The 72,089-nt window shown below is 32.6% G+C and overlaps 3 protein-coding genes across 3 annotated transcripts in view; 2 read left to right on the top strand and 1 right to left on the bottom strand.

Annotated features, from left to right (window-relative positions):
- Positions 1-14,072, bottom strand: part of LOC142354058 (uncharacterized) — a 469,891-nt gene extending 455,819 nt beyond the window's left edge. Inside the window, exon 1 of the mRNA XM_075406329.1 lies at positions 13,996-14,072. The gene's annotated coding sequence lies outside the window, so the exon portion shown is untranslated. The remainder of the gene's footprint in view (positions 1-13,995) is intronic.
- On the top strand, positions 1,894-6,666 carry LOC142354180 (meso-2,3-butanediol dehydrogenase-like). The gene is made up of 2 exons (XM_075406439.1): positions 1,894-2,089; positions 6,215-6,666. The coding sequence occupies exons 1-2, from the start codon at positions 1,894-1,896 to the stop codon at positions 6,664-6,666; spliced, it is 648 nt and encodes a 215-aa protein (XP_075262554.1).
- A 25,444-nt stretch (positions 14,073-39,516) lies between the features above and the next one.
- Positions 39,517-68,731, top strand: LOC142354741 (uncharacterized). The gene is made up of 3 exons (XM_075407123.1): positions 39,517-39,758; positions 41,421-41,736; positions 67,950-68,731. Exons 1-3 carry the CDS (start codon positions 39,720-39,722, stop codon positions 68,342-68,344), a joined length of 750 nt encoding a protein of 249 aa, XP_075263238.1. The 5' UTR covers positions 39,517-39,719; the 3' UTR covers positions 68,345-68,731.
- The last annotated feature ends 3,358 nt before the right edge of the window (positions 68,732-72,089 follow it).

Here is a 72,089-nt window from a genome sequence, read left to right as displayed (position 1 = left end):
ATCCTTATTTATCTTCTGTGTTTCTATTTTTTGCACTTTTTTGACTCTCAAACGCACAGATCATTATTGATGTCATAAAGACAAGCTTATACTGAAGAGAAACGTTTTTTGTTTACAAAACAATTGAGCAAGAACGGTTTCTGCCAAAATTGTCGAAAATTTGCACATGTAGCCCAGTTTTACAGCCAACTCTCTACAAATGCAGCTAATGAGCCTTGCTTTTCTGTTCCGAAAACCTAAAAAATGGTTTTCACACACAGCAAGTAGTGATGAACAAAAAATAAACAAACTGCAGAGAGCTACCCTAATTGACAAAAAGTTTATCTTGCAAGATCCTAGAAGAGAAACAACTTTTTACAAGATCTTGCAAGAATATATTTCCCTGTATCGATGCATCTGAAAGTTCTAACTTGAGTAAGATTTGTTTGGTCACCATAGGATATGTTTTTTCAATTTTTGCATGAAACAGATATTTAAATAAGTAGCAACAGAGAAAATTTTTGATTGAAACCAAATTATTTGTGAAGACAGACTCCTTAATTTTGTTCAATTTCTCGCTTCCTTTAGAGCAATGGATTTCAGCTACGAAAACTTGAGCTCCGCTGACACTAATTTCCGATTGTTGTCCACAAAAGGCTCTTAGGGTCCATTCGAGGACAATACTGAAATTTGCCAGTTGATTTTACAAAGCCTGAAGAAGCAATTTTATTTTCTTGAATTCCAATTTTTCTGATTCACTTAAATCTATAATCAATGATTAGTTGCCCAAATATCCCCTCTATTATTCTATTATTATTGAGATTCATTTATATAATCACGGGTAAATAGTTCTGATTTAGGCCAATCACGAAATATTATTACTCAAATCGTAAGATATAATTACACTGGCCTTTGAAAAACACTGAGACTAATCCTTCGATGAATTAACCAAACGCGTTTGTGGACAAGACTGAATTATTTCCTGAAAAAAATCAGTCCGAGCCAATTTAGTGAAAGTAAGAGTTTTCCACAGATTTAAAGTTTTCAGTGTTGCGTGTGAAATCCACTTATGTCACATTGTATGTCACATACAATTATGCCCCATTTGAGGGTTTGTACTGACCACTAATGCATAAAAGAAAAAAATGAGGTATAAGATGAATGATGTGTAGTTTAATTACTGTGAGCATAATGCTGATATCTACAGAAGACCCTTAAAAGATATAGTAAAAAGGTAAAGGAGATCCTAAAAGTTAAAGGAGATGTAAATCTTTAAGACAATTCATTATTGAGAGGCCGAAATTGGTCTCCATTAATTTGCATTACGGCTGAATTTAAGCCCTGACACGTAGATAGATAGTTCTAAGCCCTGAGGGCAGTTAATTGCAGCTTTTACTAACCCAAGTGCAATGATCTCTTGGGTTGATATATATTTTAAAAAATAGTTTTGGAAAATTAGGTCACCTTACTTTATGTGAAAAAGTAATTGATCAACTAATTCCCGCCTGCTTTTTACCTTAATTTTTTAAATTTTAGGTTGAATTGCACAATTATTACATTTGAGTTCAATCTGAACAAACTTGCAAGAAGCTCGAAAACCATTGCCTTGATACATGGCGTTATTCGTTCAATGTTTGTTGATCTTATACAATATATTTGTTTCTGAAACATAAAGCTTTCTTTGAAGTAAATTTCAAGGTGAATCTATATTTGAAATTCAGTAACAGTCCCACCATTCATTACAGCGGCGTTACTATTGATGGAGGTAATTTGAGTTTACTTTAAACGGTACTGCTCCTTTCTAACTTGCGATTTGTTCAATTAGACCTTTGAAACGCATTTTGAAGTTAAATAATTTCGAAGTTAAGTTTAAGTTATAAATTGAATATTTTCCTTTAAACGACCCTTATCGTCATGAAACTGTTCTCTGATGAGAAAGTGGTGATTATAACTGGAGCCAGTTCTGGGATAGGACAAGACACGGCTGTGAAATTTGTGGAAAAGGGAATCACAAAACTATGTCTCAATGGTCGCAATACAGACGGATTGGAAAAGACAAAACAAGATTGTCTAGCAGTGAACAAAGATGCTGAAGTTTTATTAGTGAAAGGCTTGCAAAGTTTTAGGGTTCCAAAAAACTGTTTTAATGGCTGGCGTTGTTATAAATCATTTCAATGTTTGAGTTGTCTATTCTAGCAAAAGCATTTAGAATTACCATTTAAGAAGGGACTTGTCTTAAAAACTGAATTTACTATACTCGACTTCTAGGTAAAGAAAAAATATCTCGCAAGATCCTGACTGAATTTTTCAAAATTGCAACATTGTCTTGCATTGTCCTGTAAAATTTTCTTCAAAAATCTTGCAACCACTCAAAAATAACGTTTTATTGAGAAAATACAAATCATAGTTGGTTTTAATTTGAATCAGGTTTGCAAGCAATCACTACACGGTCTCCTTAATGCATTCTATAGATCTTTTGAAAAAAACATAAAACTACTTGATTCCATTCTTCAAAAAAGAACAGTTGGTTAGCAGCACATAATAGCACAAAAAAAAATAAAATATGAATTACTTTTCACTTAGAGCTGATAAATGGGGCTGATAAAAAAATAATTTTGCTCTCGGCTCAGAGAAAACAAAAGTCTTGAAATTTTGCATTTTGGGTGTAACTTCTAGTCATGAAATGAACAAAAATGATCCTCATCAGTTCTAGTATTTACTAACTGAATCGTAGAATGCCCTTGAGAGAATATAATTTCTGCAAAACAAAGGTGGTCTAGGTTAAGTTGGTTTCCGGAGCTAAGCGTCACTGAAAATCAGAAAAGAAACATTAATGCTCAATACTGGCTTTTTTAAATGATCATAATTTTTTTTGATGTCAATATATTGAATGTACAGCATGGTTTTACCGTAGCGAATCTCAACCAATGTTTGTATAACGAGCGAACGGACCTCTTACACGGAACTCTATAGATAGACCTTTCAATTCTCACCTTTTTAAAAATTTGTCCTAATAATGAAAGCTTTTACTATAACAAAAACCGTTTATAAAAACAGTTTTTTTTTATCTTTTTGTACACAAAGTCAGCTAAAAAAATTTTGAGTTCTTTATTGAATTTTCAGTCAGTAATTATCAACGATTTTAAGTTTAATTATACTTGTTATAGAAAAAATCTATCACACATATTTCAATTTTGGTTACCGTCAATAACAAAAACGGATGAAATTTTCCGAGTTCTCTCTTTTTTTTCATGAAGCAAAAAATAATTACGCTTAAAAAGAATCTCTTCTAAATTGCTTATGAATTTTCCAAGATAACGTAAATTTTATAGAGCCGAGATTTTGTGAATCTATCTACGATAGCTGTTTGCTTAATATAAACAAAAGAAAGTCAACCATATTTCCTAATTTTTTTGTTGCTAAAGATAAAAGCTCTGTCAAAGGATCATTTGATTTTGCCGATTTTTTATATTCTTATCTTTTGCGTGGTTAAATATTAACTATCAAAATTAACTGAAAAAGATATCGAATGCTAATGATGAAGTTGAATGCCAACGAATTGGTAGTTTGTGTCAACCTTTGTGCTAAATCAAAATGCAAAAACAGAGGCCAGAGGTCAATCAAAGTAAACCATATGAGAAAAAAAAACATTTATTTTTCAAGTTTATCTTTTACCCAGATCTGGAGATCAAATCTTTAATTAATGTATTGGTGGAAAAGTGGTTAAAAACAAGCAAAAGAACAGTCAACGTTAAAACTGAGAGAAGAAAAATCATATATATCATTGAAGCGCTTTTAATCTTGTCTCATGATACCAAACGTTTCTCGGATTCACGATTTATTTCCATAAAAAATTCTGCAGTTATATCTGAAACTTTTGGGAACGAAGATAAGGGTTCAACAAGATGTTGAATTCACGTGATTGTTCAACAGCGTTTGCACGATGGAGTCAAAGAAAAGTGAGGGACAAATTAATTCAAATAGTAAGATTATATATCAAACTTTTGATAATATTATGCGGATTCATGTTGTTTTGACACTATTTTGATCCACCGCAATTTGAAAAAGCTGAACAAAATTTATGATCGAAATCTGCTCTTACCCGTTAAAAAGTTTACCAAACGCGATCATAAAATCATCAGCTCTCGTGTAGCAGGAAATGTTTGGCCGGTTCATAATGATGAAATTCACTCTAATCGAGAGAAGATGCTTATTTAGTAGGAATCTGGCAAATTCTCGCAGATTCTCACAAGACGATGCCTATTCTGGCACAATTTTCCGCAAGATTCATGCATAATAGTCAGTTTTCTATTGGATTATTAAAAAATTGCCAATTTTTTGCCAGATTCCTACCAGATAACCAACCAGATTATGGAATCCGATTATCTGATTTAATATAGTACTGTATCATAACGCTTTTACTTCACCCTCGCAATATTCGAATAAACCTTGTGTTCAAATTTAATAAAGACGATGCAATGAGTTAAATAGCTTGAATATTTGGTGTTTGAGAGCCAAAAAAAATTCGCCTGTGATCCGTTTTAAAAAACAAATAGCAATTTTTAAAATGAAAAAGCGTACAGTGTACACTATGCGCAAATTACCCACATGAACAATTTTTAAAAAATTTCTGCGTAAATCATCATATCGAGCAACTTTTTATCGAGCATTGGTAAGCATTTTGTGCTCTTTTATTCAATAAAAAAGCAACTTTACTGCATATAATTTCATCAAAACACAAAAGGAGCAGCTTAGATATTAACAGCTAATTATAATGAAGCTCAATTCTAATTTTTTTTAAAAAAAATTCTATGAGACTCATCCAAGATAACCACTTTTCCGCCTTCTAACCAAATTCGCACGATAGCCATTGTTCTGGCAGATTGAGCCAGATAACCATTTTTTGGCAGATGCAGGAACTTTTCTCCCATGTTTTGAAAGCTAATAATTTATCTGCCAAAATCTGACAGATTCCTGCAAGATAATGATCCGGTCTCGACTAAGGTGAAGGATACAATGACCTCTAAAATTTTGTATCCTACAAAAGATAAGTAGGGTACAGTAGTTCAGAGGTCATTGTATCAAGTATAATCACCTAAGAAAAGTCAAATTGCTCAAAAAGAAATCGGAAATATAGAAGACATGATTTATTTGTAAAATCAGCCAAAACTACCCCTTCATTTTTCATAAAGCATTAAATTTTCAACCGCGGCAGATCTGCCTCATAAATCGGCCGCTTGAAGAGCTTAATCAGTAAAAGTTTCCGCAGAACTTAGGGTTTGCATTATAGTAATTTGAACAATCTTTTCTAATCAAAACACCCAAAATATTGTCCTAGGAGTTACTGGTGAGATCCTAAAAGATATAACTTCTGATGTCATTTATAACCTAACTGATTTTCTTTGTTCTCAATCAAGTATGAGGTATCAATCGAAAAGACTTAAAGATGATTTAAACCTGATTATTTTAGTGAAAAAATGATCATTCTCAAAAATGTTCGCATTTTGTTTAGCGTTTTTTCAATCTTCATTTCTAACCAGTTTAAGATATTTTTGCTTTGCAGTAGTTACATTTCAATTTTTCATAATTATTACAATCTGTTGGAATAGAAATAGTGCTCTTGATTTAGAGAAATTAAAAAAATATAAAATAATAATTTTAAAAAATTTGATTGTAACCGAAGAAACTTTTGACGAATGTCTAGTTGAATTCGCATTCTGAATAGTGCTAGCTGCAACTGAAGCATTTCAATCTGTTTATAGTGTCAATGAAAAAAAAACCGTTTAACACTTACTTTTTTAATAGCTATTTAAAATGCAGGTACAATAAAGTACTGAAACGCTTGGAATTTTAAGTACTTTTAATCTATTTCACATTTAGATGCTTGAAAGATTCTATTCTGCCAATCCTCTTTATGAGAAATTATAATCCAGCAGTGAAAACAAACCAATGAAAAGCTCTCTAACTAACATTTCTGATAACAATATCAAGAAAACTCAAAAACTGCGAATCACGATGATTCTAAATAATAACCTTCTTTACCCTATTTATTTAACCCCCTATCGCTTTACCCCTGTTTTTTCAATGATAGAGGTGTGATATGATAGAGGGGTTAAATGATAGATGGGTTAAATGGATGATAGAGGGGGCTAGACGATGTGGGGTTAAGCTATGCGGGATTAAATGATTCGGGATGAAAATAAGGGGATTCATTTCTACAGCATAAATTTTTCAGGTGATCTTCGAAAAGAAGGATTATGTGAAAAAATAGTTAGTGACGTCATTGAGAAGTTTGGTCGAATTGACGTTTTGTTCAACAATGCAGGAATGACCATATTTGGTTTCATAGCCGACCAATCAATCGAAACTTATGAAACTGTTTTTGATGTCAACCTGAAATCGGCTATTCGGTTGACTAAACTTTGCATACCCCATCTTCGGGAAACGAAGGGTAACATCATTAATAACTCATCTATTTTGGGTCAGACGCCGATAGAAAATATGGCCTATTATTGCATGAGCAAAGCGGCCCTAGATATGTTCACGAAATGCATCGCGCTTGAAGAAGGAAAAAATGGGATTCGCGCCAATAATATTAATCCAGGAAAAACTAACAAGCAATCACTGACCAGTTTTGAAGAGTTAGCGGATAAGAAAAATTACGAGCCACCGCACGTGCCAAATTGATTATAATAACCATTGCACTAAATTTGGGAATTAATTTGGGAAAATTAAAATACGTTTTTTGGGTTTAAAAAGATAAAATGTATATAACCAAATGGTAAATTGGAACAAATGGGACCCTAATTTGGTACCGGGCGCTGAAACGTTACAACAATTAAAATGACCCGGTTTAAAACTATACTTAAAAAAGAATGTTCGAGATGCAATTGGCATGAAAAGAGCTTGCTCGAGTTAAGTTCTTTATGAAGAAACGTTTGAGAAAACATTAAAGTGTCTTAAATGTTTGGCCGGCTGACCAAAATAAAGCTAAGTTTGATTGTAGCCTTTTCGATGTCAACTGTTCGGTTGAGCTATGCTATTTGTCCGCCCACGCAGCTGACCGATTTGTGGCTGACCAATTATTGAATCTTAGCTCAATTTTCAACTCAATTTTCAAGAAAATAGAGATTGATAGTGTGAAAATTCTTGCTTTCTTAAATGTTGGAATTTTTTTGAAATGAAGGGAAAAGGAAAACAAATTTGAGCTATTCCTTTTCCGGATTTTGCTAGGATTAACAATGACTTTTGCCAGATTTCACTTTTCCTTTGTAATGCATCGTGCGCGTGAAACATACTTTCAATTGTTCCTTATAGAAAAATTCTTGTCGGTAATCTCTATTTTTAAACTGGAAATGAAAAGTGAAAACTTACTTGCAACATATTCCCTGATTTATGAAATCTCAAAACATCAAATCGATAAAATCGTAAAATGGATGACAAAAGGATTAAGAGGTGTAAATTTTTGTGAAATGCCTTTATAGCTGAACGTAGTAAGTACTTTTCAAATTTACTTCAACCTATTTTTCCTTTTGGGGTGCTTAATTGCTTTGTGGAAACCACTTTCACAAAATTCAAGCTCTTTCCACATTTAACGGAAGTCGGTTCCAGTCACATTCTTTGGAGGTAGCTTTAGTTCTCCGGTAGATGCTCGTAATGTGACAAAAAATCAAATTGAAAACTAACTTGTAAAGAAAAACGTGGATTTATCAAAAAGCCTCAAGCACATTTGTTTATTTTCAAGTTGTTTACACAGAGCAAAAAATAATTCATGTTTAAGTACTTAAAATCTATTGTCCGTTATATTCAGAATGAAGCAAGCAATTAATTTTTATATCAAAGATCAGTCAACAAGCTAAAAATATTATTCTCAGATTTTGTTTCAAAGTATAAACTGACATGAAGCAAGCAGCACAACTAAACAACATAAGGATCTACACAACTGGTCTTTGACTAAATGTTCACTTAATTTAAAAATTTTTTAGTTTTGAAATTTTTGTGGTTTCCATTTTCATTTGAAAAATGAGTTTGCGGCTATCATCGATTAGTCAGACAGGCAACATAAAAATTAAAACCTACAACTCCACACCAATTATTAAAAAAAGTCAAGATACTTTGCAATAAAAACGATATTTGATCAATCACATTTAAGAGTTTGCTAAAGTTTTAGCCTTCTCAAAAATTTCTCAATAAAAGATTATACAAAAATATCAGATGAAGATATTTTGACACATTCTTCAAATATTATTTTCTGAAGTTGTTTTCATTCTTCTATTTTTTGTGTTGCTTATTGTATTTTAGAAGGTTTTTCCGACAAAAATTTCTGCAAGGATGAAAAAAATTTTTGACGAAAAACACTTTTTAGAAACCCATTTAAGCATTTATCTCTGTGATTTCCGCTTCAGAAAAAAGAAAATTAAGTATAAAAAACGTTGACTTTAATCACTGTTGACTATTTAACAATAAATTGCTACTTAATTTTCTTGATTCTTCCAGCTAGCACACTTCTGCAAAGTAAAACAAATAATTGCTTACTCTTAAAAAATGGAGGACAAAAAACCGATACAGTGATTGCTTAATATCAACCACTCAGGAGTTGTTGTGACGTCATTTGGTACCAACGCTGGCCTTCCCAAAGACTTTGCGGACGAATTTTATGAAAAAATAAGGAAAGTTCATCCTATGGAAAAAATAGGCAGAGGAGAAGAGATCGCTAATTTGGTCACCTTTATGGCATCGAGTGAGGCTGAATTTATGAGCGGAAGTTCGGTTGTTATGGACGGAGCTATTTCATGCAAAAGTTACCTTCAATAAAAATTTATTTGAAAAATTCGAACTTCTAGAAAAAAAGTTTGTTTCTATATACATGAGTGAACAAGCTGACGTACATGTTACATGGGTGAAAGTTTTTGTAGCCCTATAAGAGATAACTTATACTAATCTTTATAAATTAAATATTGTCTAATAATGTTTCAAGTCCATCGATTACAGGTGGCCATTTTGTAACGTTGAATGAAGTCGTTAACATTTCCCAGGCAGCACATAAGAAACAAATTCCATATTAAGTTCCGTAATAAATTCCAAAAAATAATATCCCCATTTATATAGATAGCAGCTATTCGATTGTCAAACTTGTTACGTAATAACTACATTACACCGTCTGCAATATTAGGTAATAAATTTGGGCTGAAATAAGTTTTCAGTTATGCAGCCCCTCCCTCTTCGAGAGAACGTGACATTAAATAGTAAATCATTATGCAATAATATTGCACGTGCTGTTGGGGGTGCAGATAAAATGCACTCACTAAACTGAGGGTGAAAAAGATCACAAAAGGTAAAGATCCTAAAATTGCTATGGCTTGCAAACATCACGTTCAATATTTAAGAAAGGGAAAACGTTTGACACAACGGTTGAACAGAATAATATGAAAATTGTTGAAAAAACTTTACAACAAAGTTTGTTAAATAAATGAATGAAAAATGGGTAAACATCCCGGGTTGACCACCATAAAAGAAACTTACTAATCATAAAACGCCTTATATGGATTTTATGGAAACTTACTAAACATACAACGACCATAAAAATTTTTGAGTTTGGCTGAGAAAAAGTCCAAAGGTCCACATGCTGTTCCAAAACAACGTTTCTGTGCTTAATATTTCAAAATTCTGTACTTTAATTTTATGGTACCGTACTTATCATAAAACGCCATAAAAATATTTCAAGGACCGTTTTATGGTTACAAATTGTCCATAAAAAAATCTTAATTAATAAAAGGCCGATTTTGTAAGGGTTGTTTTTCGAAGGAATTCGAAAGCCCAGTTTTAGATTCATTAAACGTCAAAAAAGAAAAAATCCTTTTTTTTGGTACCGTACTAACTTGACTTTGAGATTTTTCCGAAAAAAGTTAGCTACATTTAATTTTTGTCTCTTCAACAAACTTTTCAACCATTAAACAGACCATGTATGGAAACTTATTAACCATAAAACGGACCATATATGTAAACTTACTGACCATAAAACGACCCATATATGGAAACATATTAACCATAAAACGGACCATATATGGAAACTTACTAAACATAAAACCAACATATATGGAAACTTACAAACCATAAAACGAGTCATATATGGCAGCATGCACTGTTTCATTCTTTTACTGCCATGGGAGCCAAAAAGAATGCTCTCCTCGGAAAAATTATTTTCCATAAAACGGACCATATATGGAAACTTAGTTACCATAGCAAGATCATAAAACGGAAATTTGTATGGAATTTTATAGACCATATATGGTCTGTTTTATGGTAAGTAAGTTTGGTCAACCCGGGATGGCAATGGAAAGAAAGATTTTAAATGAAATCGCCATCTGGAATGATGTCAGATTTAAGGAGTTCAGGAGAAAAACAATTTGAAGCATTTCCTTTTGTGCCCACTCCCCTTTATTGGGCGCATATTATTTGCACCCCCCAGATCCACGTGCCATAGTATTACATGATGATTTTGGAGAGCATATCGTACTGCGGGGCGAGGGCTGCAAACGTAAAAGATCCCAAAATTTGCATCAACACTTTTTCTTCCATCAACCAATGAGAGGAGGGTTAGAAAAATTTAAAGCCAGGTATACATTTTTTCAGCCAATTTTGGCTGGAAATTGAAAGCTGTTGAAATCTGATTCGTTTTTCCAAAATTGCTCTTGTTTCTTTAAAAAAAATGAGGCTCTAAATTTTCACAAGTTTTCTCTTTTGCTACCCTTCAACCCACTCAGCTCTTGGAGAATCGTAATCAATCTCACTTACATGAGCTTCTCATACGTTGTATGTCCAATGTAAAATTAAATTTTTATTTGTTTTTTAAAGTCGTTGTCATCATCTTGACCACGTGCTCATTTCGCTGAGGAGGCCTAAACCAAAAGTGAAAAGCCACTACTCGATTTTTTTGAGATAAAAATTAACGTTGTCCGATTTTTGATGCGATTTTTATTGTAGTTTTTTATTTTTTTCTCTTAAATATGCCCACGGATTTTTTCCGTTTGAGCCCCCCCCCCCCTCCACACTCATAGCTTAGTGGGTGTACATTATTTGTATCCGCCGGGAGCACGTGCCATATTTTTTCATAATGATTTACTATGTAATGACACGTGCTCTGTAACTAGGGAGAGCATAACGTACTGGGAGGGCACAAACGGAAAAGATCCAAACGCTCGTTGCAGTTCATACACATCTTGTTTGTATGTCCGTTTTTTGGGCGTATTTGTGATGCCAATATAAGAGACAAAAAAAGTATTGAAGTTTTAATTTTGATTTAAACCTTCTTTTTATAGGGCTGGTAGACTTCAGCAGCATACATTGCATTTGAAACCTTTTATCTTAAAAATTTTAGCATTATTAATTTTTAGGTAGTTAATTTTTGGAAAACTTGTTTTTTAATACAATTGAGAGCTCACCTATGCGTTCTTGATTAAATATCGGCAACATAATATTGGTTCCGAAGACATGAAAGCTGAACAACCCTGCAATTTGTTTGTATTCATCAAAAAAAATTCGGACATCTGTTGATTCGCCTGCTTTTATTTTGTTCTCCTTATTTAAAAAATATTTTCCTACCTCTTTGTTCCGTCACGTTCAAAAAATCAATAGATACGCTAGTAAGGCCAGACTTCTGATTCAATTTTTTGGATCGTTTATTAGAACGAGTCTTGCTACGTTGTTGTACTTAATGAGACATCAATTTGGATTGCTTAACCGCTTCTGCAGCTTTTCTACTTTTTGACCACAATTTATTGACTTCCCTGTACTGTTTTTGTTCTTCCGTAATTCTGAATTTTGATTCCACTTTTACCTTAAATTGATGGAAAATAGTTTCAATCAGAATACGTTTATGTTAATAAGGACAAATTAAATTCAAATTTTTTAAACTGAATTTGATTTTCTTGCTTTTTTGAAGCCTTTTTGGTTAAAAAATTTTTTGATTAAACAATTGACACAACTATATTTTTCAGCTGTATTTTTTTTCTGCGTTTACTTAGAGAAAACGTCATATGATGAAATAATCGGCAACGAAAAGTTCACGATTGATTTTAATTTATTTGAAAATAAAAGTTATCGACATTTTTCATTAATAGGAGATTACAATCACTTCTTAAAACAGTCTACCTGTAAGTTAGTATACAGTTACAAATAAAAAAAACCCAGGACGTAGGATTTGATATTTTAAATATAACTGAAATTAACAAGGTGGGCGAAGCCAAATTTTAAAGACAATATCATATATAATGTTTATCACTGAAGGATTGGAAAATCAAGTGGCAACGCAGTTTACCGTTTATCCTTGTCTTTAGTATATGATAATAGTTCACTGATACAGAGGCATGCAAATAATAATCACACAGTCAGACGCCTTGCAAATCAGAATTCGTCAATCTTAAACTCAGGATAAAAAATTATAGGTCAGAATTGCACTAAAATGTGTCTCACTTGTTTCACGAAAACAATGCAAAAACTTTGCATACCTTGATAGTCGGATCTGTCTTCCAGTTCACTTTTAGAACTTTGAATGTTTTAAAATTCACCGTGACTGAACGCCAAACTTTATTCAGCACTGTTTTATTGAAACTGAAAATTATGGATCAGTACAGTATCAGTAAAATGATCATGTCGCTTTTCAGTTTTTGCAAGTCTTGAACCAAGTCTTGGCTGAGTCTTGACGAGTTTTGAGTCAGGTATTTAACACAGCGTTTAATGTTGGTTTTCGTTCATTTCGCATCCAACAAAGAAGCTGCCAATGACAATGGCGTACCTCCAAAAGCATCCAAAGTGAAAACAGAGTCGCAACAAAAAGCGAATTGCACTTCTAGAATGTTCACGTGGTAGAGAAGGAAAAAAGTTCTGATATCGCCCAAATATACCAGTCATGGCCACTCTTTTCTGCAATTGTATTTCCTCAACAAATTTATGGGAATTTTTTCAGATAGATGCTCAATTCACAAAAATTTTGGTTCAATTAGCAAATTTTTCCCAAGGAAACTGAACGAATTTTAGCTAATTTTGAAATAAGTTAAATGAAAATATTGACTTTTCAAAATCTACTTTTGCCTTTCAACTGCGCACTGATGACGACTTGTCAAGTCCTTGTCAAATATTGACATAAAACTGTCCAAATCTTGTTGAATAAATGACTCAGGACTTTTCATGTCTTCACCAGGACTTGAGTTAGATTTCACAATTATTGAGTCGAGTCCCCGACAACTTTTCACAAGTAGTAATACTTAAAACTAAACGTGATCAGTACTGGTTTGTCAATTTAAGACGTGTATTTCACTGGAGAATTACTGATCAGGACTTGAAATTTGTTGCAGGCAGTAATTGATGTCCAGTATTTGATTGAATAAAAGTTTTTTTTGTTCGTTTGTATAAAAACGTTTGGTAAAAATTGTGTCAAATGTTCGCCAAAGTAGTATATATGCTATGTTATTCAATTGTGCTTAAGAGAAGATTAGTTAAAATCTTCACTCCTGACAAGTTCGTTCCCGAATAGAAATAATTTTGAAGTGGAGGAAAAGAACTAAAACAATTTTAAGCAAGTAAACACTAAAAAGTTAGTTTTATACAAGAAACAGGTTCAATAAATTTTGTGAAAAGAAACGAAAAACTCACGTCTTTATTCTAGTTCTAACACGCCCAATATTACTGTCAACGAACCATTTTAACAGTTTACTCAATAAGGGTACCAAGGTTATGCAAATTTCATGGAAGATGTGAGCAAGATGCTTACTGCTTTTTGCCAGAGATTAATGACTCATACTAGATCCACAAATTTGCTGATTGAAAAACCGACTTCATAGGTTGATTTTTTATTATTTGTATCAACAATTTCATCATTTGCTGATACAGTAAATCAAACCTCAACGCTGGGAAAAATTAGCCGTTCAAATTAAATACTCGATTAACCAAAATTACCAAAATATTTGATTTGGGCGCATTTTTGGAATTTGAATAGGTTAAAGACGGTTTCTGGCTAACCTGATTTGTAGCAAGAATCCGGTTGGAATATCAGCTAGAAAATAATAGTCCAAGTAAGAACAAATTTTCGATCAAGATAATTAATAAACTGAAAACTGAAAGGTAGGCTCCAACTAAACTTTGATGCAATTTTAATATCTGTTATTCGTAAAATAGAAGGGTAACAATAACAACTTTTTTACTATATGTTGCAATTTTTATCTATCTATTGTTTTATGCTATTCATAATAGCTATAATAATAAGTGACAATTCATTCTGCGTTTATGGTTCTTTGCATATTCTTTTTGGAATTCATATTAATTTTTCTAAAAATTGCAAATTTTCAGCAGTTCGTTTTTAAATTTAGTAGTTTCTGCCTGCATAACAACTGTTTCGTACCCTGATAACATCAAAAAAACTGATGATAAATAATAAAACATTCAGGCTTCCAATAAAATGCCTTGTTATTGCGATAACAGTTTAATAGTTTTATTTGAACGAGCATTTGTTTGCTGGACTGAACAATGTGTTTACTTCTGCTTAAAAAGAATAAACAAAACAATCTTTTGTAAACATGTGGTAATCGACATTTAGGCTTTTGAAGAACAAATTGACCAAAAGCGTAAAATTTGTTATTTAGTCAGTCATGAAATGTTAAGATAAATTTATTTACTTTCCGTTGTTTTCAACCGTTACGTAATATATCATTTTTTGTTTATTCTGTTTTTAGTTTGAAGTGAGCTGTATTGACATGCAAATTTCAATTGCGGATGTGAAAATATTTAAAGGCTTCAAGATCAAAATAAAATAAAGAGAATAATTAATCAAATAACTTCTGCTTAACAAATCAAAGATATCACCCACGAACCAAAATTTCACCTATATACAAAATGTGTTTGTATCGTGTTTGTTATATTTCATATTTGGACAACGAAATATAAAGAAATAAAGATATTATTTGTAATACTTAAGACTCGCTTGAAATGAATGTTAAAATCTTCAAAAGATGCTAATCAAACCTCAGATTTCTTATGCGCTGATAAACAGCATAAAAGTCGATCAAAGCCCCCCTTATTTTAAGTTTCTATGCTCAATTCACAAAGGTCACTTAGAATATGATATCTAAGCCAGCGTTGTCTGAAAGCTTTGCTATTTTTAACGGTAGCCGCCTGTACTGGTGAATGACTGACTAGTTTAGTTAAATCACATTTACAGTCATATCCTTCATGAATAAAAAAATTACCAATGTATGAATAATACTTTAAAGACTGATTTTTATTTTATAGTGACATATTGTAATAAGTCCGGTTGTAATAAACGTTAATTTTTTACAGCGACAATTAAATCTGTTCAGTTTTTAGTGTTAGTGAGATATAAAAAAAATGTAAAATGAGCAATTAAATCAATTATAAAGCGCGGATTAATCATCAACGTCTCACATAGCCACCAATCTGACACTTTAACTTCGCTGATTTTGTGCTTAATCAGTAATTATAAATTTATTAATTATGTTATCCATTAGTATTTATATTTGAAAAGATTATTAATATTTGCACACTGTGGAGTGAGGGGAAAATTTCTACAAATTTATGCAGAAAAAAAAATATTTTTCTGTAGTCAAACGTCCAATTGCTTAAACAAAATAGAACCGTTTAACTTTAAGCAGCACTTAAAAAGCAGTTAAAAATGAACAAAAACGTATTTGGATTTATTTTGTCTGGCCTTGTTGTGTTTCTGGCTCTGGAGGGTTGAAAATGTTGATAATTACAGAAATCTCGAAGATTAAAAAGTAAGCCTCGATAGATAATGGAAACGTTGTGGTGAACGGGCTGAAAATCAAGTTTCAATTGATATGTACAAGGTAGCTTGAGTGTTCAACAAAGACCCTAGGGCACTTATGAAAAAAAACATTCTGCCGGATAATTTTTTGTCTCTCCCGTCAAAAAATATTAATCCAAATTCCAGGAATGAATGAGTTTCAAGTCTTGATCAGAACTTTTCTCTTGGAAACAACGACATTGGGATAATAAATCAGTGCTGATGAGTTTACAAGTCTCAAGACCTGTATAGAGATATTCAAATCTCTAGGCGAAGACTTTTCAAGCCTCAAAAAATTCTCTGTTAAAACTTTGAGTAGATCAGAAAAAAAACGTGCCTTCATCTTTCAGATTTTCACTACCTGTTCCAAAAGTTTCATGAGAACTTTGGCGACATTAGAGCTGGTTTAGATCGCTTTTTGAAATTGCTGATTTTGTACTTAATTAATTATTATCATTTTATTATTAATGTTATCCATGGGAACGTATATTTGAGTGTGGGGGAAATTTCTACAAATTTTTTCAGAAAAAATTTTTGGCAGTAGACCATACAATTTTTGAAAGAAAAGTTAACATTTGTGTAGTCAAACTCCCAATTGCTCAAAAAATAATAAAACCTTTTAAGTTTAAGCAGCATTTAGAAAGCAGTGAAAAATGAACAAAAACCTATTTGGATTTATTTTACGCCTTGAGGTGTTTCTGGCTCTGAAGGGTTAAAACTGTTGATAACTCCTAAAATAACGAAGATGAAAATCTCGAAGAGTAGACTGATTAGTTTGCAAATCTCAAGACCTGTATAGAGATTTTCAAATCTCTGGGTAAAGACTTTTCAAGACTTAAAAATTCTGAAAAAAAATTTTGAGTAGACCAGAAAAAAATCACAACGCGCCTTCATGTTTCAGAATTTCACTACCTTTCTCCTGAGGTTTTATGAGAACTTTGGCAACCAATAGAGCTGATTTGGACCGCATTTTTGCATTTTTGAACAAAAATGGGTCAATGGCTGTTTTCTCTGGATATATTGACTGGGAAAGCGTTCTCTGCTTTTTTAAAATTATGGGTTTTCTTTTGATTTCTTTTTTGCGTTTTAAGCTAAAAACTTTATCCATACCTTAGCCTTTTATTTAAAATGCTCGATTGTCTCAATCTTTCTTTGTATTCTTTGTGAGTGATTTGATCTTTTAAATTTTAGCCAAAAATGGGACAAAAACATTTTAAAAAAATTTGAGAAAAATTGTTTTGGTCAAAAACGATAAAAAAAAATAATCCTGATGCGTTTATAATCTAAATACCATGCCTATAAATTTTGTTGTTTTATTGCTTCGTTTAGTTTTTTAAACACAAAAACTGTTCTTACATACTCTACTGGCCCTAAAAAACTCAATTCTTCTTTCTTCAGGCTGAGACTAAAAAAAATAATTTTGTTGCTATCAATTTTTGATTAGAATGCATCTAATTGTATTGGTTCTCACTTTGGTTTTTCGATTATTAGTGGTTTGTTCTAGAAAAATGTCATGCCAATTTTACATGCCTTAAACAGCTCACTATGTCGTCCTTGCTTCAAAAACAAAAACAGCAAAATACGTCGCCTCTGTTTTTCTATGCTTTTCTCGTGTTTCTTGTGTTTCATTTGACTTTTTGTGAAAAAAATTTCGCGTCCTCAAAGCTGACTGTAAGAAACGCAATTTTGATGTTTTTTATTTTGAAAACGATTACTCTGTTTTTTGTTGCTGTCTTGTTTTTCAAGTTTGCTTCTTGTTGTTGTTTTTATCCAAAAATTAATCAGTCGTACTTTTGTGGCCTTGGAAAATACAATCTGTATTGTTTTTGTCAAGAACACAATTAAATTGACCTTGATGCCTTTCTAATTTGAATACAATGCCTCAATTTTTTTTGCATTCTTTATGGTTCTCTTATTTTTTTCACTTTTTTCAAACGCAAAAGATGATCTTGAGTACTTTTTTGGCGTAAAAAGATTAGCTTTTTTGCTGTTATGTCAAAAAAGGAAACAAAATAATTTTGATGCTTTTTTATTTTTAATAAGATGACGCAAATTTTCCTTACATTACTTGTGGTGTTCGCTTTCACTTCGGTCTTTTGTCTTGCTTTGGCCCAAAAAACAATTAAGTCTACTTTAGAGTCCTTCAATAAAGATATGGTTTTTTTATTAACACAAAAATAGAAATTTGTCCGAATGAGTTTCCATTTTGAATACGATGCCTGGAAATTTCGCTATTTAGTTTGTAGTTTTCGTCTTTGTGCTTTTCGAAACAAAAAATAACTGATCATGAACACTTTGCCAGCCTTCAGAGGGTAAGTTTAATCTTTTGCTTTAGAAAAAAATGATGCTGATGTCTTTATGTTATGAATACGATGCCTCTATTTGTGTTTGCACTCCTAGATTTTATTGTGTGTCCCTTGAATGTTTTTTGACCCAGAAATTAACCATGCATTGCATAGTTGTCTTAGGAAGCACAATATGTCTTCTTTGGGTCAAAAACAAAAACCAAAATTAATCCTAATGCCTGTCGATGCCATTTATTTTTGGATGTTTCGATTCTTCTTTGCTTTACTTGTGGTTTTGATGTCTTTTTTAAATACTCTCAACTCAGTATCAATTGTGCACACTATAAGGGACTTCGAAATATTAATTGGACTTCGTTTGAGTAAAAAGTGAAAAAAAAATCAATTCTCATGCGTTTATTTTTTGATTACGATGATTACACACGTCCAAAATTTGAAGAAGGACGTTCACCAGTATTTTTTTGCAGTTTTTGATCTCTTGCGGCCGATTCAGGGGTATAAAAATGTTCTTAATGTCAGTTGAAGAAAACAGATGGTGGACAAAGTTACTTTTGACCATTTTTCTCAACGTTTTCTCGAACTGTTTTGTCAAATTTTTCCGATCTAATTTCCGCAATTAGCTTGCATTTTAAGCGTTATCTGGACGGTTTCAGAGTCTTTGAAGTCCTGGCTAGGAATTAATACAATATTTGCCAAGTCTCGGACAAAACTTGCCTCACGAATTTTTACAATTCAGGGCTTCAATCGAGACGTATCACGTTCGAAAGTGATATTTATCAGAGTTCTGATATAGTGATGGTTGAAAACTTTCAGTTTGACTGACTCAGTGGTGATTAAGACTTGAAGTTCAGTCCGGGCTGGTACTTTTGTGGGAGAAGTTGAGCAGACATTGTATTGAAACTGACGGAATTCTTCTAAAAAAACTGCACTGCAATAGTGCAAACGATATAAACGTTTTTTTTTTTGTTTAAGACTGGTAGTTCAGCTTCAGTTTTGAGGCGTAGTTTTAAAAAAATTCGATTTCACAATGAGGGTATTTTAAATAAAATCATTGTATATTACAAGCATTTTTACAACAAGTAACGTCAATTTATATTTTTCTTAAGATTCTTCCAAGTGTAACTGTTTCCCTCGAAAATATCAGTTGCAGCAAGTCGGAACATAAAACAATTACTCGGAAATTTTTTGAGTTCTCAATTTTTCAAGCCCACTATTTGCCCAAGACAGGTAGTGGCCAGAGGGAATGGGGTCGCAGACAGGGGGCATACTGTACGATCGAGTTCAGAATCTGGACAAAATGTCGGTCGCGCCGCTAAGTGAATTGATAAGTTTCTGCCTGGTCCATACCAACTTTCAGTCTCTTCATTCTGGCGCATATCTAATGTAGATCTGGTTGGTCTCCTCCAAACCCAAACTTCATTCTGATAATTCTGGCCCTTGTCGATATTTTGGTCTGTTTTTTTTTTCTGGCCCATACCCGTTTTTTTGTATCTTTTTTCTATTTTCGTATTGCTCTGATCAGAGTCCAAATAAACTATTCGAGTTGATCAAATTACAAAAGTCGAGCCCAAGACGGTATTAATTCATCAAATAACCCTACACCAAAACTTGATTACTAAAACTACCTTGTTCTTGTATTTGAAAATTTTTCTTGATAAAAACAGTCTAAACAGCTGAAGCTGATTTTTAGGCTCAAACTTTAATACGCATAATTTGTAATTCTAATGTTTTTGTATGTTTAAGTTGGTCTGGACCAGGGTTACCAAAATTCTTTCAATCTGTCATACGGTTTAGCCTGGTTCTGCTCCGTCTGGCCTAGCTGGCTGGGGTCTGTTCTGCCTGGTCCAAAGTGTCAGCCAATAGAGTTTGGATATGTTTGGTCAGAATCCATTATGCGCGACCCAGACCCAATTTTGTTTTAGGGGAGGACTTTAACCAGGTTGTGCTCTGTTCCAACTTTGGATCTAATCTGTCTCCCCCCCCCCCCCCCCATCAAGCCGAGTTATGAATTTTACCCTTTCCAAGCGTACAAACTATTTTTTAAACAACAACGCGCTAAGTTATTCAGGTGCTATGGTTAAACATCATAAGTTTGGGTATAAATGGTTTAGTCTGTGATGACTTTTCTCTGTCTTTTGATGAACCTCAAAAGTCAAAAGATCAAATAGTGGTTTTTCTATGAACAGCTAGAATACACCCAACGAATCGCAATTGATGTAAATTATATTCAATGGCCTAATTATCATTATGTCTTTACTGCATACTTTTTTTACTGTATATACTGTATACACAAAGATATGTTATGCTCGCAGTATTTAATAGTTTTTAAAAAGGCTTCATTGCGTTTTGACTCGACAGTGAAGCCACCCAACCTTTCAAGCCACTTTAAAACACAAACTCACAAAAATACATAAAAATTCGCATCGAACAGACATATTTTAAAATAATGCGAATAATGCGCTTCAAAATTGCAAACTGCGAAGGGTGATTCAACGCATAGTACTGTGTTTTATCTCCGTTTAAATTCACCGTTTAAATATTTTTTGTCACCGCATTCATCGTATTGAGAGCAAATCTCACAACATTTATACTCAAATTCACCGCAAATCCACTCTAAAAATTTCTCGTGTGAAATCACACGATTTTTTCTCATGTGATGCAAAATCACACGATTTTTTGTGTGAAAAATGCGTCTCGTGTGATTTCACACGAGAAAATTTTCCTCGTGCGATGAGAATTACACGATTTTTCATGTGAATGAATGTATGAGGAAATGAAGCAATTTTTATAGAAAATTCAGATTTTTCTTTGTACTAATTTCTTTTAGAACAGACGGCTGATCTATCCATTATAATTTCATGCTAAATTGGGGTCTTTTTAGTGATTAAAACCAAAGATAATACTTTAAATTGAAAAAGTTGGGTATAAAGTGCATTTTTTTCTTTGTTTTGTCATTTAAAAAGAGAATCTGGTGATTTCAATGAGGTATACGTGAAATCAATGGTGATTTCAATGGACTAAACACCCAACAAAAAGAGCCAATTAAAAAGAGTTTAAAAATTCAATGGATAATGTGTTCAACGTAGATGTAGCGCACTGACGCTGATGTAAAACTGCAGTTGCTAGAAAAAATTACAAGTGGCTCTGTAGGCGATGATGTTTTAATCAAAGTTCTATCTTCATCCTCAATAACGATTACAAAAGCTTTCGATTTCGTTGAACATTTTGGCGGACTGTTTAGTCAAACAATGAAGTTGATTTTGGAACTTATCAGCTCGGAATCAAAAATTGTCCCAGAGGATTCAACAATTTATTCACGCCTTGCATCGTTGCTCAATAATAATTGTCTAAAAACTATTAAAAACGTCAGGGACATTCAAAAGTTATTGGCAACTAAGGAAGTGCATATTCCAGCTCAAGAAGTTTATTTAGGCAGCCGACAAGAAACGATGTTTAAAGATGGAAGGCCGAAGCAGGTACAAATGAAACACAACTTCTATTTTGTTCCAATCTCTGAAGTAATAAAAAAAGTTATGTTGAGAGACGACGCTATTGTTGAGCAAATTTTGGCTTATAATAATTTTCTAAGAAAAATGACAGACGGCAACTTGCTGGTTGATTTGCAACAGTGCAAAACGTTTGAAGAAAACGGGACCCCGAGCAATTCCGAGCACCTTGCTGAGATAGAAACTACATCCTTTTCTTTCAAACTATGTCTGCAGCTCTACTCTGATGATTTTGAACCAAGCAATCCAATTGGTTCGCGCAACTCCATTCATAAAGTTACCTGCTTCTATTGGATCTTGAAAAATTTGCCTCCCTGGCTCAATTCGCAAATAAATCAAGTAAATGTTGTTGCCCTATGCAATACTTTAGATTTGTGCAGATATGGATATAAACCCGTTCTTGATAAAATAAGTGAAGACCTCAAAAAACTGTAAAGACCTTTCAATGTTTTAACGAAAGGCGGTTCTACGATATCAGTTCTCGGTGCATATTTTTCTTTCGTTGCAGACAATGCAGAATATCACTCTGCATTGGGTTTTGTCAAAAACTTTGCGAAAGGTTTTTGCTGCGAAAGATGTTTTGTTAGCGCTGAAAACTTTAGCAATTACCTCATTGAATCAAGTTGTCCGATTCGTAAAGTTTCGAGTTTCGAGCGACATTTACAAAGAGCGCAATCCACACAGAGACCATCAAAAAGCGTTAAAGGAAAATGCTATCTGGAAACCAGTTATTTTAGTAGTTACAGAAACTGGACGACAGATATACAACACGATCTGTTTGAAGGGGGTGTTCAGCATACAGTAAAATTGGTTCTTCATCAATTAGTTGTTGTTCAGAAATTTTTCTCATGTGACATGCTTAATTACAGATTAAACTCGTTCGCATACGCCAGAGAGAAAGATAGTAAACCTACTGAAATTGACATCATTAAGTAAGATCAACTTGTGACTTAATAAGTTAACTAAAAGTTTTATAATCATAGCACTTTTTTGACATTCAGACTTCGCGATCTCAAAGATCACAGCATACGTGGAAAATCTGATCAGATCTTCACTTTGTTCAGATTTCTCCCCTTGATTATATGTGACCTAATTCCAGAAGTCAACGAACATTGGCAATTACTTCTTCAATATTTTGAATTGGTCAACCTGCTTCTCTCTCCGTCGTTTCTCGAATCTGATCTCGCTATCATGTCCCATCAGATTAGTAAGTAGATAAATTTTTTCGTGAGATCTGTAGCAGCATATAACAATAAAGGGGGTGGACAGAAAAATAACATAAGGTATTTTTGCTGTGTTAACTTTGATTCCCAACCTCACCCTCTCGATAGGGCTATAATCTTTTGTTTTGAAGGAGTTTCATTTTAGCTACTCACCTGCGATGGTTTAAGCCCTTGTTTCCAGAGCAACCAATAGTGTTCAAACAGCACCGGCTACTACACTACCCGACTGTCTTAGAAAAATCAGGACCTTTCATACATCAATGTGTTTTGGAATACGAACGCAAACATCAGTTTTTTAAGCGACTGGCACATATTGTTTGTAATTTTAAAAACCTTTACAAAACTATGCTTGATTGCCATCAACTGCAGCAGTACGTTTACTGGAGCTCGCCTAAAGACCTCAAAGGTCTTGAGTTTTGACCAGGAAAATTTGTGTCGACTCCTGTTGCTTTTCATGAGAAATCTCTAACAGTTTTCAAAATGCAATTGGGCTTCGATTTAGAATGGATCTACGAATGTAAGAGAGCCCTGAGATGCGGCGTATTGTTCAGGTGTCAAGATGCAGTTTTTGCAAGCTACAATTGCGAAACTGATGAACCAAATTTCCTGAAAATTGAAAAGATTCTCAACATTTCCGACGAGCTTTATTTCTTTGGTTCGTACTTGAAAACGTCAAAATTCTCTGAACAGTCTCGGAGTTTTCTTGTTTCTGAAACTTCCAACATTGATCTCCTGAATTTCAACTCCATTTTTGATTACCATTGCTATTCAATCCATCGGTGTTTTGACCATAACTGCCTCTTCGGGCATGTTGTGCTACGTAATAGAATTGCTTATAACAATTTCCCTAGTTGTGTCAAAAACATTAAACTTTCCTAACAGATTTTCCTTCATATTTATTGCTTGAACTGTTGATAACCTATTTTTTTAAATTTATTTTTTGTTCTCTTTTAAATTTGCTATTAGCTCGTCGCCTCCATTTTTTGAAGTGTTCTAAATTGTTGGGCCATAAAATTGACCAACTTGAACTCTTTTCGTGTCTTCTCTTCTTTTCTTGCTATTGGGTCTTGGCCTCCAATTTTCTGAAACAAATTTTTTAAAAGTAATGGTTGCAAAAGTTTTCTCAATTGTTCGGCCATAAAATTGACCAACTTGAGTTCTTTTCGTGTCTTCTCTTCTATTTCTTGGTATTAGCTCGTGACCTCCGATTTTTTGAAAAAAAAGTTTTCAAAAGTTATGGTAGCAAAATTGATCTCAATTGTTGGGCCATAAAATTGACCAACTTACACTCTTTTCGTGTTTTCTCTTCTTTTTCTTGCTATTAGCTTTTGGCCTCCAATTTTTTGAACAAATTTTTGAACAAGTTATGGTGGCAAACGTGTTCTTAATTATTGGGCCATAAAATTGACAAACTTGAACTCTTTTCATGTCTTCTCATCTATTTCCTGCTATTAGCTCGTGGCCTCCAATGTTTTGAAACAATTTTTTTAAAGCGATGGTGGCAAAAAGTGTTCTTAACTGTTGGGCCGTAAAATTGACCTGCTTGAACTCTTTTTGTGTCTTCTCTTCTATTTCTTGCTATTAGCTCGTGGCCTTAAATTTTTCGAAGAAAATTTTTAATGTTGTATTTTTAGAAGGTAGTTAGAGACGTACATGAATAAAATTTCTCCTAACAGCACAAATAACAAGTGCTTTTTGGGGCGACCGCCCTTTTTTTGAATGAGTTTTGTAAAAAAAAGCAGTACATGATTTGTCATATGAGATCACATAAAGAATCATGTGCCAACACACGATTTTTCAGTTAAAAATTGACACACGAAAAAAATGCAATTTACATTATATTTCGTGTGAAATCACACGAATCTCTCGGGTTAGCCTTCACTTGTTGTCACGTGATTCACACGATTTTTCACGTAATTTCTCATGTAAAGTCACACGAGTTATAGTGTGAGCCCACATAATTTTTCGGGGCTTTTCACATGATTTTTCGGTAATTTTTACGCAAAAAATCGTGCAAAATTTCATGTAAAAATACACGATTTTTCGTTTGTAAAACCCCCAAAAAATCACGTGGGCTCACATGAAAAAACGTGTGATTCTACATGAGAAATTACGTGAAAACTCGTGTGAATCACATGAAAACTCGCGAAGGTCAACTCGAGAGATTCGTGTGATTTCACACGAAAAATCACGTAAATTCCAATTTTCTTGTGTGTCACTTTTTAACTGAAAAATCGTGTGTTGGCACATGATTTTTTATGTGATCTCACGCGAGAAAATTTTAGAGTGTGATTCAACGCATAGTACTGTGTTTTATCTTTACTCTTGTTTATTTTTTTCTATTCTGTTCATCAAAACGTTTTGCTAATTAAATGCAGTTATGTGGCCCTTAGAAAGACAACATATCATAAGAACACGATTTTGTAAATTGCAGTAATGAAAATCATAATAATTATTTTGAACTCGTATAACCAGACCAGGTCTATCATATCACGTGACGACAGCTTAAATTGATATCCAGATCAAACTGTACTCAGTTCTTACAAAAGCTTTCAGACGAGCGAGTGATAAAATTTGATTAAAAGTTGAAACAATTCGTCAAAAAACAGGTACTGAGTTTCAAAATTCGATAAATAAAGTTTTTTTTCGCCCAAATCATCTTAGAGTCAATTTGCAGGAATTCACAGGTGGAGGCCTAAGAAAATTATATCAACGCCCTTCACAAAATAGGCAATCAAAAACTGCAAAACGGTTGACAGTAATCTCTGCCCCAATCTCTCGCTTAAAAACATTGTTTATCTAATGTTCGAATTTGTGTCCTCTGCGCATTTTTTAGTGTGAATAATGCCTACAACTGAGTTTTAATTCCAGCTATTACAAGCTCGGAGGCTTAAGTCATTTTTTAATAAATGTTTTTGAGCGTTTTTGGCGTTTTTGAGATAGTTTTGCTGGTTTGCAAAATTTTATGCTCTAATTCTTCTCTTCGGCTAAAAAGGGGATATGAAAAATCAGCGTTTTGTATATGAAAAAATCTATTCTAGTTTATCTACTCAGTTTTTTTCCTTGTTTTAGATTGAAGAAACTCTATAATGATCTTTGCCTGTTCCAAAATGATGTCAATGAGATTGGCAGTGATTGCAACTTGCATTGGAATGCTACTTGCCCTCAATCCCTACGACCCCAGCAAGAGAGGTCAAGACACCCGGGACTTCATATCTCGAAGAGAACGGCTTCCGCCCAATCATTTGAGGCGTGAATACAACCAGATTTTCAGGACTCGACAACCCTGTTATGAAGATGATGACTGCGATTGGTTCGGGGGCGAAAAATGCGACCACTGGTCACAAAGTTGCACCAGTGATTAGGAAAAAAGACATCTTAAATTTGTAACTTTTCTATAGAACTTAACTCTAACTCAAATAACTCAAACATTGGATCTCTTCTCACAGTGTCTTTTTGACCCCCCATTTACCATTTATGCGTTGATATATAAAACGTTACCATGTAAAAACTAGCACATGCGCCTTGGGGGGGGGCGTGAAAGTTATATGCCCACTAAGCTTACAGAATAGATCCAAAACGTTTAGAAGCATCTTATTTAGTTCTCTCCTTAAATTAATCAAATTTTTGTTTATCTTTTCTGAATGAATAAAAAATATGACTTAAATTTCTTCTAACATTCAAGCATTCTGTTAGTCTTCAAGCAGCAAAAACTGAGCAACTGACACAGAGTACAGATTTAAAAGCTGTCACACGCACGTGCGCATTTAAAATACCATCCCAGGTTGAGGTCCCAGACGGAAAGTCGATATGTCCAGACCGTCCCAGACGGAAAGTGCCTATGTCCAGACCGTCCCAGACGGAAAGTGCCTATGTCCAGACTTTCGTGCGTTCACCAGACTTTCGTGCGTTCATGTCCAGACCTTCGTGCGTTCACCAGACTTTCGTGCGTTCATGTCCAGACTTTCGTGCGTTCACCAGACTTTCGTGCGTTCATGTCCAGACTTTCGTGCGTTCATGTCCAGACTTTCGTGCGTTCGACAGACTTTCGTGCGTTCACCAGACTTTCGTGCGTTCACCAGACTTTCGTGCGTTTATGTCCAGACTTTCGTGCGTTCACCAGACTTTCGTGCGTTCATGTCCAGACTTTCGTGCGTTCATGTCCAGACAATCATTATAACCAGTCTTGAATCGGATTACCCCGCATTACTCCACAAAATGATATAAGGGTTTTGAGGGAAATTGGATAAACATTTTCCCGATTACCCCCTCTTCATAGATCTTTTTTTGCGGTAAAAACTCGACAAGGGATATGTTTTTAAATGAGATTCTTTCAACTAAAAACTAAAACATTAATGCAGTTTTTGAAAAACAAGCAATTTTCAAAAACGCAGTTTTTGAAAAATAAACTAAAGCATGAGAGTTTTTGAAAGATAAGCACTCATTAACAGCAAATTTGTCCGCTCCAATTAGTTCAAATTGCGCATTTTTTCTACAAATTTTTTTTATAACTTGGGTTTTTAAAAAAAAATGAAAAAAAATCCCCGCAAAAAACACCTATTTATCTCATTCACTCTTTTGAGTGCAAATGTAACAATTTTTCATCAAATTATATAAATTTCTGTTTCAGTTTTTAGTGGCAACACTGTAACACAAGATTTGTAGAAAATTGCTCAAAATTGATAGAAGAGGCAAAATAACATTCTATCACAGTTTTGAGCACGTGAATGACAGACCCCTAAATCGGGCAAAATTGACCGATTCGTGCAGTTGATTCCGCATGCAACCTCAAAACTTTCGTCTTGTGGAATAAAATTACGTTCGTCAAATTGGCTTGGATTGGAATATTTGGAAAGGATGGAGTCATTTTTTCCACAGAAAGCGTTTTGCGGAATTCACTGACGGATTAGTGAAAGTGTATCTGGCAGGCCTAGATAAGTAGATATCAAGATTTGATTTCTTAGTTTGCACAATTTGCGTAATTAAAGCTCGAGATTTGCGTTATAAGATTCCACAAAATGCGTAATGAAATGTCAAATTTTTTGTTACTATATTTCATAATTTGATTCCGCGAGTTGCGTAATTAGATTCGACGAACTCAATGTGCGTTTGATATATGTATCAGGATGCCAATTAAACCATCAAACTAGAGTACCGGAAACACAAGAGTACGTTTTCCGATTATAATTAATAATCGTTCTTTTAAAATTTCATTAAGCGTTGAATGCTTTTCTTTAATAAATTGTGAAACTTTTCAATCGCAGAGAAACGGATATAACTGCATTAGAAAGTTTAGTGGATTAAAAGGCAATAACTAATTTTGTCTCGAGCAAACTAAGACTAGGAAAAAGGATTGGGGTATTTGGTGCAACTAAGTTTATTTTCAGAGGTTTCCCTACATCTGTTTGAAAAAAAGGTCGTGTGGTAATTAAATTCACGGAGTTCCCCCACTTTTTAAAAAAGATTTTGCACTTCTGAGAACTAATTTCTCAGTCTTTACTAGAAGTGGACAAACAATTAGGTCTCGCGAATTGGATTGGGGGAAATTTGTGCTTCTAATCAATTTCGAAATCTTCCCGTTTCGTGCCAATGAAAGGAGAGCTAATTGTTTTTGATCTCGGAGAAGAGTGTTTTCTCAATTTTTTACACAGATTTAAATCCAGTTACGTTTGGGATATAGATTGGCGGAAAATTGTGCAATTAAGCATTTCAGAATAAAACCCCCTTCTTTCTAATAAAAAGCAGATAAAATAAATTTTCCCAAATGTCTCATTTCTCCTCATTTTCAAAGTATTTTCTGAGTAGAAAACAAGAGCTTAAATTTGAACTTTTCAGAACATCAAAAATTTCATTTTAGTTTTTTAGTTTCTTAAATTTCCATAAAAAAGTTCACAATTTCCTTTTCAACTACTATTAATTTTCAGAAAATTGTTTTTGAGAGTTGCCTACAAAAAAGGTTTTGGTTTCAAAAACATTGTGAAAACTTTGACGTAAAGGAAAAAAACATTAAGAAAACAACAACTTTACCACAAATATTCAGTTGTTTAGGCGGAAAATATTTTGTGTCCAAGCAGATTTTGAAGCTTCGGTTTACAAAATGAATTTTGCTGCTTGACTTTGAGGACTTTTGATAACATGAACAATTCACTTTCAGCTATTAGTTACTTTAATTTCACCAAAAAAATTTCACAATTTCTCCACCAACTAGCTTTAATCTTCAGAGACTTGAGAATTGCTTACAAAAATTGATTTATTTCAAAAATTTAGTGGTCTTTCTTGAGTTTGCTTTGATTTTGAGAAGTGGTTTGTACAATAGAGATGTTCTGGAGTCAATTTTGCCTGCGGAAATGTATTCTGTGTTTACGATTAAAAAAGGAACATAAATATTGTGTGTATAGACTCGGCTGGATATAATATGAGATTGAAAAAATTTTGAAAATGAAAATGAGAATGGAATATGAAAACGTACAAACTTATAAATTCAAATTTTATCCTTGATGTTCTAATTGAAATCGTTTTTTTTTCTTTAGTTAAATAAAGTCTTACGAAATTAAAACTCAATCCTAATACAAAAAGTTCTTGAACTGGGCATATCTAAAAAGGATCTTGAACAAAGTTTGTCGAATTCAAAATTTTTTGCCCTTGATTGTAGTAGTTAACGAGAATTATGGTATTGAGCATTTTCGTTCATTTTATTTTTAATTTGTTTTAGTGTACTCCAAACAATTGTGCTGTAACTTTAGAACGTTAAAACTCGAAAGAATATTAGCATTAAAGTGTTTAGAACATTTTTTTCTTGTTTTGCGAAATCCACTAGCAGAATTCTGTCGGGGTATACAACTTTTTATTGTCAGTGATTTTCACAAAATGCTCTTGACGTGTTCTGCGGAAAGTACTGACCACTGAGAGATAAATGTAAGCGTACATCAGTTTTTGCGTAAGTGGGTTCCACAGGGCTAAGATTAGTTCGAATTTGATAAAAATTAAGGGGTGTGTATAAACATGTAATGCACTATAGTCGCTTGTATATGCACGAAGAAGTCTTTGTCATGGAACAAAATTTCATCAAGAAATCTGAAATGTTAAATAGAAAACATAAAATAGCGTTCAAGTTTGAAAAAAAGAAACAATTCATCCAAAAATATTTATATTTCTTTTTCGTAAAATCTCTTTCAAATAAAGTTGAACTGAAGGTAAGCTCTAAAATTTTTCAGCTTGAAGATTCTTAACGCATAACCAAAGTAAAACCCTTAGTTACTTTTTCGCTAAACACACTGAAAAGAGATTTTTTGTCTCTATTGAAATGTTGTTTTATGGTGTTTTGTCTAAATTTGGGAAGTCTGATATTGGGAAAAATATTTAAAAAAGGTGGAAAGTAGATTCCCTAAAAGGGGAACCTCGGATCACTTTCATTCCAAACACTCAAAAAAATTTCAAAATAAAATAACATTAGAAAAACACGTCCTGGGAACTGAACAAAGATCATGACTTCAAATTAGCCTTACAGCAAGCCATAATGTTTTTGTCACATGCTTTAACTAAAAAAAGAAATGGAGAATTTCTCATTGCAAAGTGTGGTACAAAAATTACTCTACACAAAAACGATTCTACAACTAAATTCAAATTTGTCCGCAGAAATGTGAGTCTGAAACAAAAAAGGTTTATAAAAGGTGGTTCAGATATTTCAGTTGAATAGGCCGTATCAAACATTCAAGTGTTTGATATGAGCGAAGCAACCAATAGTTTGATCCCAGGAGAGTAGTTTCCATTTAAAAATTTCTGAAATGTAGAAGAAACAACAGGTGGATGCCCGGGTCGAGGTGTCATCGCCATTCAACGCAAAATTATGTCAGATACGCGGTGAAAGCAAAACATTTTGTAAGATAAGTGGTGAATGCGGTGAAAATACATAAATCAGGCGGTGAAAGCGGTGGAAAAATCCTTTATCGCCTGGTAGCCGTGAAATTACATATTTTCACCGCTGAATTCAGGGGTGAAATTACATAAGTTCACCGCTTTGAAAAAAATTGTTCAAATTTTGTAAGATAAGCGGTGAATGCAATGAAAATTCAAAAATTCACCGCTTAACTTAGTGGTGAAATTACATAAATTCACCGCTTAGAAAACGCTCCGAATTGTCTTTTGTTCAACGAAGTTCAGATACTTTTATTAAAAGATTCACGGAAAAATTACCAACGAAAAATCATACAACTTTTTGAAAAATTTTTAAGCGGTGAATTTATGTAATTTCACCACTAGAGTAAGCGGTGAGCTTATATAATTTCACTGCATTCACCGCACTTCACCGCTAAAATTTGTAATTTCACCGCTTATCTTACAAAAGTTCAACACGTGTTTTTCATAAGGGAGAGTATATTTGATTTAAATTCAAAACAAATAAGCAAGCTTTTGGTGAGAAGTGGCGCAGTGGAACAAGAAGTGGTTGAAATGCAGGAGGTGAGAGTTTCGAATCTTTGCAAGGACGGTAACTTGTAGTAAGCGGTGAAATGTGGTTTATTTTTGTAAGTTCACCGCTTACTCTAGCGGTGAACTTACATAACTTCACCGCATTCACCGCATTTCACCGCAAAAATATGTACGAAATTTGTGGAGAAAAAACCAACTTTTCACCGCTTATCTTACATATTTTTCCGATTTTCTTTCGACCCGGGTGGAAGTTGTGGCAAATATAGACACAAATAAGTCTGTCCTCGGGCAATTTTCATCTTTTCTATCAAACAAAAACAATGTAAAAATGAAACAAAACAATTAAAAAGGAAATCAAAGCTGCCAATTACAGACTAAAACTGCGGTCTGAAATTGTTCGCGGAGATTAAGAATACAAAACACACGAAGCAAAAAATGTTGTAATTTTGGAAAAAAAAACTAGAGAAGAAAATCAAAAAGAAAAAAATTAAAACGAGAATATATAAAAATTATTTAGTAAAATATTCAAATTACATACCATTTGGCCCCGTTAGTTAAAACTAAAAGGAGGCTGTGGAAAAAAATCAAATTTGATCCAAAAATTCTCACCTTTTCAGGGAAAACCTTTTCTCACCTTTTCTCACTTTTTGCAATTTTTGAAGCTAGTTTCATTGCTCTTTTTCAGAGTCATTCGAGGACTACCCTCTCTGCTCTGTCTTCTGTATAAAAGCATGAGCTTACTGGTAACTTTTCAAGTATGGCATTGACAATGAAATGTGACAATTAATAGATGAAAAAAAAAAGACGTAAAACTGCGTAATTGACTTGAAGGAGAAGATAATGTTAAGTGTGACCTTTTGTTTGCTCAACTATATTATCTGCTCAATTATATTATTCAGTTCAAATTAACGGACAGAATGCAAAAAAGTTGAAAATGAAAACATCAAAAAGAGTAGATATTTTTTAGAAATTTTCCAGACATTGCGACTTCAAATCAGTTACTCTAGTCTTAACAGTCATACATTTTCTTCTTTATTAAAAACTTACCTTATGCTAAACGGATGTAAAAAAACGACATGTACTGATATATTTCTTCCGACGTCCCAAAAAGTGTTCTCTGATCTCAGTTTTGACATATTTTTCCACATATCATCAAATTTTATCAATTTATCACATTTCAAAATTGCATCTGCTACTCTGCTTGTCTCACAAATATCTGAAAAAAAGTAATTAGATGAGTTGTAGAGATACCTTTGTTTGTAGCAGTATCAAAATTGCATAGTCTCAGATCATAAGCAAAGATTATGGTTGAAGGAGCTTTTTGTCAAGTTTTGGAAATAATCTAGGCTTTAGTCGCCAGTAAGTTTGACAGATTCTCCTCCAGCACTAGAAATTTCAATTCCCACTACCAATTTACCCAAAAAACACGTTTATAACAATTTTGTTGCAACGAATTGATAAAATCAAAATGTTTCTTTAAGAACACAAAAGACACGAAACAAAAAAACGGTTGTAATTTTGGAAAAAAAACTAGAGAAGAAAATCGAAAAGAAAAAAAATAAAACGAGAATATATAAATCAATCTCAAATTTGCAAAATTCTCAAATTTGCACAAAAATTATTCGGTAAAATATTCAAAATAAATACCATTTGGCCCCGTTAGTTAAAACTAAAAGAAGGCTGTGGAAAAAATCAAATTTTATCCAAAAATTCTCACCTTTTCAGGTAAAATTTTTTTGCAATTTTTGAAGCTAGAATTTTTGCTCTTTTTCAGAGTCATTCGAGAACAAAAACCAATTGCTGTTTCTCACTCCCCACTCTGCTCTGTCTTCTGTATAAAAGCATGAGTTTACTGATAACTTTTCAAGTATGGCATTGACAATAATATCTGACAATTAATAGATGAAAAAAAGACGGAAAACTTTGTATTTGAATTGAAGGAGAAGATAATATATATTGTGGCCTTTTATTTGCTCAACTATATTATCTGCTTAATTATATTACTCAGCTCAAATTAACGGACACAATAAAAAAGTTGAAATTGAAAAAGTGAAAACAACAAACAGAGTAGATATTTTTTGAAAATTTTCCAGACATTGCGACTTAAAATCAGTTACTCTAGTCTTAACAGTCATACATTTTCTTCTTTTATAAAAACTTACCTTATGCTAAACGGATGTATAAAAACGACATGTACTGATATACATCTTATGACGTCCCAAAAAGTGTTCTCTGATCTCAGCTTTGACATATTTTTTCCACATATCATCAAATTTTATCAATTTACTACATTTCAAAAATGCATCTGCTACTCTGCGTGTCTCATAAATATCTGCAAAAAGTAATTGATTGAGTTGTAGAGATACCATTGTTTGTAGCAGCCGCAATATCAAAATTGCATAGTCTCAGATCATAAGCAAAGATTATGATTGAAGGAGTTTTTTGTCGAGTTTTGGAAATAATCTAGGCTTTAGTCGCCAGTATGTTTGACAAATTCTCCTCCCGCAACGGAAATTTCAATTCCAATACCAATTTAAACAATGAAACACGTTTATAACAAATTTGTTGCAACGAATTGATAAAATTAAAATATTTCTCTAAGAACACGAAACACACGATACAAAACAACAGTTGTAATTTTGGAAAAAAAACAAGAAAAAAATTAAAACGAGAATATATAAAAATTATTTAGTAAAATATTCAAATTACATACCATTTGGCCCCGTTAGTTAAAACTAAAAGGAGGCTGTGGAAAAAATCAAATTTGATCCAAAAATTCTCACGTTTTCAGGGAAAACTTTTTTTCACCTTTTCTCACTTTTTGCAATTTTTGAAGCTAGTATTATTGCTCTTTTTCAGAGTCATTCGAGGACTACCCTCTCTGCTCTGTCTTCTGTATAAAAGCATGAGCTTACTGGTAACCTTTCAAGTATGGCATTGACATTAAAATGTGACAATTAATAGATGAAAAAAAGACGTAAAACTGCGTAATTGACTTGAAGGAGAAGATGATGTTAAGAGTGAACTTTTGTTTGCTCAACTATATTATCTGCTCAATTATATTATTCAGTTCAAATTAACGGACAGAATGCAAAAAAGCTTAAAATGAACACATCAAAAAGGGTAGATAATTTTTGGAAATCTTCCAGACATTGCGACTTAAAATCAATTACTCTAGTCTTAACAGTCATACCTTTTCCTCTTTAATAACAACTTACTTTATGCTAAACGGAAGTATAAAAACGACATGTACTGATATATATCTTCCAACGTCCAAAAAAGTGTTCTCTGATCTCAGTTTTGACATATTTTTCCACATATCATCAAATGTTATCAATTTAGCACATTTCAAAATTGCAACTGCAACTCTGCTTGTCTCATAAATATCTGTAAAAAAGTGATTAGTTGAAATGTAGAGATACATTTGTTTGTAGCAGTATCAAAACTGCATAGTCTCAGATCATAAGCAAAGATTATGGTTGAAGGAGCTTTTTGTCGAATTTTGGAAATAATCTAGGCTTTAGTCGCCAGTAAGTTTGACAGATTCTCCTCCAGCAATAGAAGTTTCAATTCCCACTACCAATTTACCCAAAAAAAACACGTTTACAACAATTTTGTCGCAACGAATTGATAAAAATAAAATGTTTCTTTAGGAACACAAAACACACGAAACGAAAATTATTCGGTAAAATATTCAAAATACATACCATTTGGCCCCGTTAGTTAAAACTAAAAGGAGGCTGTGGAAAAAAAGAAATTTGATCCAAAATCTCTCACCTTTTCAGGTAAAATTTATTGCAATTTTTTGAAGCTAGTATTTTTGCTATTTTTCAGAGTCATTCGAGGACAAAAATCAATTGCTGTTTCACAATCCCCTCTCTGCTCTGTCTTCTGTATAAAAGCATGAGTTTACTGGTAACTTTTCAAGTATGGCATTGACAATAATATCTGACAATTAATAGATGAAAAAAAGACTCAAAACTTCGTAATTGACTTGAAGGAGAAAATAATATAAAATATGGCCTTTTATTTGCTCAACTATATTATCTGCTCAATTATATTACTCAGCTCAAATTACCGGAAACAATGCAAAAAAGCTTAAAATGAAAACATCAAAAAGGGTGGATAATTTTTGGAAACCTTCCAGACATTGCGACTTAAAATCAGTTACTCTAGTCTTAACAGTCATACCTTTTCCTCTTTATTAACAACTTACCTTATGCTAAACGGATGTATAAAAACGACATGTACTGATATATATCTTCCAACGTCTCAAAAAGTTTTCTCTGATCTCAGTTTTGACATATTTTTCCACATATCATCAAATTTTGCGCAAAGATATTTTAAGAGAAAGACCACGTGTGAAATTTTGTTAGGACGATTAAGATGTGCAGACTGATCGTACTTTCTCACATTATTACATTATTTGTTTCCCCAGATTCAGTTATTTCCCAAAGTTCTCATTATTTCTTAGTGGAGCCCAACGAAAATATAAGTAAAATAATGTACGTGACTGATAGGAATTGCATTGGACACTGTAATTTTTTCTCCAGTAAGTTTTTAAACAGTGCAATCCAAGCATTCGTTCCAAAAGTCGGTATGTAAAGTATATGTTTCACATCATGCACATTAAACTTTAGTTTCCTATCTTTTTGTTTTCAGCATTCAAAAGATGTTTTGATAAAAATCAAAGAGTTTAGAGAGCTTTTGTTTAGCTTTTTCTAAAAATATTTCAACATTGTTGGGTGTATAAAGAAAAGTGTTTTCAGCATACTGCCAGACCGTAAAACTTTCTACTAAAGATTAAATAAAGGACCTAAAACAGTACCTTGCGACCGGCCTCTTTTCAAAAATAACCAATCTGATTGAACCTTTTTTTGAACAATCCCTTGCGTCTTTTTACTCAAAGATTTCTCCATTGAATTGGTATTGTGTTCATCAAAAGCAATAATCAAGTTTCACAGGAAACTCTTTTTTGCCAGCTAAGCGTCTCTCCCAAAACTTTGACAAAGCGGAAATGACATAAATAGGTCTGGAATTGAGTGAATCAGTTAGATTTTTTTGAGTTACATACGCTTTTTTCACATATTCAGCAACATTTCCTCTATGATGAATTGAACCGTGAGATTGAAAAGTGGATCCACTTGCTTTAAATTAGCACCTTTTAGGGCCCATTCTAGTATTTTTGAACAACTGAGTTGTTTACTTGTACGAAAAAAACCTATGAGCACACTTGTTTCCTTGGCTGTTGGGTATTGGAAATTAAAACACATTCAAAGAGATTTTTGGAGAAATGAGGTTTAAATCACTGCAAGCCAATTGAATCTTTCTAAGTTGAAAATCAAATTTTTTTCAAAATTTTATAAGAATTGCAATTTCTAAAGACTTTGCCACCTTATGACAAAAACTGTTCAGCATTGCCTAAACTATCCTTTGAGTCTTTTTTTCTGCTAAGATCTTAAAAAAATTTGACCTGGCTTTGACGGCCTCATCCTTAAAAAATAGAATAGAAATTGCTCTTTTCTGTTTTGAAAAAACATATACTAAGTCTCATCGTCACTAATTCTTGAACGTTTAATTTCTTTTCCTCGAATAGCCATTTTTCGAAGGACAAGTTTTAGTTTGCCATGTCTAATTCTAATAAAATTTTATATCCTCTACTTGCATCAGAAAACCGTTTCCCGTTTGAATCGTCTCCTGTCTGAATTTTCGATAAAAATTTGGAACGCTATGGCTGAATAGGTTTTGTCAATTAACTATTTCTTTGTCACTTTGGTTTTAACATCGCGGAATTATGAACGCGGGTTGTTACCGATTTGCCACATTTCAACATTGCATCTGCTACTCTGCTTGTTTCATAAATATCTGTAAAAAAGTAATTAGTTGAGTTGTAGAGATACCTTTTTTGTAGCAGTATCAAAATTGGATAGTCGCAGATCATATGCAAGTATTATGGTTGAAGGAGCTTTTTGTCAAGTTTTGGAAATAATCTAGGCTGTAGTCGCTAGTAGGTTTGACAGATTCTCCTCCAGCAAAAAAAAGATCAATTCCCACTACCAATTTACCCAAAAAAACACAATTATAACAATTTTGTCGCAACGAATCGATAAAATTAAAATGTTTCTTTCGCATGCTCAGCTCCTATGAACCTTCAAAAATCATATTTGAAAAAGTTAAGATTATCGTGGAGAAAATTATTTAAACTTTTGGGAATGTACGTTATATCAAAGTCTTGAATTAATTGTTTCAAAATATGTTGACCTGGTAAGCTTCTGGCTTTTTAGCGTGGATTTTTATTGATTGAATCAATTATTTTCAAGTTTGCCTCCAATAATCCGGTTAGAAGAACTTGTCTTGGTTCTATTTCCAAGCCCCGTTTTTCAGTAGGAACAACCAAGAAAAAAATTTTTTTAGACGTTGTGACTTTTTTGCTGTTAGCGCTACTTTGAACGGAGGTATTCAAAGATATATCAAAAGTTGCGAAGATAAATTTCTGCAAGGTTACCCGAGAGCACGAGTAGTACGCTTAGTATTACCTTGAGTCGAATACTGCCATTTCTGACAATATCTTATTATCCAGCAATAATTGATTAAAAAAACATCTAAGAAAACAACAGTAAATGCAGTAAAATAAATTTGTTTAACTATATGTTTGCCTTCACGATTTAAATCTGTTAACATATGTTCTCACGGAATAATTAGGACGATAGTAAACAAACAATATTACAGAAATGATAAGAAACTGATCCATAACTAATTTTTTATTCAAAAGAGTTCCATGCTGAAATATTAGGTATAAATCATTGTAAGAAAGAGCGTCGGAAATTGCTATTTGAATCAACTTGTTGCACATAAGTATTGCTTCCATATTGTCATTTTTTGTTTGCATTAAATTCAAGCATTGTTCCATTGATTTCATAAGTTTTGTTGTTTTACAACTGTTTGTGTTTTAGCCTTTGTTTGAGTGGCGGCGCTTCCGTCGATACCAGTGTTTTGGCAAACAAAATTTCTAAGTTATCATTTTTTTAATTTCAGAAGGGCGTTTGTCCCGTCCTTTAAAATGATTGTTTTCATCTTTTTTTGCTTGCAACCTTGTAATTGTTTCTCTGTCGTCGATGCTGGGCACGCGTGTTCACTACAATCTTGATGAAATGCTCAATCTTGGAGTCATGTTCATCATCATTATCATTGGAAAAAAAACTTCAGACGAACATTTACAGGAATAATTTATAGTTTTGGATTACACAGTTTCATCTTTGTTATAGAATCTATTTCTTAAGAATTTTTTTGCTAACGTTTAAAACTATAGCAATGAAATAGGAAAGTGCATGAAAAATTTTAAAATTGAAGATCAAGAAGTCACAGTTCAGATTTTAGAACAATTCGCCAGGGATTTGTTCCTCGACCCAAACCAGGTATTTGCCAGTCGAACATGGGTGCGGACCGGGGGTTCTGTACCGACCAAACCCAAAATGATGTTTTGACAACGCCGAAATGATTTTGGTCACTTTTCGCCAAACTACAAACTGTTTTCCAAAACATTCCACTGACCGTCCAAACAGACGGAAAACTGGGTAGTGGAGAGACCAGTCAGACAGAAATTTGGACGTTGATCAGGCCGAACAGACCGAAATTTGAAATACGGAACCCAGGTCGAGATATGCGTTAATGAAAGGTCAGACAATTAAATTACAAACGCACGGGGGGAGGGGGGATTGCGTTTTTTGATTACATGGACGAGCATCATATTAAATCTGTAAAATCTGCCTATTGAACGAGCTAGCTCATTAGTCAAAGTCTGCCTAAAGTCTGATCACTAAAGCTAATTAAGTTGATCATTAACTAGCCTTAAGGCTCTACCGAATATTTTTCAAGCAAATAGTGTCTGGTCACACCGAACCCTCCTGTCTGTGACTCAAGTCAGTCTGGCCAATATCTGGCTTGGGTTTGGGACCTCATCCTGTATCAGAGCAAAAGTTATTTTTCCTTTCTACTGTCCTCCACATTGAGTTTAAAAGCTGTAAAGTTCATCACGGCACTTCGACACAGAAAATTCCTACCGTCCATGACCGTCTATAACTTTTGTTTTCATCGTGTGATTAGTTTCTCAACCTTCGAACTTAGTTCACCGAATTTCAATACTTATGGAACCCTGGGAGACATCAGTCAATACAATGTTTTAGATACAAAAATGTCGCCATAACCGTATAAGCTGATTGTTTATTCGCAAATTTATCGAAACAACTGTCGCGTGATTAGCGACTAACAAAATCATAAATATCAGAACTGTCTCGGATATCAGCGGGTGGTTTCTAGTTTATAATTAACAAAAGCGTTCAGTTCACAGAAAAGCAAAACTGTTCGTTACGTAAAAATTTTAAACCAATTGTAATTTTCCAACTTTTTGAGAATATTTTCATTTCTGAGTTCGAGTTACTAAACTTACTGATATATTCGTTGAAACAACATGGGTAAAGGACAGTCGAGACCAGCCAATTATGTTTATGTAAGTTGCTTGAAGCCATTCTTTTATCTTTGTTTTTTTGTCTTGTGTTTTTCAGTTTAGCCAATTGATTCCGATCACAAATGTATGTTTGAAAACGGCGAATTTCAAGATAGAAAGAAACACAAGATGAAAACGCACAAGATACTTTTAGAACCACCAGTACTTTTTGAACCTCCGAATTCGGTCAATGAAGACAAGTTCAAATTAAAGAACAAATTTACTGAATTTTCCAGATTTGAGTAGAAATTCAATGCAAGACAAATTCAAATTAAGGAACAATGGGTGTTAGTGAGCATATATGCGCACATAATTGCGCCATCAATTTACAGGTTTTGATTGACAAAGGGGAAATTTTATTTTTTTTATAAATAAGAAAAAAATATAATCAGAGCTTACTTGACTTTAAGCGAAATTTGATTTAATTGTTGTCAGTAAGTTATAAGAAAGTGATGAGTAGGAGATATATAGGAAGTTTGTTTATTTAGACTTTATCTCAAATTTTTTCTAAATAACACGCGCCAGTGTGGAAGAAAGTTTTGCGGAAAACGATGCTCAACCGCAAAATCAGAATTCAGAACTGCTCCAAATTTTTGTAGCATCCATCGCGCAATAACAAATTATTTCATCGCTAAGTTATGCAACTGTTGTATACCATAATTTCGTTCCCGGTGTTTGATGGACCATATATGGTCTGTTCTATGGGAAGCAAGGTACCACATCCCGGGTAGAGGTGTCACCGCCATTCAACGCAAAATTATGTAAGATAAGAGGTGAATGTGGAAATTTTGTAAGATAAGCCTTGAATGCGGTGAAATTGCATAAATCGGGTGGTGAATGTAGTGAAAAAAACTTTATTGCTTGGTAGCGGCGAAATTACATAATTTCGCCACTGAGTTTTGCGTTGAAATTACATAAATCCGCCGCATCGAAAGTCTCCAAATTGTGAGATGAGCGGTTAAATTACAAAAATTCACCGCTTAAGCTAGTTGTGAAGTTGCACAAATTCATCGCTAAGAAATAAGTGTTAAAATGTGTGAGATCAGCAATAAATGCGGCGAAATTACATTAATTCGCCGCTTGGGAAACTCTCCGAATTGTTTTTTGTCCCACGAAGTTAAGATTGCTTTATTAAAAGACGCTAGAAAAATTCATCCTCGAATAATCATGCATCTTTCCGAAACCTTTTTGAAGCGGTGATTTTATGTAATTTCATCACTAGAGTGAGTGGTGAACTTACAAAAAATCACGGCATTTCGCCGCTAAAATTTGTAATTTCGCCGCTAATATTACAAAAACTCAACGCGCATGTTTTACAAAAAGTGACCGAATTTGATTTAAATTCAAAACAAATATGATAGAATGTAGTGAGAAGTGGCGCAGACGAAGCGGAAGGTGCTGACATGTCGTAGGTAAAATGTTCGAATCCGTATGCGGACAGTAATTTGTACTAAGCGCTGAAATGTGGAAACTTTTTATAAGTTCGCCGCTTACTCTGGCTGAAATTGCATAATTTCATCGCATTTCGCCGCAAAATTTTCTTCGAAATTGGCGGTGAAAAAAAAACAACTTTCTACCGCTTTTCTTTTACATTTTTCTGATTTTGCCTCGACCCGGGATATGGTTCGGCAACCTGGGTTGCTAATGTTGTTTGCCTCTTTTCAGCAGTACCAGTTGACAACGAAAGTGCACGCTGTATCTGAATATGAAATTAAGGACGGTTCTTATGGGTTCTCGGTTTCGAATGCTAACGGGGTCAAATACGAAATATTGGCAGTCTACGTAAAGACAACACAAGATATTTGCCACTTTGGTTTTCTGTTGAGTGACAACCAATTCTACGTAACAGATCGAGGACGATCATTCAATTACTGTATACTGCACAGGCTTGTAGACAATGTTGTGCTGTTGGTTTCGGATTACAGAGACGACATCATTCGCAGTTTCATGCGCAGTCTGCAATATAATGGGGAGAAGAAACGTAAGTAAACAATGCTGAAAATGTTGAATAGTTTCCCTTTCTATTAACAATTAATTTGCAGAAAACGTTCAATGGTGAAAAGTTGGTTTTTTTCACCCCAAATTTCGTACATAATTTTGCGGTGAAATGCGGTGAATGCGGTGAAATTATATATGTTCACCTCTAGAGTAAGCGGTGGACTTACAAAAATTCACCACATTTCACCGCTTACTACAAGTTACCGCCTTGCACGGATTCGAACCTCTGACCTCCTGCATGGCAACCCCTTCTCCTTCCACTGCGCCTCTTCTCACTAAAATCATGCATATTGCTGTTGCATAGAAACAAACTCACTCTATTTTTGTAAAACAAACAAGTTGAACTTTTGTAAGTTTAGCGGTGAAATTACAAATTTTAGTGGTGAAAAGTGGTGATTTTTTGTAATTTCACCGCTTACTCTAGTGATGAAACTATATATAATCACCGCTTGAAAAAAGTTTCAAAAATATGTATGATTATTCATGGGTAACTTTTCCGTGCGTCTTTTAAAAAATATATCTTAACTTCGTTGAACAAAAGACAATTCGAAGAGTTTTCTAAGCGATGAATTTATGTTGTTTCACAACTAAGTTAAGTGGTGAATGTAGTCTCATCGCATTCACCGCTTATCTTACACAATTTGGACAATTTTTTCAAAGCGGTGAATTTATGTAGTTTCACCGCTAGATTCAGCAGTGAAATTATGCAATTTCACCGCTACCAGGCCATAAAGGTTTTTGTCACCGCATTCAACGCCTGATTTATGTAATTTCACCGCATTCACCGTTTATCTTACAAAAATTTCCGCCTTCACCGCTTATCTTATATAACTTTGCGTTGAATGGCGGTGACACCTCGACCCGGGCTCAGTCAATTTACTCAAATTTGCGTTTGAATGTTGCTTTCAGCAAGATATAGCATTCGCCTAGCTATTATATATATTTCAAGGTGAAAAAAGACCTACTCTTGCAAAATTGTTGCACAACTAACCTCCGAAACAAATTCTAAGGAAGCTAATAAAAACTTTAATAGCGTTATCGATTTTTTTGCAATGGCTCCAAAAGCTTTTTTCGCAAAATCGTATCTTGTAGATTTTGTGTTTATCAACTCCTATCTCCCAGGTCGATGTCCCGGCCCAAATTGAGCTATGATATAAAAATAATTTTTTTAAAATTACGCATAATACAAATGGGCAGTTAAATATTTGTTTTTATTTTTAAATGTCACATGCTCAACGAAAGGACATATATGCCCGTTATATATCGTTTTCAGGTGCTTTTGCGAGGAAGATGCATCAAAACACAGTCTATTATTTTAATGCAGAGGAAAGGACTTACTATATATCTAAAAAAAACTAAAAACTTCAAACAAATCCAAAACACAATTTTTCGGAATTAAACGGCAGTATACAGCTTAAAAATTTGATGGCACCAATTAGCCAAAAATAAAGTTTCTTATCTAGCCAAAGTAACCAAAAAAATAATCAACGTAGTTTTTGAGGAAAAATTTAGCACTAATTTCTGCTTGTTTGAGTGATTGAGCATTTACTTTACTTAGGGAAAATAAAATTGAAGTGTTTGTTCGTTTTCCTCAACCAATCAAACTTAATCAAGTTTTTTTCCTTCGATTGCTTATTGCAGTTGTTTAACATTGCATTTTTTGTATCTCTCTTATCAGAAACTTTAGCAGTTCGTAAATATGAACTTCTTGTTTGCTGTAAAAGATGTTCTCTTCTCATATATTTGTAGTTGAATCAAACTTTATCTCACAAAGAACTACTCTCAGCAATCTATTTACTTCATTATAAAACGGTTTTAGGGCGCCTCATGCGGTCGACCCATAAACTATAACTCCGTACTGTTTGATTGACTTCACATATGTCTTATAAACTCTTATCATATGCTGTACTTTTAAGAATTTTCTCAAACGATAAAACACAACAGAGAACTGGTTCAGTCTTTTCTGGATCTTATTGTTATGTTCCGCAAAATTTAAAAGATGATCTAGATTGAAGCCTAAATATTTGAAACTCTTCAGATTTCTATTTCCCCCACGGATAAAAAAGCCAAATTCGCTAGCTTCCTTTTGTCTAAGAGACTTTGCCTTTGTTTTTTCTTTGACATTTAGTGTTAGTTTATTTTGCTCTAGACATTGTGTAACATTGTTCAAAGACAATTGACGCCTGCCATCTATCGTTTTGTGAGTTCCCTGGTTTTTTATCAGAGTCCTCAGCAAAAAGATAATCTGTTTTGTTTTTGTTTTAACATGAAATGTCATTGATAAAAAAAGAACAGCTGTGGTCCAAGGATGGAACACTGCCGTACTCCAAACGACTGATTTTGAATTTCTCTTGATTTTGAAGTTTTTCCATTAACTTTTTCCAGTCTGTGTTTTTGTTGTGCAGAAATGAAGCAATTATGCTCAAAGTTTAATCCCTCAATCCGTATTCTGAACATTTCTCTAGGAGAGTGCGATGATCGACTGTATCAATTGCTCTTTTCAAGTCCAGAGAATCATTTTTGATTTTATTTGCTTTTTTATTAACCCTGATATCCTGTAACTAGAAAAAATTGCGTCGGTAGTGCTGTGGTTTAATCTGAACCCAGACTGGTTAACTTTTTGTTTCTTGATCTTTTCTACTTAGTTTTTTTGCTATCGAAAAATAGAAATTCGGTTATTTATCAGTAATAGGTAACAATGAAAGGGGTCTGTAGTTCTCTGGTTTGCACTTGTTTCCTTCCTTATGAAATGGTGAAACGAATGCTACTTTAAACGACTTCGGAAAACTTCCCTCCTTTAAATTTTGGTTGAAAAGCACCGTCAGAACCGGGGAAACAATTCCGGATACAGCTTTGATAAAGACCTAATTCAAGTTATAGAAAGCTGTTCTGTACTTTTTTTTCTAAGATTTAGAAATAACCGCAGTAACATCTTAGTAATGTGTATATGGAGGCCTCCATGCCATAGAGGCGGCGAGACAGCCTCCATATACACACTACTCTAATTCCATTTGTATTTCACTCTATATTCCAATTCTTATACAATTAAAAACTATCGTTTCTTGTCTCACTTAGTGCAAACCACTAGTGTTGAGTTAAGCTGGTAATTAACCGTTATCAGACGGATAGTTTGGGTTCTATCCCCACTGACTCCAATGGACGTCCCCAGATACTAGTATAAAACAAGTGAGACCGTGTAAAAAGCACGTAAAACCAACTTGCGAAAAAAAACTTGAACAAAAAAACCAGCCTAACTCTTTTATAAATTTCTAAATTTTGCTATTATTTATATAATATTAATTGTAAAATCTGAACTCACCATTACAACTTTTAATACCTTTATCATCAAATGGATCTATAGCTATGTTATACTGTTCCTTAGTTTCTAAATGATGCCTTTTGCTATCAATAGTATAATTGGTTACAGATTTACTTTTACCTTCATATATAGCATTAGTATGGTCTTCCAAATTAATTTGGTTTCTATTAGTAGCTTTAGTTATTCCTTTTAACTTCTTTTCTTCTCCTTTAACTGTATTAAAACAATATGATTTAGTTTTAAGGAAACAAGCTTCTATAGTAGTATCATTAGGTATTTCATCTTTCATGTTACCTAACTCATTATTATGCAATATACCTTTTATCTTATTCATTTTATTTCTATAGTACTATCCAATGGAACATTTATGTTTATAAATATATAATCAGTATCTGTGTAATGATAACTACAATCTATCTCATTCTCGAAGTATTCATATATGGCTCTATACATAAACAGTTTAGCTTTTTCTAATATAACAAAACCAATATAATTAAACTTATCTAACTTAACATTACTTCTTGATTTATGTACAGCTACTAGATCATCATCAAACTCTACAACATATTTAAAACTAATATTTTCTACTAATTTAATATATCTATCTACATCATTAACTAACTCTACATAGCAGGCATTATTCTTCAGTTTAAAGAATACGTCTCCAAATTTATCACCCTTAGCTTTAGCTTCCTTTCTTTTTTGAATATTAAACTCAATATAAGGCTTTAACCATTCACTCTTACTATACTCTAACTTATGCTTAATTGTAATATCAACCAATCTTAAACCATTACTTAAATACCAATCAAACATCTCTCCATCTATTGCATGGTTTTCTTTATCTGTTAACTTTAACATCAACTTCTCATTAGGTTTATATTCTTTCTTTTTGTTTCCATTTTGATAATCTGTAAACTGATCAATGTTTGTTTTAGTCTTTTCAGGAAAGAATGAATACTTCTTTGTTTTCTGTTTCAACTCATCATTATACTTTATATCAATGGTATAGATATATCCAGTATTAGAGCTAGATCTAGTATAATTGAGATCTGCGAAACCAGTTTCTGGATTGTTACATACTTTGATCTCACCAGTAGGTAAAGCTTGAACCATAGCAGAAGCGTATAATGAGTTAAAGTCTAAATACTTTGAATACTTCTCTTTCCCTGTATATTCAGGATCTATTTCTTTATTTTTACATTATACATGACAATCACCTAATACTGAAGCTAACCCACCTCTAATACCATGTTGTATTGTATCATAAATCTTAACTGTATTTTCTTTATAATATTTAACTATAACATTAGTATATTTCAATCCACATAACCAAGTTAATCCAGGAGTAGAATATGTGTAACAAGGATCTATTTCATTATATTCTAAACACTTATCTCTAAACTTCTCAAATACATCTACTGATGATAACACACCTGTTTTAAGATATAACATCATGTAATCCTTTATTGTCTTACATCCAGTATTATTCCAACAATCTATTGCTTGCTTATGTAATTTATCTGTAATACCACCTTGTTTCAACTTAGAATAGAAAGCTTCCTTAGGTGGTAAAGTTGTTTCATGTAGTTTGTCTATACTATCAAACCATTCATATGGGAATATACCTTTACGTCTCTCTAACCCAAATTTGTTTAAGGTTACACACTTTTTATTACTCAATGTTTTCCTTATAGCATCTAAGCTAAGTGGATGGAAGTACCTAAACATATCTAATGCTTTTGCATAACCCATATCAAAACTAATATAATTCTCATCAGTTTTAGTTAATATTTTAAGTCTAATCTTCTTTGCTAGTTTAGTTATAAATAAATGATTATCATAATTAATAGAATTAAATGCATATATTGGTACAAATGTATTCTTAGCTTGGAGGTTACATTTATTGTGAGCATGATCTCTAAATTTACCAGTTAGATGATTGTGATCTCTAACAATGTCAGTACCCAAGTTCTCTCTACAATAGAAACACTCAGTAGTAAGTGGAGTAATAATCTCTTCTTTCATTGGAATATTTACACTAAAGATATCTTTAAACAATTTATTATAATAACTCATCCTTCCTATAAACGAATCAACCACATCTTCACCACAGTAATATTCATACTTATCCTCCAATATTTTAGGATAATCACTTTTTATATATAAACCACAAGCAATGGGAAGATGTTTTTTATTTTTTTTTTTTGATTAATGACTATCTTTTTATACATTCAAAATCATAATACATAGCAAATGGTACTCTGTTCTTATAATGGAACTTATCAAACTTTAGATATTCATCTTTATGGAATGTTATTCTTCCAGTGTTATTACTCATCTCTAAATGTTTATTTAATGCATGTTCAGTTATAATTGATAAACAACATTTTAGACATGGATAACATTTTTGTTTAGGTGATTTTCTGAATAAGAATGATACATCTTTACATAGTAGATAATGATTATCCCAGTATAGTATATTACACCCTATATGATCCTTATGATTGATTAATACAGGATTATTAGTTTTATTTTTGTTTAGATTAAACACATTAAATAATACTTTATCTTTATTCATTTCTTGTATTTTCTGCAAATCTTTATGTCAGTAGGTAGGTGGTGTCTTTGGTCGTTTTATCTCATTAAAATATTCTGGTTTATTATAATTACCAACTCTATAGTGATGGTCTTTAGCAGGATGTAGATAAGCAATCAAAAACCACAATAAACATTTGTTATCAGTATTCTTTATATTAATTATATATCTAGATGTGAATGGTAACTCAGTCGTACATCCACCTGTTGGATAAAAACTATGTAAATACATTGTTCTTTTGATAAATCTTCGCATAGTCCGACCAGATTGATTCATCTCTTGTTCTCGCATTCTATTCTCTAGTTCTTTATTAACATATCCAAGTCATGAGGACCATTATATTGTCTAGTCATTAGTCTAAAAGTGAATTCGTTTTCTTCTAAATTATCATCTGTATATTTTGTATACCTAACTACATCAAAGGTGTTAAACTTAATATGGGGATGTATGTTATACATTGCCTCTAATACATTCAAGAATTTAATATCTTCATAATTACTACTTGTTATCATTATTTGATTATGCTTCATGTTATGATCTAATCCTAATTCATTAACTTTATCTCGACACTTCTTATCAACGAGTGTTTTCTGTTTAGCATTTTCTTCATGTTCAACTGATTCAATGTGTTCATTTTTATTGTTATATCTAGTATTACATATATCACAATAACCTGAGCTTTCTTTCGTTATTTTTTTAGTTATTCCCTCAACATTATCTAGATGCATCTTTGATTTAAAATGTTGTTCCACACTATATTGACTTAGACTAGTATTGCATGTTATACATTCAAACCTATCTTCATTCTTTATTATCTCTCCATCATTTAGTCTTAAATTATTCTTATGTTTTAATGTTGTCACATGTTTATTATAAGCAGTACTATTTTCAAGATACATATCACAACTATCACAATACTTTATTCCCTTTAGTTCAGAATACTGCTCAGCTATCTTTTAATCTGTATCTTCATTAGTAACTTTTATTCAATCCTCATTAGCACTCTCAATAATTTTATTTCTATTATATAATCGTACATTCTTTTTATGTTTAAGTGATTTAATGTGTCTATGATAATTCTTTTGAGTTAATTCTTGATTGCAAGCTTCACATTTAAACTTATTAGTTTTTGGTTTTTGAGTACAGATAAAATCAATAGATGAAGATGATACTCTATCTGAGTCTAAATTTGAATCTCTATCTGAATCTTTAGACTGAGCAACTCTTTTATTTCTTCATTCATTTGATTAAACCTTCTGATTGCTTTTGAAACCTTTTTCTGCTTCCCTCTTTTGTTCTTCTTTATCTACAGGTTTGATTTCTTCCCTTGGTTTGTTTTTTTTCTAACATTTGAATAGCTGTGCTACTAGCACTAGATTGAGTTTGTCCACCCCCAAATTGGACTTGTCCATGAGATTGAGCTCGCTCACTTCCAGATTGGACTTGTCCATGAGATTGGGGTTGTTCACTTCCAAATTAGACATGTTCATTTGCAGATAGGGGTTGTTCACTTCTGGAATCAATGATTCCGTTGTTTTCTAGATGAGTCATTTTTAAAGGAAAATTTGAAATATTATTTATATATCTTTTCAATACTATAAAAATGATTGGTACTAAATGTGACAAATGTAAGGATAAGGCTTGGTGTTGGAGTTGTGATGAGTTCCAAAATAAAAAACTCTCATATTTTGTATTTGATATGATTATAACCTATAGAGAAAGACAAGCCCATATGTCTGCTCACTTTAAGTATCTAGATCAGTATCTAGTATGTAGAAGGTGCAAAGTAACTAAACATATATCTTACTTCAGATTTAAACATTACACTTGTAGGTTATGCTTACATCTAAATAGATTTAGATTTAGACATACTAAAGAAATATTTATAGATTATGCAAGGAAGTATAATATCAGCGAAATTGGTTCCCAGATTGAAGTTAATCCATAATTAAACATTTACTTATAGACTAAGCTGATATCTTAGACATAGATTAATTCGTATTATTTATTTAAGTCTAAGTCTAAATCTAAAGTCTCAGTCTAAGCTATCAGGAACCTACTTCACAGATGGTTATATCTAAGCCAGGTTTCCCCCTTTTAAAATGCTTCTCGTCTTCCCACTAGTTATTATGTTAATATTTATTATTTTAATTTTTTATTGGAATTATGATCCATATTCCGATTTAAGGAAAAGATTTAAGGGGTATAAGAATGTTGTCCCCGAATTATTTGAAATGAAAAAACAAAACTTTAAACTTTATTTTTTATAGTCTATCTAATTCTGGTAAAACATAATTCATTAAAGAGTATTGTAGCTTATATGAAACAATTAATGTATTCTGTGTTGATACCAGAGAGTGGACGGGCATTATAGATATAGTGTCAATGAATTAGATCCATTGAAAAATGTAGAAGACTTTGCTAATAGCCTTGTTATATTTGATGCTATGGGGGATAACCTTAGAATGCCAGTGGTAGATAGCTTTTATTCTTCGGGGACACATCACAATATTAATATAATATCTGTAGGTCATACTGTAAAAGATGTAAATTTAAAAGCAAGAGAACTCCCCCTCCATATTCATTACTTTAAATAACTCACATCTATTCTTTGAAAGAGTACAAGAGAAATTTAAAATTGATTGTAATCTAAATAGATTTAAACATTATAAATATGGTAAAGTAAACTCTAATATTGTTGATGACTATTATATTGTATTAGATAAAGATAAAAATGTTGTTTATGATTCCAGAATAGGCGATCTTGACATTGAGAAATATATTGATAATACTTCGTTTAATGATAGGGAATATGATATATTAAGTAGATATTTAATAGATAGAATCATAGAACGAACACATATTAAACCAACAGAGATAATGTTTTATTTTGATGAATATTTAAAGTTCAAAGGAATAGATATTACTTTTGATTTTTATTAATCATAAAGGAAGATAATAGGTATACTTAAGGAGATACATGGTGCATATTATGCTGTATTTGGTGTTATTGGTGTATTAGGAATTATATATACCTACATTCAAAAATATACCAATGTTTATAATAAAAATAAAAAAAAAATATTATTAACAATTTAAATTTATTGGATACAAAAGAAGGGCAAGTTTGAATTAAATGATGGAAAGAAGATATCAGTAGGTTATGGTTTAGTGGAAGAAATGAAGCAAGGGATGTATTATCTATATTAGCAATTTCTCTTGTAAGTATTTATGTAACACATGTTGAAATTAATCGTCCCATCGATGTGTAGAGAATGCAATATTGATTTGATCAATGATGATGGAAGTCCCGCAGATGAACTAATGTATCATTATAATAGGTTTCATAATAAATTATCTAATAGATGTAGGAAATGTATGCAAAAACTATATAGCGGTTATCATTTTAAGGACAGAAATATAGATAAACGTACATGTATCATACTACCAGTACATAGTTAATTTGATTATACTGATATTAATAATAATAATAATAATAATAATAATAATAATAATAATAATAATACCAATAATAATAATAATAATAATAATAATAATAGTAATAATGATAAAGATGATGATAAAGATATTGATTTAAATAAGATTTTAAAAGAATTGAAAGATAATATTAACGAAGATTTAAAAGCTTATACTAAAAGTGATTTAAAACTGGAGATCATTAATGAATTAAAACTGGAGATTAGAAAAGAAATAAAAAAAGAACGTACAACTGAAATAGGAGGTGGAGCTATAAATAATATTAAGACTTCTTATAAAGAAATTAAATCAACTAGGACTTGTTGTTATTGCAAAATTGAGACGAATAAAGATCGTTTTTATATTTCTGGAGGTTGATGTAAAGAGTGTTCCTCTGAAAGGGTTACATGTCCATTTTGTGATATTTCATTAAGCAGATCATCCCTTAAAAAACATATGAAGAGACCCCATACAAACCAGAATGAAAATTTTTTATAAAAAATAATGATGAGTCATAAATATTTCTCTCATTATAGTCATAAAGCAAACTATATATCTTTTACTTTATTAGTTACAATATAACAAAGATAACAAGAATTATACATGTATTACATTCTTAGTAATTCCGCACACGTGCGGAATTACTAAGAATGTACTACATGTATAATTCTTGTTATCTTTGTTATTTTGTAACTAATAAAGTAAAAGATATATATTTTCTTTATGACTACAATGAGAGAAATATTTATGACTCATCATTATTTTTTATGAAGAATTTTCATTTTGGATTGTATGGGGTCTCTTCATATGTTTTTTAAGGGATGATCTGTTCAATGAAATATCACAACATGGACATGTAACCCTTTCAGAGGAACACTCTTTACTTGAACCTCCAGTCTTATAATAAAACAATCTTTATTCTTTTCAATTTTGCAATCACAACAAGTCCTAGTTGATTTAATTTCTTTATAAGGAGTCTTATTATTATTTATAGCTCAACCTCCTATTTCTTTTGTAAGTTCTTTTTTTAATTCATTTTTAATCTCTAGTTTTAATTCATTAATGATCTCTAGTTTTGAATCACTTCTAATATAAGCTTTCAAATCTTCATTAATATTATCTTTCAGTTCATTTAAAATCATATTTAAATCAATATCTTTATCATCATCTTTATCATTATTATTATTATTATTATTATTATTATTATTATTATTATTATTATTATTATTATTATTATTGTTATTATTATTATTTTTATTATTATTATTAGTTTTATTATTATTATTATTATTATTATTATTATTATTATTATTATTATTATTATTATTATTAATATTATTATTATTATTATTATTATTATTATTATTATTATTATTATTATTATTATTATTATTATTATTATTATTATTATTATTATTATTATTATTATTATTATTATTATTATTATTATTATTATTATTATTATTATTATTATTATTATTATTATTATTATTATTATTATTATTATTATTATTATTATTATTATTATTATTATTATTATTATTATTATTATTATTATTATTATTAGTATCAGTATAATCAAATTAACTAAGTACTGGTAATATGATACATGTACGTTTATCTATACATCTATCCTGAAAATGATAACCGCTATATAGTTTTTGCATACTTTTCCTACATCTATTAGATAATTTATTATGAAACCTATTATAATGATACATTAGTTCATCTTCGGGACTTCCATCATCATTGATCAAATCAATATTGCATTCTCTACACATCGATGGGACGATTAATTTCAACATGTGTTACATAAATACTTACAAGAGAAATTGCTAATATAGATAATACATCCCTTGCTTCATTTCTTCCACTAAACCATAACCTACTGATATCTTCTTTCCATCATTTAATTCAAACTTGCCCTTCTTTTGTATCCAATAAATTTAAATTGTTAATAATATTTTTTTTTTATTTTTATTATAAACATTGGTATATTTTTGAATGTAGGTATATATAATTCCTAATACACCAATAACACCAAATACAGCATAATATGCACCAAGTATCTCCTTAAGTATACCTATTATCTTCCTTTATGATTTATAAAAATCAAAAGTAATATTTATTCCTTTGAACTTTAAATATTCATCAAAATAAAATATTATCTCTTTTGGTTTAATATGTGTTCGTTCTATGATTCTATCTATTAAATTTCTACTTAATATATCATATTCCCTACCATTAGCGAAGTTTTATCAATATGTTTCTCAATGTCAAGATCGCCCATTCTGGAATCATAAGCAACATTTTTATCTTTATCTAATACAATATAATAGTCATCAACAATATTATAGTTTACTATACCATATTTATATTGTTTAAATCTATTTAGATTACAATCAATTTTAAATTTCTCTTGTACTCTTTCAAAGAATAGATGTGAGCTATTTAAAGTAATGAATATGGAGCGGGAATTCTCTCTTGCTTTTACGTTTAAATCTGTTACAGTATGACCTACAGATTTTATATTAATATTGTGATGTCTTCCCGAAGAATAAAAGTTATCTACCGCTGGCATTCTAATTTTATCCCCCATATCCTCAAATATAACACTGCTATTAGCAAAGTCTTCTAAAATCTGCAATGAATCTTATTCATTGACACTATATCTATTTTACCCCGTCCACTCTCTGGTATCAACACAGAATACATTAATTGTTTCATATAAGCTACAATACTCTTTAATGAATGATGTTTTACCAGAATTAGATGGACAATAAATAATAAAATAATAAAGTTTTGTTTTTTCATTTCAAATGTTTCGGGGAACACATTCTTATACCCTTTAAATCTTTTCCTTGTATCGGAATATGGATCACAATTCCAATAAAAAATTAAAATCATAATTAGTAACATAATAACGAGTAGGAAGACGAGAAGCATTTTAAATGAGGGAAACCTGACTTAGATATTGCCATCTGCGAAGTAGGTTCCTGATAAACTTAGATATAGACTTAGATATATACATAGACTTAGACTAGACTGAGACTTTAGACTTAGACTTGGACTTAAATAAATAATATGAATAAATCTAAATCTAAGATATAAGCTTACTATATAAGTAAATGTTTAATTATGAATTAGCTTCAATCTGGGAACCAACCATACTAGATACTGATGTATATCCTAAAGGTGAGCAGACATATGGGCGTGTCTTTCTCTATAGGTTATAATCATATCACATACAAAATATGAGAGTTGTTTATTTTGGCACTCATCACAACTCCAACACCAAGCCTTATCCTTACACTTGTCACATTTAGTACCAATCATTTTTATAGTATTGAAAAGATATATAAATAATTTTTCAAATTTTCCCTTTGAAAAAGACTCATCTAGAAAACAACGGAATCTTTGATTCCAGAAGTGAACAACCCCTATCTGCAAATGAACAAGTCTAATCTGGAAGTGAACGACCCCAATCTCATGGACAAGTCCAATCTGGAAGTGAGCGAGCTCAATCTCATGGTCAAGTCCAATTTGGGTGTGGACAAACTCAATCTAGTGCTAGTAGCACAGCTTTTCAAATGTTAGAAAAAAACAAACCAAGGGAAGAAATCAAACCTGTAGATTAAGAAGAACAAAAGAGGGAAGCAGAAAAAGGTTTAAAAGCAATCAGAAGGTTTAATCAAATGAATGAAGGAATAAAAGAGTTGCATGATAAACAGGTTACAAAATTAAAACAACAAGATGGAGATATGCGTGAATCATTGCGAAAGGTTGAAGCAAAATATTATCCAGATTTAGATACAGATTCACGAAGTGGTTACACCAATAGAGATCCAGATAGAGATCCAGATAGAAATCCAGATAGAGATCCAGATAAAGAATCATCCAAAGACTTAGATCAATCTGGTAGTGAGCAAGCTCAATCTAAAGATTCAGATAGAGATTAAAATTTAGACTCAGATAGAGTATCATCTTCATCTATTGATTTTATCTGTACTCAAAAACCAAAAACTAATAAGTTTCAATGTGAAGCTTGCAATCAAGAAGTAACTCAAAAGAATTATCTTAGACACATTCAGTCACTTAAACATAAAAATAATGTACGATTATATAAAGGAAATAAAATTTTTGAGAGTACTAATGAGGATGGAATAAAAGTTACTAATGAAAATATAGAACAAAAGATAGATGAACAGTATTCTGAACTAAAAGGAATAAAGTATTGTGGTATTTGCGATATGTATATTGAAAATAGTACTGCTTATAATAAATATGTGACAACATTAAAACATAGGAATAATGTAAGACTAAATGATGGAGAGATAATAAAGAATGGAGATAGGTTTGAATGTATAACATGCAAGACCAGTCTAAGTCAATATAGTGTGGAACAACTTTTTAAAACAAAGATGCATCTAGATAATTGTGAGGGAATAACTAAAAAAATAACCAAAGACAGCTCAGGTTATTCTGATATATGTAATACTAGATATAACAATAAAAATGAACACATTGAATCAGATGAACATTAAGAAAATGCTAAACAGAAAAAACTTGTTGATGAGAGGTGGCGAGATAAAGTTCATGAATTTTGATTAGATCATAACATGAAGCATAATCAAATAATGATAACAAGTAGTAATTATGAAGATATTAATTAATTGAATGTATTAGAGGCAATGTATAACATACATCCCCATATCAAATTTAACAACTTTGATGTAGTTAAGTATACCAAAACCTACCGATGATATTTTAGAAGAAAACGAATTCACATTTAGACTAATGACTAGACAATATAATGGTCCTCAGGACTTGAATATGTTGAATAATGAACTAGAGACTAGAGTGCAAGAACAAGAGATGAATCAATCTGGTTGGAGTAGGCAAAGATTTATCAAAAGAACAAGGTATATATATATATATATATATATATATATATATATAGGTTTCATCCCACAGGTGGATGTACAACTGGGTTACCATTCACATCTAGATATATACTTAATAAAAAGAACACTGATAATAAATAATTATTGTGATGTTTAATTGCTTATCTACATCCTGCTAAAGACCATCACTATAGAGTTGGTAATTATAATAAACCAGAATATATTAATGAGTTAAAACTACCAAAGACACCACCTACCTACTGACATAAAGATTTGCAGAATATACAAGAATTGAATAAAGATAAAGTATTATTTATTGTGTATAATCTAATTAAAAATAAAACTATTAATCCTGTAATAATCAATCATAATGATCCTAAAGGTTGTAATATTCTATACTGGGATAATCATTATCTACTATGTAAAGATGTAACATTCTTATTAAGAAAATCACCTAAACATAAATGTTATCCATGTCTAAAATGTTGTGTATCATTTCTAACTGAACATGCATTAAATAAACATTTATAGATGTGTAATAATACTGGAAGAAGAACATTCCATAAAGATGAACATCTAAAGTTTGATGCGTTCCATTATCAAAACAGAGTACCATTTGCTATGTATTATGATTTTGAATGTATAATAAAAGATGGTAATAAATCAAACAAGAATAAAAAACATCTTCCCATTGCTTGTGGTTTATATATAAAAAGTGATTATCCTAATATATTAGAAGATAAGTATGAATTTTACTGTGGTGAAGATGTTGTTGATTGGTTTATAGGAAAGATGAGTTATTATAATAAATTATTTAAAGATATATTTAGTATAAGTATTCCAATGAAAGAAGGGACTATTACTCCACTTACTGCTCAGTGTTTCTACTGTAGAGAGAACTTGGGTACTGAAATTCTAAGAGATCGCGATCATCTAAATGGTAAATTTAGAGGTTATGCTCACATTAAATATACCCTCCAAGCTAAGAATACATTTGTACCAATATATGCATTTAATTCTATTAATTTTGATAATCATTTATTTATAACTAAACTAGCAAAGAAGATTAGACTTAAAATATTAACTAAAACTGATGAGAATTATATTAGTTTTGATATGGGTTATGCAAAGGCATTAGATATGTTTAGGTACTTCCATCCACTTAGCTTAGATGCTATAAGTAAAACATTGAGTAATAAAAAGTGTGTAACATTAAACAAATTTGGGTTAGAGAGACGTAAAGGTATATTCCCATATGAATGGTTTGATAGTATAGACAAACTACATGAAACAATTTTACCACCTAAGGAAGCATTCTATTCTAAGTTGAAACAAGGTGGTATTACAGATAAAGTACATAAGCAAGCAATAGATTGTTGGAATAATACTGGATGTAAGACAATAAAGGATTATATGATGTTATATCTTAAAACAGGTGTGTTATCATCAGTAGATGTATTTGAGAAGTTTAGAGATAAGTGTTTAAAATATAATGAAATAGATCCTTGTTACACATATTCTACTCCTGGATTAACTTGGTTATGTGGATTGAAATATACTAATGTTATACTTAAATATTATAAAGAAAATACGGTTAATATTTATGATACAACACAACATGGTATCAGAGGTGGGTTAGCTTCAGTATTATGTGATTGTCATGTAAAATGTAAAAGTAAAGAAATAGATCCTGAGTATACAGGGAAAGAGAGTTATTTAAAGTATTTAGACTTTAACTCATTATACGCTTCTGCTATGGTTCAAGCTTTACCTACTGGTGAGATCAAAGTATTTTACAATTCAGAAACTGGTTTCGCAGATCTCGACTATACTCGATCTAGCTCTAATACTGGATATATCTATACCATTGATATAAAGTATAATGATGAGTTGAACCAGAAAACAAAGAAGTATCAATTCTTTCCTGAAAAGACTAAAGCAAACATTGATCAGTTAACAGATTATCAAAATGAAAACAAAAAGAAAGGATATAAACCTAATGAGAATTTGATGTGAAAGTTAACAGATAAGGAAAACTAGGTAATAGATGGAGAGATGTTAGATTGGTTTTTAAGTAATGGTTTAAGATTGGATGATATTACAATTAGGCAAAAGTTAGAGTATAGTAAGAGTGAATGGTTAAAGCCTTATATTGAGTTTATATTCAGAAAAGAAAGGAAGCTAAAGCTAAGTGTGATAAATTGGGACATGTATTCTTTAAACTGATGAATAATGCCCTCTACGAAAAAACAATAGAAAATATATACAGTAGTCAAGATGTAGAGTTAGTTAATGATGTAGATAGATATGTTAAATTAGTAGAAAATATTGGTTTTAAATTTGTTGTAGAGTTTGATGATGATCTAGTAGCTGTACATAAAACAAGAAGTAATGTTAGGTTAGATAAGTTTAACTATATTGGTTTTGTTATATTAGAAACAGCTAATCTGTTTATGTATAGAGCCATATATGAATACCTCGAAAAAGAGTTAGATTGTAGTTATCATTACAGAGATACTGATAGTATATTTATAAACAAATGTTCCATTGGATAGTACTATAGAAAAAGAAATGAATAAGATAAAAGGTTTATTGCATAATAATGAGTTAGGTAAGATGAAAGATGAAATACCTAATGATACTATTATAGAAGCTTGTTTCTTTAAAGCTAAAGCATACTGTTTTAATACAGTTAAAGGAGAAGAAAAGAAGTTAAAAGGAATAACTAAAGTTACTATTAGAAACCAAATTAATTTGGAAGACCATACTAATGCTATATATGAAGGTAAAAGTAAATCTGTAACTAATTATACTATTGATAGCAAAAGGCATCATTTAGAAACTAAGGAACAGTATAACATAGCTATAGATCCATTTGATGATAAAGGTATTAACAGTAGTAGTGGTGAGTTTAGATTCTACAACTAATATCATATAAATATTAGCAAAATTTAAAAATTTATAAAAGAGTTAAGCTGGTTTTTTTTGCGCAAGTTGGTTTTACGTGCTTTTTACACGGTCTCACTAGTTTTATACTAGTATCTGGGGACGTCCACCGGATTCAGTGGGGATAAAACCCAAACTACCCGTCTGATAACGGTTAATTACCAGCTTAACTCGACACTAGTGGTTTGCACTAAGTGAGAAAAGAAATGATAGTTTTTAATTGTATAAGAATTGGAATATAGAGTGAAATATAAATGGAATTAGAGTAATGTGTATATGGAGGCTGTCCCGCTGCCTCTAAGGCACGGAGGCCTCCATATACACATTACTCCTGTTCTATGTCAATTTTCTTGGAAAAACATGGAGTTTGTTTGTTTTGCTCTCTGTGTCAGTTTTGATGAAAGCAAATTTTTTTATAAGTCAGCTCCTACTGTATCGAAAAAATTAATAAATTTACCAGGATAATCTCCAATAAAATTGTTTCCTACTTTTTTTCATACCCACTGATGTTGACTCCTCCGTTAACAAACTGAAAAGAAAATTTGGTTTCTGTTTCCAGCTTCTGTCAGTATTTGTTTTCCATAAAAATCTAACATCTTCCCTCGAAATATTTTCTTCAACAAATCAGACTGCTTTTTGTACGCTATATAATAAATTGGGACTTTGTTGTAAAGTAACATTTCAGGAGTTGGTATTTTAAGCTAAAGATTTTCTTACTTCTTTAGCAATCCAGTTTTTCTGGCCCCTTAGTTTTGATTACTTTTGTCGTAAAAATGTTTTCCGTGCCTCAACTCGTCCCTCATTTTATTATCCCTGCAAACCTGTTAGTGCCACTTTTTAATTATCGGCCTCTCACTGATTCAAATATTTTGTGAAGAACAAAGTTGAGCTTGATGAGATGATTAGTACCTAGTTTATTTCAATTTCTTATCAGTTTTAGAAAACTTTCAGATTTTGTCTCTCATTTCAAAAACTCTAACTCCACCGTGTAGTAGTCGCTGATTTTTAGTGTTCTCAGTAAAGCATTTGCTTTGAAATTATCAAAAAAAATCAATACATGTTTTTGTCTTAGTTGTTTCGCGCGTTGGAGTTTGAGGGTCTCCAAAAACCAAAGCCTTCATAAATTATCATCCTCAATTTCGCCTTTTTTTCAGATAGAAACAAAAGTTAACAATCAAACAAAGAAAAGTACGGGATGTTATACTTAGTTGATCAAAGTAGAACGAATGTTTTTAAAGGTTTCCGCGTTTGTATCGGTGGGCGGAATGTACAAACTGGTCACTGAGTGTGTTTTAAGCAAGTTTTAAACTTCAAACTAATCGCCTGCAGCCTGTTTGTATCAGCCGTTACCATTATTTTCTTTGTCATAATTTTGGGTACAAAAATACCAACATAACCATTCCCTTTTTTCTGTTGGATATTTTTATATGGAGGTAGTTTTGCAGGGCAAAAGAATTGCTTTCGAAGCTATTTTTAACCAAGTTTCAGTGAGGCAGGTCGCCCTTGGTTCAACCTCTGTTTGACAAATAACAATTTTGAGTTCGTCAAACTTTTTTGTTAAAGAGCGAAAGATTTGAAGAAGTATCCACTCCTTTCCTGTTTAACTAGAAGTGTCTTTGTTCTTTGAAACATTCTCATGTTCTTTTTTCTGCGTTTATAGCATTATGACTCACTGGTTTTAATCAGGACATCATCCTAACAGCGCATTTTTTTAACTGGAAAAAAGCACATGCAAAAAACTAATACTTTTGAGGACAAAAAAACCAGAAAATTTTAGGAAACTGCCAGAGAATTGATCAGGAAAGATCAAAAGAGCAATAAGTACTTGATAGTTTTTTTAGAGTGTTCCTAGTTGCTTTAAAAGCTCCGCGGAAATAGCAGACTCTTTTTTAGGCTTCATCTCTTCTTCTTCCAATATTTGCAGGTTGCAGAGGTTGCAACTAGGTTGAAAGGCACAAACGGAGATCACTGACAGGTTCCTAGAAGCCTTAAAAAGTAATTTTATCAATATTCAGCTAGATTAATCAGTTTGTGCTTTGTTCTTACCAAGTGTTTCTATATTCCCGCGAGAAATCAATTTAGTTTTGAACCGAAATATTTGAAAACTCACTAAATTTAATCAAAGCAGAACGGTTAAGTTGGTATACTAAGTTCACATAAGTTCCACTACTCTCTACCGAAGCAGTGGCGTTTGTTTTGCGGTGATAATTTTTCGTTGCCGTTGCGGTCAGTTGCTTGTATTTTTTGATAGCTTCTAACTTGTCCAACTCCTAAATTTCTTGTACTTTGCCAAACTTCGTTTTTTCGCGTCCAACATGAACCAAAACTGAGACCACACAATTGTTGGCGCTCGTGATCATGTCTCGTTTGTGTGCCTCGTTACGTATTCCCTGTTCACATTCAGGCAGTGATTCGTATATTTGAACATTTATTTAATCATTTTTTTTTAATTCGAAGACTCCTGCGTTTCCTGAATATATAAATTTTTCCTGGTAGAAGATGAAATTACAGCTAACAGTGGAATTTATTGTGACATTGTTACTGAATAATAGGTAGCAAGCTTTTATCAATTTTAATGAATTTTGATTTCAAAAAGTAGTTGAAAAGAATTCAGATTGTCTCAGGCGACGTCTACGCTTTCCCTTGCTTCAAATGGGGTATTGGAAATAAGCACACAGTCTGGATTACCTTTCCTGAGATCAAAGGCCATCGTTAATGTTTTTGAGTTTCACGTTATTTAGCAATTTCTTGTTCTTGTTGCTCGGTTTTTGAGTGAAAAAAAAACGAACGTCCATGCTTTATACGCTCACCTTTTCAGAATTGCAAGCCACAAGACTCCCATCGCAGTTTGAGGATGTCACTTCCATCTGCATAACACAGCCAAAAGTAAAAAAGTAGAAAGAAGGAGAAAAACGGTTAAATGTTGCAAAGTGCAACGATGATGTAATCTAGTTTAAGGTTATATTTCATATCGATAGTCTTGCTTTAGGCTTCTGCTAAAAAAACGCGTGCTTTTAGAAATTAAACTTGAAAATCAAAACCGACTGAATTGTGTGAATGCGTGTGTGATTTAATCAGTTCCACTCAAATACACACCCGTGTTCCCCGACCGAAGCTCAGGGTCTGGGCAAGCGGTTCGAGCGCACAATTGTCTGGACCATGGTATGATTTAGGTCTCATCAAAAGTCAACTCGTGTGATTGGAGGGGTACTTCGGTCTGGAAGATCTGATCATAGGCGGAGAGCTTTCATATTTCGCTAAAATTATCAGTATCAATAGCTTATTCGAGGTGTCAAATACATCATCTAATTTTGAATAATGACATCTTTAGTTTTTTGAAGTTCTATTAGGCGCAATGCTGAGTGTCCATATAAGTTTTCAATGATCTCTAATATCGTTGCAATATTCAATCACTTCTTATGAAAGTTTGAAAATTGAGGCTATCTACGTAACCACTGGTTAAACTTGGGCCAGACAATATTCAGAGAGCTGGCCATTTCACCATTTTAATAAAACAGAGTTTCTTGCATCCTTTTTTGCACTGTTGATCAAATTTTTCAAGGTTTTCTCAAATTACGAAAAAACTGTAACAACCAATTCCATTATACCAATTCCATTTTGTCAAGAACTGACATTTTTTATTTTAACACAACAGTAACAAACTGTTACAAAAAATTTAGCTCTTCTATACAATGAGACGATTATTTTAACAATTCAGTTATTAAGCATGCAGCAAAAATCTCACATTTTGTTATCGCTTATCTGAAAAAAAGTATCTAATATTTGGCAGGAACTCTCGAAAGAGCCATTTGAAAACGTGAGCGAAAGGTTTTTTTTCCAGAAAGTGTGTGTGTATGATTATATATATATATATATATATATATATATATATATATATATATATACATATATGTGGGTGTGTGTGTGTGTGTGTTCGTGTGTGTGTGTGTGTGGTGTGTTTGTGTGTGTGAGTGTGTGTTTGTGTGTGTGGTGTGTGTGTGTGGGTGTCTGTGACAGAGTTTTGAAAAAAAAACACTTGAGTTGATAAATGCCTCATGAGACTTCTTTCCTAAGCAAGATCCGAAAAAGTACGATATGAAAGCAACAATATAGTCCAAGTTTAAAACGTGTAGTTGTTTTTGGTCGTAGTAAATAGCAGAACCCCGATGGAATCTATAGAACGACCAAAAATTTCAAAACCCTTTATTCTCGAAGGGTCTCTAAGCAGTTACCGAAGCAGCCTTTTTGAAGAAAGTATTTCTTGCTAATGGTTCTATACAAATCATTATTTGTATTAAACAAAACTAAAATAAGTCAGAAACCTTTGCCAAAAATTATTAAAAGTTTTACTAACTGGAAAACTTATGAAGTTTTACAGGAAGACTATCTGATTCAATACTGTAACTCAGTTGCGTCAGTTACGGGAATGAGCAAATGCGTCCAAATCAACTGTGATTTCAATCAGGAAAGAAACAAAACAGTTAAGAAAATCACTTTTTTAAGGACCCATGATGAAAAAAATTGGAGATGAACAATCAACTGCAAAACGAAAGAGAAAAAATTAATAATGAATAATCTAATAGCAAAAAAACAGCCAGAGAATTTCAGCTCAAAAATTTCTGCTTGTTCTCTCAAAATAATCTGTTTTTTGGGTTTATTAAAGACAAACTTATATGACTGAGCCTGAACAAACTTGGATCTATCATTATTTTTTTGTAGCCACAACTTGTGCAGTTTATATATCACAATACTCTGTAAAACAGAATTTCTCCTAGTAATCTGGGGCCACAAAAGAACGGATCTCAAAACCTAACGAAAAGAATTATTCTAGATAACCAAAACTCTGAGCCTCGAAACAAAAATTGTTTCGACTCCAAATGTAAATAGTGTCCTAGGACTACAAAGTACCGAAACAAGAAAAAGCTTTTTGGTCAACTTCGAACAAATCTTGACTATTATGTTTTCAGAAGTTAGTGTGTAGGGATGAGACCACAAGTGAATGTCATCAAGGAAACCCGTGACAACGATTAAAGCACCTCATAAAAAACTCAATCTGCAGCATAATAAAAAACGTTCAAGTTAGACTGCAGTTAGATTTGTCCATAATTAATTAGCATGTAAATCAAAGGTCCAACTTCAATAAAGGGATACAACGTAGTACAAGAAGTACTCCAACATCAAAAAACTGAACGACGTTAAAACTGCGGGGAAACAAGATTGAACCTTCACCTCATTACTTGAATACACTGCATTTTGTGCCCTAGAATCGGGCACTTTAAAATTCTAGAGAACTGCAAAAGTAACTCAAAATCGGTAGAAAACGAATCTGAAAACTTTTTAAAATATGAAAAACTATTGCGTCTTCTGAAACTAACAACTCTTCAAAATGATACCAATAACCCCTTGTTCTATTGAAGCTTTTCCAGCATAATCCATATATCCTGTCGGCGCAATCAACAAAGGTGGAATTAAATCCATGTTTCTGGGGCGAGAAGCAGTGACGAAAACTTTGCTAATTACCAATCTTAACAGTGATAAAGAACGTTGAGTGTTGTGTCTCTAGAATTTTTCATATTATTGATGTTTGTTGGTAATAAACAATTCTATGGTTTCTTCGTAACTACGATTTAACCGTTCAATTTATTTTTTCCCACAAATTACAGAAAGTAGTAGTAATATTATTACGATACCAATCTGCATTATTATACGATTCCTTTTTGAAATCTTTCAATCACAATTCAAAATATAATTTTCAGATTTCGGAATCAGTGTAATTTGGCTAAATCTGTTGGGATAGAAACTATCTAAATGAAATCCATAAAATTAAAAGATACTTTGGTACATGAAAATGGACTAGACCAGCGGGGGGATTTGGTTGATAATGTGAGTGTATTGAGGAAATAATTCATCGCTACAATTGGAATTGTTACTAATTTTCATGCGTTCTTGTTAAATAATGTCAATTTTTTTGAAGTTAATTTTTTTCACCCCACGTAACAGCGTTTTTTATATTATTTCTTTTTGACTCCTCGGGCCACGCTTTTTGAGTTTGTAATGATGGATTTGTATCTATGCGACTCAAATTTGCATTTTTCTTCAATTTATTTAGTTTCTATGCTGCAATTTGGTCATATCCAAAAATCTTTCCGCTTGTTGGGGCACACTGTTGGTACCATCCTCCTTAGATTTTTCTTTAGCTGTTCACATTTGTAATTCTTTTTAAACCTAATTCCCGATTTTGTCTTTAAATTTGTTTTTTCGTATTTCATCTCCGTGTTTGGTATAACTTAACCCCAGTTCCTCAATCCCTTATCTGATCACATGTCATTTATCTGATATCTAAATCATAATCTCTTCACTTTACTGCAAACTTTTTTTTACAAATTTCGATCAATTCACAAAGTGAAATTTTAATGACTTCATTTTTGTTCATTTAATCAACACCTGTTGCGATAACAGCAGTTAAATAAAATGCCAGTGTGATAATTTTTAATGCCCGATCGACACTGGAAAAACAATTCAGCATTAGACTACGAGTTTCTCACACTCTTTTCTCGCCACTGTTACAAAGTAAACAGTGGCGAGAAAAGAGTGTGAGAAACTCGTAGTCTAATGATGGAAACAGTTTGATAAAAAGTAGTCTAAAAAACGTGAGTGGTGCATGTGGTGCGTGTTTTGTGTGTGGCGTGGGTGGCCTATGTGCGGTGTGTGTGTGTGTGTGTGTGTTGTGTGTGTGTTTATGTGCGTGTGGTGATTGTGTGGTGTGTGCGTGGTGTGTGTGTGTGTGTATGTGTGTGTGTGTGGTGTGCTGGTGAGTGTGTTATCTGTGGTGTGTGTGTGTGTGTGTGTTATCTGTGGTGTGTGTGTATGCGTGCGTGTGTGCGTGTAAGTGTGTAAGTGGGTGTGTTTGTGTAGTGTGTGGGTGTGTGTGTGTGTGTGTGTGTGTGTGTGTGTGTGTGTGTGTGTGTGTGTTAGGTGTGAGTGTGGTGTGCTGTTGAGTGTGTGGTGTGTTATCTGTGGTGTGTTAGTGTGTTATCTGTGGTGTGTTAGTGTGTGTGTGTGGTGTGCTGGTGAGTGTGTTATCTGTGGTGTGTGTGTATGCGTGCGTGTCTGCGTGTAAGTGTGTAAGTGGGTGTGTTTGTGTAGTGTGTGTGTGTGTGTGTGTGTGTGTGTGTGTGTGTGTGTGTGTGGTAGGTGTGAGTGTGGTGTGCTGGTGAGTGTGTGGTGTGTTATCTGTGGTGTGTTAGTGTGTGTGTGTGTGTGTGCGTGTGTGTTTGTTTGTTTGTGTGTATGTGTGTGTGTGTGGGGGGGGGGGGGGTGCGTGCGTACGTGTGTGAGTGCGTGAGCGTGCGTGTTGGTGTCTCTGTGTGTGTGTTTGTGTGTGTGTGTGTGTAATTGTGTGTGTGTGTGCGTGTGAATGTCTGTCTGTGTGTGTACGTGTGTGCGTGCGTGAACGTGCGCGTGAACGTGCGTCTCTGTGTTTGTAAGTGTGTGTGTGTGTGTGTGTGTTTGTGTGTGTGCGTGCGTGTGTGTGTGTGTGTGTGTGTGTGTGTGTGTGTGTGCGTGCGTGTGCGTGTGTACTTGGGTGCATGTGTGCATGTGTACGTGTGTGCGTGCGTGTATGTCTCTCTGTGTGTGTTTGTTTGTGTGTGCGTATGTGTGTGTGTTTGTGTGTGTGTGCGTGTGTTTGTGTGTGTGTGTGTGTGTGTGTGTGTGTGTGTGTGTGTATGTGTGTGGGAGAGGGGAGGGGTGTGGGGTGCATGAGGGCAAAATGAATAACAGATCCAAAGAAATATCACTTACCTTTGAAAGTGTAATTGTCCACAAAAATAAAAATGAGAAACCAATGAAACTTTGTTCAATTTTGAAATGATCGCAGCAGGTGTTGATTAAAAAAATTATCACACGGTTGTTATCGCCCTCGAAGTTATCATAACACCTCGGCTTCGCCTCGGAGTTTGATAACTTCTCGGTGGCGATAACAACCGTGTGATAATATTCAATCTGCAATTCAGTCTTAATTTCTTTGTCCTTAAACTAATTCAAGATTTCTGATGTTCTGTTAAAACTCTCAATCTTGAGACTCAAAACGTTATTTAAGTAAGCCATTTAAACTGGAGTGATTTCCCCAGCAAATCAAGCATTTCAGATAAACTAGGTTTTTGTGGCTCAGGAGCAGAACCATCAAAAATAGCGCAAAATATTTATTTAGGCTATACTGCCGAAGCTGGTTGTTTAATTGCGTCGCCAACACAATTTACTCAAACCTTTCTAAACATTGCGCCGGAAAAGTAGCAATTACCCAGTGAAATGAAACTTGATACATCTTGCCAAGACATGCAAGATCTTGATAGTCTTGACAAAATGTGGATTATCTTACAAAGATCTTGATAGGACGAAAATTCTTGGTAGATCTTTGTAAGATCTTGCCATGATCTTATGAAGCTGTATCAAGAAAAATTATTGATTAAACTTGCCAAGATCATGGTTAAACATGGCAATATAAATTTCACTGTATTTGAGAGGCTTAAAAAGTAAACAAAGTGTTTGATTGCTCTTTTCTTGGACATTATATTTTCAAGTTGCTTTTTTCAAGACTTTTCGCATTTAAACAAACGTTTTTGTCCTCGGATTCTCGAATCCGTTTCTGTTAGTCATATAATATATTAGTCTTAATAATTGTTGCTTAATGTTATGATTTCGTGCTAATTCATGTTTTTGGGTGCTATTGAATTTTGAATACTTGGTACATCTTGCCATGTCATTGTTAATCTTTCTTGGAAATCTTGGCTAGATCTTGTTTCTTGACACCCATGCAAAGATCTTGCAAGTTTGTACATATCTTGATATTATCTTGCCATATAACATGGCTAGATCTTGGCAATATTTTCCATGATTAACTTTACTTAAAACTTTATTTAGATGTAATCATTTTCCCTAGATTTTTTTAGTTGCTGTGGTGCCTTTGGGTCACATCGTAAAATCTGCTCGCTGTATTGCCAATGTTATCCTCGATGATTCTGTGTGCAAATTCAGGATACGAGCAACTCAAATGGATCATACAAACTGCTTGATATTCGCTACTCGAGTTATAACTCAGCTTCAGTTCTGCCCTGCCGATGTCAACTTGTGGTATTGGCACAAGTGCCTGATTGAAGCAGGTTGGGATGAGGCCTTCGCTGATTGCGTAATAGCAGTTATGGGCGAACTGCTCCAAGTCGACTATCTATCTGAAAAACGTGCGGATGCCTACAAACGATTGAGTGGAATGGTCACGCCGGAAGCGGCAAGAGCAATAAGAGATGGGCTTCCGGGGTTTATCCTCTTTGATTGTCCTATCCTATAGAGAGGAATAATGATAACTTTTTAATGTTCAATTAAAGCCTTAATCATCGCATAATCGTAATCTTATGAGTGACTTCAATGGTTTAATTATTTTCCCCTCAACACTTTCCTGTTTATTTGGCATCATTTATAAATAATAATGCTCTGTCATTTAATATGATACAAATAGTTAAAAAGACATTTTGCAAAGGTTCGGCGAAATTCTTATGGGAACAAATTGTTTCAAATCGTGTTACGGAAATTACCGATCGAATATACAATACACAGACGGTAATTTTGACAATCATCAATTGACATTCATCATCGATTGTAAAGTTATGTAATCAGTCATTTATTTATTTATTCAATCAATTAGTGATTAATAATTCAATTAAACTTTCAGAACATAGTTATTAAGGGTAGCGATTTGAGATATGCAATGTATTTCATTTCCTTTCCTTCCAGGATAATGAGCATACAAATTCAGTGCCGCCCAGGCGCACTTGCTTTACCTACTAACATTTTTTAACATGGTAACACTATATATATATATATATATATATATATATATATATATATATATTGCTATGCAACAAGGCGTCTCGGTAATGTGCGTTCGCAAATAATGTTCCGATTGTGTTCATCCGCATTTTTGACTTAGTGGTCTCTCAAATGTGGAAGAAATAGAAAACTTTGAAACCTTCAAATATTGTTCAACAAACCAATAAAAGAATAGAGTAATGCCGCAATAGAGTGTTGATGAAACCTGCTAATAATGAAACTACAAGACAAGAGAAGCTTAAACGTCAAGTAAAACAAACATTGATTACACTCAAAACTCGATTTATTTGTTTAAAAGAAAACACAATGATAAAATGAAAAAGGCATCAGATAACAAATTAATTTTAAAAAATCTCTCCTCAAAGAGACTCCGTAATGATTCGAAAAAAGCGGCAGCGGAAAAACTCAAAATTTTTTCCTTTTTTAAGCCATTATTTTCAATAAAAATTAGATTTTCACTCGCTGGAAAAAGGATACGGCCAGTCTTTACAGATAATGAGCTACCTATTGAATGAAAGGAGATGAAATGTGACAACGCTCAAAAATCCATTGAGATATTTTAAAACAATTACTTTCAAAGGTACTGAAAACCAAAAGCTTTCAAATAGAAACAAAAGAAGGATAACTTGTAATTCCTTAGGAATTCATTTAGGCGCGTTTTTAGTGAAAAGACAGAAGAATCCAATAGGAATAGGCACGTAACCGAAAAGAACTCAAAATTTAACAACCTATTTTACGAAATGACAGTATTGAAGCCCTTAAAACTATGATCATTTAAAAACCATTAAAAAGTATGATCAAACTTTGAAATTGCTTTATTTCTTCACTGGGTCTCGTTTGATTATTAATAAGTCGGCTTTAAAAGGGTCCAATGAGAAATAAAAAACGAAATAAAACATGAAAAAAAGACCAGTTTAGAAAACAAATAATAATATGAAAACGAAATGTCACTTTCAGAAAGACACTTTCAACAAAAAAATGCTTGGTTCAGCAAAAATTGATGACACCTATCGATAACGATACTCAATTAAATGATGTAAAAATCAAGAACAAACAGCAGAGGGTTCAAAAATGCAGGTATTAGTTGAAAACTTTGCAACTGAAGGCCATTAAAACCACTAGCCATAATATGGATTTATTGAATTGGTTCGTTCTGAGCCATTACAAAAAAAACAAAAGAATTTCCTGAACCATTTCAAAAAGAACCAAGAACAAATGTAAAAATAAAACTTCTAAAAAATTTTGCAAGATAACGGTTTCGGAGCCGTCGGGACCAAAATATATATTCACAAAAAACATTAATTTTGTTGCGAATTATATAGACGTCTGCTGGACATGTAGTTTATTTAATATATTGTGAAGCAAAAAAAATGAAGCTAAAAAATGAGCGAATATACAACAATCACAACTGTTTTTAACAAAAGTCGTGGTACCAAAGCCAAGAAACACCATTAGGTTAAGTTAAAACCAATATAGAAAGAAAATCAACCTGGAAAAATTCCCGCTGTTTTTACGGAGACAATGCTTCAGGTCAACAGAAGTACGATATAAAAAGGCTTCTTCAGAACGTTTGATGATCATTTTTTAATTCAAACATTTACAAAGTCAGAAGAGCCATAAGAGATGAACTGCAAACAAGTAGTTTTATTTGCGCCTACTAAAGAACTCACTTCGATTTTCCGATTAGACATACTAAGTCATGACTCTGTAAAAAATATAAAAGAGCCAGCGAAACACAAAATTCGATTAAAGTTTTCTCTGAAAAAAAAATATTTTAAAGCCCTAAAGACAATGAGCGCGTACTCAAAGGGTTAATATTTCAAGTAAATTGGAGCTCATTCTCATGTAAATTAGAACTGTGTTGATTGAACGCGGATTTGAAAATATTTTCGTCAGTAATGAACTTAAAAAATTAGGGGTTAAATTGTGTTGAAAAAAATTTGATGCCTCAATACAATCGGCATGTATTTGTTTATGAGAGTCCAGGAAGACAAAATGGCCACGATATAGTTTTGTGTCAGATTTAACACATAATTTATCCAAAAAAAACTTAAATAGAAAGTCTGGCATATGAAACATTTCAATGTATCAAAACAAATATCCGATTTCAATAGGCCAAGAAAGGACCAATTTTTGTTGAGAAGACTCTTTTAGAAAACGGAAACAAAGAAAGCCCAGTTTGCGTTTTAAATGGATTGCTTCAGCAGTTTTCAGGTTTGTTTTCCTCGCAAACTTCAAAAAAGCGGGCTAAAATATCAAATTTCTGCCCCAAAATTTAGCACTAGCGCTAATGTTTATAGGTAAAAACACTCACAAAATTGTTTACAGTTAAAAAGATTTTAGCAAAATTGACAAAGGTTTGAACTAAAAATACGGCAAAAACGATTAAAATGGAACAAAATTGGTCTACTATTCACAAAATGTTAAACCTCGATAAACTCCCGAAGAAAACAATTTTTAAAAGAAATCTTTATTTTGTATCCTGCGACTGACTGGCTCTTAAATATTATCAATCACAACTCTCCACAACGAACATGTCCATCGGATATCAAATCAAAAATTCAATTAAAAAAATCCGTTTGATTATATAGTTCTTCACTCTCATTAAAGCGGGGTTGGAACAATAACATATATTTTAAAAGTGGGGACAGAAAAGTAACCAGATGCGGTCGAAATAGAACTGATCCACTTTTTTGTTTGACCATTTTTTCTGATTAGTTTAAATCATATTTATCGGCAAATTGTTTATTTTCTTCTTTTGAAACACCCTTCATTGTGTTTCAGAAAGTTCAAAAGTCTGTTAGGAACTGAGTAACATGAATTCACATAGAACTGAAGCACCCTATACGATATCTAGGACACAAATACCATCCTCGTCCTGTGTCGAAAATTGTTTGCTTACTTTTTCGTGAAAAATTTTATAGAATAATGCTTCTTTTGTTTTAAGAGAGCATAAACAAAATTTTTGCTATATAAGTATCAATCATCTGTTTATTATGTGCAGAAGTTTACTACGGGATCTCATTTGTACCCAGAAAAGAATTTTGAAAACTTTTCCGAACAAAAATGACTTTAAAAAATGATTTTTCTCGACTACAGTACTTCCCCAGCCTTGTGATACTTCTCAGCCGAGAATGTCTTTCTAGTAACGACTGCTTTTTCTCTTTAGTAATAATAATTTCAGGTGGCTCATTGCTGGAATATCT

This window comes from Convolutriloba macropyga, chromosome 15 (genome assembly GCF_964194025.1).
Source record: "Convolutriloba macropyga chromosome 15, txConMacr16.3, whole genome shotgun sequence".
NCBI lineage: Eukaryota > Metazoa > Xenacoelomorpha > Acoela > Convolutidae > Convolutriloba > Convolutriloba macropyga.
Note: the sequence above shows the minus strand (reverse complement) of the source record. Positions and strands in the feature narration are given on the sequence as shown.

Excerpts from the sequence above, each read along its gene's own strand:
- LOC142354180 (XM_075406439.1), top strand. The coding sequence starts at position 1,894 with ATGAAACTGTTCTCTGATGAGAAAGTGGTGATTATAACTGGAGCCAGT. Across the intron at positions 2,090-6,214 it reads TGAAGTTTTATTAGTGAAAG|GTGATCTTCGAAAAGAAGGA; the intron begins GCTTGCAAAGTT and ends TAAATTTTTCAG.
- LOC142354741 (XM_075407123.1), top strand. The coding sequence starts at position 39,720 with ATGGGTAAAGGACAGTCGAGACCAGCCAATTATGTTTAT. Across the intron at positions 39,759-41,420 it reads GACCAGCCAATTATGTTTAT|CAGTACCAGTTGACAACGAA; the intron begins GTAAGTTGCTTG and ends GCCTCTTTTCAG. Across the intron at positions 41,737-67,949 it reads ATATAATGGGGAGAAGAAAC|TTGCTGTGGTGCCTTTGGGT; the intron begins GTAAGTAAACAA and ends AGATTTTTTTAG.